General features: G+C 40.0%; 1 protein-coding gene and 1 long non-coding RNA gene across 2 annotated transcripts; both read left to right on the forward strand.

Moving 5' to 3' along the window:
* The first annotated feature begins 14,043 nt into the window (after positions 1 to 14,043).
* On the forward strand, positions 14,044 to 40,599 carry LOC147366549 (uncharacterized). The gene is made up of 2 exons (XM_086414214.1): positions 14,044 to 14,961; positions 39,680 to 40,599. The coding sequence occupies exons 1-2, from the start codon at positions 14,800 to 14,802 to the stop codon at positions 40,121 to 40,123; spliced, it is 606 nt and encodes a 201-aa protein (XP_086270340.1). The 5' UTR covers positions 14,044 to 14,799; the 3' UTR covers positions 40,124 to 40,599.
* On the forward strand, positions 21,648 to 28,370 carry LOC147366550 (uncharacterized). Its single transcript, XR_015168860.1, has 2 exons — positions 21,648 to 22,822; positions 28,062 to 28,370. It is a non-coding gene; the product is annotated as an uncharacterized LOC147366550 (long non-coding RNA).
* Positions 40,600 to 72,089: the final 31,490 nt, after the last annotated feature.

The following is a 72,089-nucleotide window of genomic DNA, read 5'->3' on the forward strand; positions in this document are numbered from 1 at the left end:
AATCTAGGATAATCAGTATCGTCTTTCTAAAAACAAATATTGTATGTTAATGTATATATATGGAATTTAGAAAGATGATACTTACCCACTGCTCTGAAGCCACTGCTTTGTCCCCTGAGCAGACTGTGGGGGCTCAAGTTATTTGTCAATGGATTTTATCAACAGTTACCTTAAATCTGACCTGTTCTTCCTATGAATCTACATTACAGGTGTGCAATCAGACATGAGTTCCATTTTGCTGTTGCAGTGAAGCTATATTGTTTAGCCTTTGGGAGGAGAAGTTGGGGGAAAGAGGAGCATTTGGGTCTCTGTGCTTGCCTTTGTGCAGCTAGCGTTTGCATTCCATGGACAATGCTTGTTAGAAGTATAATTGTATGTCTGCAAAATCCAAGGCAAGCACCTGAAAAATTATTAATAACACTTAAAACATATGTGAAGAGCCTGGTTGAAAATGATTTAAAAATCAATAACTTCATATGCCAGCAATAACTTCTAGAAAATATAATTAAAAAACAGACTCTAGTAATAAATAGAATATATTTTAAAACACTTCTAAGTAACTTTTAAAAAAAATGTGCAGGTGTTATGTGGAAGAAAAGTATGAGGTATCACTAAGAATCATAAAAACAGAATTTAATGAAAGGAAATCTTTTTTCCTAGAAGGCAAGCAGAATATAACAAACATTTTATTTCTTCTAAAATTAAGTATAAATATAAATACAATTGCAATAAACATTCCAACTGAATTATTCCAGAATATATCAGTAAAAATAGAGGGTAAAAATGGCTGAGGCTTTTTTTTAAAAGGAAAAATGATGTCAGGTTTTCATTAATAGATAATAAAATATTGTGACAACAATATTCAATCAAACCATATACCGGTAAAACTCAGTATCATAAAAGGCAGTTTTCTAATAATAATACATGATTCAATGCATGATGTTGGGACAACTGGTTGTATATAAGAAAAACATGTAATTGAATCAGAATGCAAAAATAATTTCAAACTAGTTTCCTGATATAAGCATGATTCACTATACTGAGAGTAAGAGGCTATGTCAATGAGAATCAAGTTTCCACTTATGATGACACAATTCCAGCACTGATACTGAGACTTTTGAGAAGATGGGGGTCTCAGTGTTGCCTTTTTAAAAAAAGTTTTCACCAAAAACTTTATTGAACAACATATTCACCATTTTGTTCCACTATATTCTGCCATTTTTCAGCCAACTTCATAATTCCATCTTCCCAAAACTTTTTATCTTTTTTTAAGATAAAATATTTTAATTTTTATTGAGGTATAGTTGATTAACAATAATATTAGTCTTCAGGTGTTCAGCATAGTGATTCAATATTTTTATAGATTATATTCCACTTAAAGTTATTATAAATTATTGGCTGTATTCCCTGTGCTGTTCGATATACCCTTGTTGCTTATTTATTTTATACATACTAGCTTTTAAAATTTGGTTTTAATGGGCAGATAATTGCTTCACAATGTTGTGTTGGTTTCTGCCATACAACAACATGAATCAGCCACAGGTATACACATTTTCTCTCCCTCTGGAGCCTCCCTCCCATCTCTCACCCACTCCCACTCCTCTAGGTTGTCATAGAGCACAGAGTTGAGCTCCCTGTGTAATATAGCAACTTCCCACCATCTACTATGCATATGGTAATATACATGTTTCAGTGCTGCTCTCTCAGTCTGTCCCACTCTTTCCTTCCAGGGCTGTGTCCACGAGTCTGTTCTTTATGCTGAATCTGTATTCCTGCCCAAAGATAGGTTCATCAGTACCATTTTTCTAGATTCCATATATGTATTTATTTGTTAATATATGATACTTGTTTTTCTCTTTCTTACTGACTTACTGTATTACAGGCTCTAGTTTCATCCACCTTAGTTCAGTTGACTCAAATTCATTCCTTTTCATGGCTGAGCAATATTCCATTGTATATATATGTACCACATCTTCTTTGTCCATTCATCTGTTGATGGATGTCTAGGTTCAGTGTTGCTTATGATGAAAATAGCAAAGATGAAAAGAGACTAGACTTCTAACAGGGCATGGAACTTACAGAGCACAACATGGCCCAACTTTTGGCCACGCAGCTCTCCTATCCTCCAAGACTCTTTCTGCCCTGGAAACTTCGTGCAGTGCATGTAATACACCACTGTGCCTGTCAGCCCTGAGCGAGGGTGGTGCTCAACACATTCTGGAGGGCCGCTTGGCACATATGTGTCCCCATGTCTGCTTTCAGAATTTCCTGTTTCAGACAAGTCCCCCAGGGAGATGGCAGAAGAAGCAGAATGGACAAAATTTTAAACAGCCAAGTTACTTACTAACAAGGCATTGGCTAAGAAATTATTCAATATGTATAATTATAGAATACCATTCTTTAAAAGTTTTTAATGAATATGATAGGTTAATAAGTATCATGTTGTTGGAGACAAAATTTACATTTCTTCCTCTATTAGCCATGTTAAATATTTTCTGGTGTTAATTGGCAGTTTGTACTTCTCTGGTTTTACTGTGTCCTTAAAACTCTTTCTTCCTTTCTCTCTTCCTTCTTTATTTTTTTAAAATCATTCACTGAACATGTTCAACATTGAAGAAAAACTATAATCAGAAAAAGCACGTTCTTAAACAACATCAAAAGTCCACAAAGAATATTTCAAGAAAATTCAAGAGATTGGTTTGTTATTTGTGGAAGTTTTCTTTATAATTAAATAGTGGACATCATGGCTAGAAACATAAACTAGGAACAAGTTTGCAATATGCCTTGAACCCCAAACAGAGCAAACTGAATTCAATTCTGTGGAACATAGAGACCACTGGAAATGTTGAGCAAAAACGGACAGACATAAATGCAGTGTTTTAAGTATTATCATTTGCTTCATAAGGAAAATGGTATGGAGCTGGCTCATAACTGTCTCTTGTCTTGGGTCACCAGGTGACAATCTGCTGTTATCTCCTGAAGTTGTACTTTATACCCACCCTGGTGTGAGAAAGACAACACGTGTAATCAAGAGTGATGGGCTGACACCAAGCTAAAGAAAATTCCAGGCTCTGGGTTAGAAATTTTGCTGCAAGTGAGAGTATTAAAATGAGAAATAGTTTTAAAAAAAGTGATTAGGTGAGGTGCTGGAGTAATTTAAAATGAGATGGGTCAAATCCTGCTAATAATAAACTTTGAAGAGTAACTGGGATGAGCAGCTGAAATTATGGCTTTTGGTTTTTTTCCTATTTAATTTCTGTGATTAATCTTCTGCCATTAGAAAAGAATTGTGTCTCTTCTCCACCCCCCCCAAAAAAAAAGTGGTATAAATTTGAAATAGCTATAATTAACTTTTAGTCTCTAATCTTGATTTTTTATTCTTGACCCAAAAGTACAGAGCACAGAGGCAGCCTTTGTTTTCTTGTTTGCAGCCCTAAACAGGGAGATCTTAGATGTACCAGTGTCCAGGCCAGTGTGTGCGATCCTGGAGGCGGCTTCCTGCCTCCTCCCTGGGCCCTCAGTTGCCAAGGGTATCACCTCCACCTTCCCAGGGAAGCCGTGTAAGTCGTCAGTTGCTAAGGGAGCTAAGGTCCTGCCATGAGGAAGGGGCACAGGCTGGACCGTGGTGGCAAAGGTGAATCCAATATAGTCCAGAAAAGACCTGGAGAAAGTGGCACATTTTTTTCTTCCTCCTGGTTCGAAATAGGAAAAGGAGTTCGTCAAGGCTGTATATTGTCACTCTGCTTATTTAACTTATATGCAGAGTACATCATGAGAAACGCTGGACTGGAAGAAACACAAGCTGGATTCAAGATTTCTGGGAGAAATAGCAATAACCTCAGATATGCAGATGACACCACCCTTATGGCAGAAAGTGAAGAAGAACTGAAGAGCATCTTGTTGAAAGTAAAACAGAAGAGTGAAAAAGTTGGCTTAAAGATCAACATTCAGAAAACTGAGATCATGGCATCCGGTCCCATCACTTCATGGCAAATAGATGGGGAAACAATGGAAACATTGACAGACTTTATTTTGGGGGGCTCCAAAATCACTGCAGATGGTGACTGCAGCCATGAAATTAAAAAATGCTTACTCCTTGGAAGGAAAGTTATGACCAACCTAGACAGCATATTAAAAAGCAGAGACATTACTTTGCCAACAAAGTAATGTTTTTTCAGACTACTGGTTTTTCCAGTAGTCATGTATGGATGTGAGAGTTGGACTGTGAAGAAAGCTGAGCACCGAAGAATTGATGCTTTTGAACTGTGGTGTTGGAGAAGACTCTTGAGAGTCCCTTGGGCTGCAAGGAGATCCAACCAGTCCATCCTAATGGAAATCAACCCTGAATATTCATTGGAAGGGCTGATGTTGAAGCTGAAACTCCAATACTTTGGCTACCTGATGCGAAGAGCTGACTTATTTGAAAAGATCGTGATGCTGGGAAAGATTGAGGGCAGGAGGAGAAGGGGACGACAGAGGATGAGATGGTTGGATGGCATCACCGACTCAATGGACATGAGTTTGAGTAAACTCTGGGAATTGGTGAGGGACAGAGAGGCCTGGCATGCTGCAGTTCATGGGGTCACAAAGAGTCGGACACAACTGAACTTAACTGAAAGTAAGAAATAACTTCAAAATTTGGAAGAAGAAACAGTTCAGTGTAGGAACATACAAAATCTGAATGCAGGAACATCAAAGGGACCACGACCTTAACTTGGGGAAAAGTTTCCTTTGGGGTTTTGGATATTTGGGGCTCCCTTAACTTTGAGGTGGATGTCACTGGTGCAAAAAAGATGTGTAAAGCAGGGAGCCCCCTGTTTTAGACTTGCTCTAGAAAGAAAGTGAAGGGATCTTTAATATCTCACTTTACCTCCTCTGTCTAGTGATGAGATGAAAAAGGCTTTGTGTAGCCCAGAGGAAAACCAGGGGGTACCAGTGTGTTCCACACTTGAGGACAATATATATTGGGAAGAAGGTAAGATACTCCAACACCCTGGTTTATTTATTTCTTTGTTGGTATCAAATGGTGGTGATAGACTGGCTTGCTTAATGAGGTGATGCACTTTATATTAAGAAATTATCCAGACAGTGTTGAGCACAGCATTTATCATTAGATATTGCAAAGTAATATCTTCCCTTGCTTCCGGGTACCTCAACTGGTAAAGAATCCATCTGCAATGTAGGAGACTTGGGTATGATCCCTGGGTTGGGAAGATCCCCTAGAAAAGGTAATGGTTATCCACTCCAGTATTCTTGCCTGGAGAATTCAGGACAGAGGAGCCCGATGGGCTACAGTCCATGGGGTCGCAAAGGTTGGACACGACTGAAGAGACTAACACACTGTATAATCATAAGGGACATTATTTAGGTAATACCTCATTTTTCTAGTGGTTTTCCCCTATTTTCTTCAGTTTAAGTCTGAATTTGGCAATGAGGAGTTCATTATTTGAGCCACAGTGAGCTCCCAGTCTTGTTTTTGCTGACAATGTAGAGCTCTCCATCTTTGGCTGTAAGAATATAATCAGTCTGATTTTGATGTTGACCATCAGGTGATGTCTATGTGTAGAGTTGTCTCTTGTGTTGTTGGAAGAGGGTGTTTGCTATGATCAGTGCGTTCTCGTGACAAAACTCTGTTAGCCTTTGCCCTGCTTCATTCTGTACTCCAAGGCCAAATTTGCCTGTTACTCCAGGTGTTTCTTGACTTCCTACTTTTGCATTCCAGTCTCCTACAATGAAAAGGTCATCTTTTGGGGTTTTAGCTCTAGAAGGTCTTGTAGGTCTTCATAGAACCGTTCAGCTTCAGCTTCTTCAGCATTACTGATTGGGGCATAGACTTGGATTACTGTGATTTTGAATGGTTTGCCTTGGAAGTGAACAGAGATCTTTCTGTCATTTTTGAGATTTCACCCAAGTACTGCATTTCCGACTCTTTTGTCCACCTATGAGGGTTACTCCATTTCTTCTAAGGGATTCTTGCCCACAGTAGTAGATATAATGGTCATCTGAATAAAATTCACCCATTCCAGTCCATTTTAGTTCGCTGATTCCTAAAATGTCGATGTCCACTCTGGCCACCTCCTGTTTGACTACTTCCAATTGACCTTGATTCATGGACCTAACATTCCAGATTCCTATGCAATGGTTCTCTTTACAGCATCAGACTTTACTTCCATCACTAGTCACATCCACACCTGGGCATTGTTTTCACTTTGGCTCTGTCTCTTCATTCTTTCTGGAGTTATTTCTCCACTCTTCTCCATTAGCATATCGGGCACCTACCAACCTGGGGAGTTAATCTTTCAGTGTCCTGTCTTTTTGCCTTTTCATACTGTTCATGGGGTTCTCAAGGCAAGAATACTGAAGTGGTTTGCCATTCCGTTCTCCAGTGGATGACGTTTTGTCAGAACTTGCCACCATGACCTGTCTGTCTGGGTGGCCCTACAAGGCATGGCTCATAGTTTCATTGAGTTAAATAAGGCTGTGGTCCATGTGATCAGTTTGATTAGTTTTCTGTGATTGTGATTTTGTTCTGTCTGCCCTCTGATGGATAAGCATAAAAGGTTTGGAAACTTTTATGGAAGCTTCCTGATGGAATTGACTGACTGTGGGGGAAACTGGGTCTTGTCCTGATGGGTGGGGCCATGCTCAATAAATCTTTAATCCAATTTTCTATTAATGGGTGGGGCTGTGTTCCCTCACTGTTGTTTGACCTGGGACCAAACTATGGTGGAGGTAATGAAGACTGTGGCCTCCCTCAAAAGGTTCCCTGCAAGCACTGCCATACTCCTTGGCCCCAACACTGCAGCAGGCCACCACAAACCCACACCTCTGCTGAAGACTCCTGGACACTCACAGACAAGTCTGGGTCAGTCTCTTGTGGAGTTTCTGCTCCTTTCTCCTGGGTCCTGGTGCACACAAGGTTTTATTTGTGCCCGCTAAGAGTCTCTTTGAGACTGGGGAGTCCTGTCTAAGGCCTGTAATCAAATCCCACTGGCCTTCAAAGTCAAGTTTCCTGGGGGTTCTCAGTCCTTTTGCCAGATCCCCAGGTTGGTATATCTGTTGTGGGTCCTAGAACTTTCTTAACAGTGTGAGAATTTATTTGATATAATTGTTCTGCAGTTTGTGGGTCATCTGCTTGGAGGCTTTATGATGGGGTTAATGGTGACCTCCTTCAACAGGACTTATGCCATATACCCAGGTCTGCTGCACCCAGAGCCCCTGCCCCTGCAGCAGGCCACTGCTGACCTATAATTCTGCTGCTGCTGCTGCTTCTAAGTTGCTTAAGTTGTCTCTGACTCTGTGCGACCCCATAGACGGCAGCCCACCAGGCTGCCCCGTCCCTGGGATTCTCCAGGCAAGAACACTGGAGCAGGTTGCCATTTCCTTCTCCAATGCATGAAAATGAAAAGTGAAAGTGAAGTCGCTCAGTCGTGTCTGACTCTTAGCGACCCCATGGACTGCAGCCTACCAGGCTCCTCCGTCCATGGGATTTTCCACTCTGCAGGAGATGCTTAAACACTTAACACATGAGCTGTGAACTTCCAAATGTTTAAGCTGGATTTAGACAAGGCAGAGAAACCAGAGATCAAATTGCCAACATTGGTTGGATCATCGAAAAAACAAGAATGTTCCAGAGAAACATCTACTTCTGCTTTATAGAGCATTCCAAAGCCTTTGACTGTGTGGATTACAACAAACTGTGGAAAATTCTGAAAGAGATGGGATATCAGACCACCTTTCCTGCCTCCTGAGAAATCTGTATGCAGGTCAAGAAGCGACAGTTAGAACCAGACATGGAACAACAGACTGGTTGTAGATTGGGAATAGGATATGTCAAGTCTGTAAATTGTCACCCTGCTTATTTAAGTTATAGGCAGAGTACATCATGCAAAATGCCAGGCTGGAATCAAGATTGCCTGGAGAAATATCAATAACCTCAGATACACAGATGATGCCACCTTTGTGGCACAAAGCAAAGAAGAACTAAAGAGCCTCCTGATGAGAATGAAAGAGGAGAGTGAAAAAGTTGGCTTAAAACTCAATATTCAGAACACTAAGATCATGACATCTGGTCCCATCACTTCATGGCAAATAGATGGGAAAACAATGGAAACAGTGAGAGACTATTTTTTTTGGATTCCAAAATCACTGCAGATGGTGACTGCAGTCATAAAATTAAAAGATGCTTGCTCCTCAGAATAACAGCTATGACCAACCCAGACAGCATATTAGAAAGCAGAGACTACTTTGCCAACAAAGGTCCATCTAGTCAAAGCTATGGTTTTTCCAGTAGTCATGTATGGATGTGAGAATTGGACTGTTAAGAAACCTGAGCATTGAAGAATTGATGCTTTTGAACTGTGGTGTTGGAGAAGACTCTTGAGAGTCCCTTGGACTGCAAGGAGAGCCAACCAGTCAATCCTAAAGGATATCAGTCGTGAATATTCATTGGAAGGACTGATTTTGAAGCTGAAGCTCCAATACTTTGGCTACTTGATGTGAAAAACTGACATTATAAAAGACCCTGATGCTGGGAAAGATTGAAGGCAGTAGAAGAAGGGGACAACAGAGGATGAGATTGTTGGATAGAATCTTTGACTCAATGGACATGAGTTTGAGCGAACCTGGGAGTTGGTGATGGACAGGGAAGCCTGGCGTGCTGCAGTCCTTGGGGTCACAAAGAGTCAGTCATGACTGAGTGACTGAACTGAACTGAACTCATGTGCCTGTGTTTCCTGTCCTCCTTAGGCACAAACAAAAGTGATGATCATAGCCTTATGATGTCCTTATAAGGACTTTGCAGGCCATATTCACAATATGTTTATTTTATTTATTCATTTTATTACTAATCAAATTATTATTTTATATTGGAGCATAATTGATTAATAATGTGTTTGGTTCCAGTGTACAACAAAGTGATTCAGTTATACATATACTTATTCTTTTTCAAATGTTTTCCTATTTAGGTCATTACAGAACATTGAGCAGAATTCCATGTGCTGCATATAGATGCTTGTTTGTTATCCATTTTAAATCTAGCAGTGTGTGCATGTCCATCCCAAACTCCCTAACTATCCCTTTCCCTACCTTTCCCCTTTGGTAACCAGTTATGCCTGTGAGTCTGTTTCCGTTTTGTAATTAAGTTCACTTGTATCATTTTTTGAGATTCTGAATATAAGCAACATCATGCAATATCTTGTCTGGCTGACTTCACTTAGTATGATAACCTATAGGTACATCCATGTTGATGCAAATGGCATTATTTTAATATTTTTATCGCTGAATAATATTCAATTGTATATATGTACCACATCTCTTTTATCCATTCTGCTGTTGATGGACATTTAGGTTGCTTCCATATCTTGGCCATTGTAAATAGTGGTGCTGTTAACATTGATGTGCATATATCTTTTCAAATTATGATTTTCTCCAGCTATATGCCTGAGAGTGGGATTACTGGGTCATCAGTAGCTCTATTTTTAGTTTTTTAAGAAACTTCCATACTCTTCTCCGTAGTGGCTGCACCAATTTACATTCCTAGCTAGAGTGCAGGAGGGTTCCCTTTTCTCCACACCCTCTCCAACATTTATCATTTGTAGGCTTTTGATGATGGCCATTCTGACTGGCGTGAGGTGATATCTCCTTGGCCATCTTCTTATCTCCTAGCCCCACTCACTGGTCTCATCACTCTGGCCTCTTTGCAGTTTCCTAAAACATGCTAAGCTCTTTCCTACTTAAATACCTTTGATCTTGCTTTTATCTTTGTCTGGAAAACTTTCCTCCTCTATTCAGGAGGCTTACCAGCTCCTATCCACCTCTGTTTGAATGTCACCAGGAAAGAGACATGTCCTAACCACCACACATAGAGGAGCCTGCCCCTGGATCCCAGCAGCCCCAGTTTGCCAGGTTCCAAGCTTGTCTAGAGTGCTTACAATCACTTCACTGATTGTACATTTGTTACCTTTTTATTTGCTGAATATTTATTTGCTGAGTCTTTCTTCCTTGGGTCCATCTCCTCTGTCTAAAACATTAGCTCTCTGAAGTCAAGGATTTCATCAGTTCTTAGGGCAGTGCCTGGTGCTAGGTAGGCTGCCCGTATGTATTTGTTGAAGACATGTGGATTCATTTTTATTTCCTTTAAATAATATCAGATAACAATTTTTGAGCAAAAGATGTAAAAAAGTAAATTTACTAGAAATCTGACTTTAATAATGAGATGAGCCTCCTCCTGTTGTAATCATTCCTCTTGGAATTCAGACTCCTGGTCTACCTTATGTCCTTGTTCCTTGGGTTGGTCTGATTGCAAGTCAAGATCATACCTTTGAGGTTATGAATAATAACATGCAAATATGAGTCTTGCATATTTTAAATCTATTTACTTTTCAGTTCCCTATGTAAATAAAGGAAATTGTAGATTTGCTTATTGATCTTAAATGCAAGGTTATCTTGCAAAGGTTGAAAAAACGCTTATGATTACAGTAAATTAAAATTCAAAAGCCAAGCTTTAGTCACAAATACTGTAATACAGCTCTAAACTCAATGGATTAACTTGAAACATATAGCCATACTAATTTTAATGTAAAATAAATGATTTATCACCTCTAAAATTAACAGCAATTAAGTTTTGTACCAAATTACTGTTAGACTATTTTGAAAATAAGCAACTGAATTGCATTAACATTATTATTTTTAATTTTATGATTCTTTTTTACAACTAGCTTCAGGTGTGTGTACAAGTTAAGGGCAGACCATTGCCTTGTAGCACTTACTGAAAGATTGTGCTGTCATTGCCCCAGAGGATGTGGCTAGCTCAATGTGTTACAGATTTCATCCTCTTAGGAAAATGCTTCTTACTTTCAAGTTATAATTGACTTATTCTCTAATGATAGTTTTCCATGTAAAACAAGCTAATCTTCCCAAATCCTCATATCCGCTGGTGATGAGATACAAAGAGGAATTTAGTACCCAGATAAAATGGTAATTTAAAAACAGCATTCTACTCATAATGTAATTATTGTAGCTATTTACTACTTTTGCCACAGGTTTATTTGCTTTTCAAGAGAGAAAAAAAATTCTTTTTCTCAAGCATTTGACAGCAGTGAGAAGTTCATTATGTGGCCAATTATGGTTGGTAAGTTGACAGTTTTGAGACAGTTCCAGAAAAATTTGTCACTTGCTCACCACAGATAAGCTCTGTTTAAGAAGCCCCTCTAGCACAGGTTAAACTACTCTGTTAATCCTGAAGTGTTTGACCTCCTTTCTAATACCCTGCAGGAGAAAGCATTAATATTTAATCAAGAGTGAGGAATCCTTGCTGAGGGTGAAAATATTCTTTTTTTTTCCCCCCAGATAGTCTGTTCAGCTGATTCATGGTTGAAATATTCTAGTTTAGATTTAATTACTATGAAAAAGGAATAATTATTTTTCCTTGGTTCCGTACTTTCTTGCACTTCATAAATTCCTTGTGAAGAGAATACATTTTGATATTTTCTCTAAAGAGTAAAAAAGACTTTCAGTGTTGTCTGATCTTTAAAATATCTTCAATTGCAATTACTTCAGCAGTTTATTGGTTTTCCAGTATGTGAGATATAAGATTACAGGAGTATATGAAAGTATACCTTACAGTTAAGGAAAAATAATATGCTGAGCATCTATGTTCCCAACACCTGGGCTAAGAAATAGAACTTTACCTCACCTGAGCAGCCTGTTACATCTCCCTTGCTCTTTCCCAAAGTAAATCCCTTTTTGTTTTATACTGATCATTCTTTTGCTTTCCATGTTAGTCTTTGCCATCTTTATGAATCTCTATTCAGTCCTAACCAAGTATTATTTGAATCTGTATATTTTAAACATTATATAGAAGTCAATGTAAGTCTTCTTATAAGTCAGTTCGTTGACCACTAGTTTTTTAGTTTAATCCATGTGATGCTTAAGGCTGTTATCAAGTTTACTCACTGCTGTGTAGTATTTCATTGAATACATGGATTCCATGTTATTTACCCCCTTCAGTTTTGGATGTCTTTTCAGCGGTTTCCAGGTTTTGCCATTCTGACTGATGCTGTCATAAAAATACCTCTCATGTCTTCATGGATACAGTGTGAACCATTTTCTCTAGGGCCTCTACCCAGGAGATGAGATGCTAAACTGTGAACTGTGGACATGTCCAGCTCTCCTTTATAATGCAAATGTTTCTCAGCATGGTTGGACTGCTCTACACATCCAGCAGGAGCAGCATATGAAAGTTGTAGTTGCTTCATATAATGTTAACTGGATTTTTTTTTTTATAGTCAGTATAAAATGATCAGTGATTATTGTTTTAGTTTGCATTTCCTTTATTTCTATCAAAGTGAATGAATCCTTATATGCATCTAAGTCATTCCTTTTTCCTATTAATACTTGTTAATACCTTTCATCTGCCTACTTTGTGAAACCATTTTAAATATATTCTGTAAAGTTTTACAGTCCTAGTAATTTTTATCTTTGGATCTATATTCTGTATTTCTACCATTTTTTGTTTTTATTAAAACACAACTGATTCTACATATATATATATAGCATCTCTATAAACAAATTATGTATATATAATATATAAAACAGAGTTCAGCTAGGTTTATGTTTTTTCAATCATAGCTGAAATTTTTTTTTAAACTAAGTTCATTTACCTTTTAAAACATTTGTTAAAATAGTTTTTGACAGCTGTGTTTCAGGGAGAATTTGGGAAGATGCAGAGACTTCCCATATACACTCTGTCCCACAAATGCCTAGCCTCCCCCGTTATCAGCATTCCCACCAGATGATACATTTGTTATGGTGATGAACTGACACTGACACAGCCTCACCCAAAGTCCAGAGTTTACATGAGGGCTCACCTGGTGTGTATATCTCACGGGTTTGGACAAATGTGTAATGCTCAAATACTCAGTGCTGTAGTATCATATAGAGTATTTTCGCTGCCCTGAAAATCCTCTTTTCTCTGCCTCTTCAGCTTTCCCTCCCTCCAGTTCCTGGCAATCACTGATGTTTCTGCTGCAGCCATAGTTTTTCCTTTGCCAGAATCTCATATAGCTGGAATGATATACATTACATAGCTTTTTCAGGAAACTCTGGAATGCCCTTCTTTATTTGTGGTAATTTCCTTGCTTTGAAGTCTTTTCTGTCTGAAATTCTCTCTTTTGATTAGTGTTATCATGGTATATTTTTCCCTATTTGTTTATTTTTAATTTGTATGTGTTTTTGCTTAAAGTGGGTTTCTTGTAGACAACATATAGTTGAGTCTTGCTTTCTGATCTACTCTGACAATCTCTGTCTTTTAATTGGTGTAGCTAGATAACTGATGTTCAAAGTGATTACTAATATAATTGGGTTAATATGTACAATATAATTGTTTTCTACTTGTAGCTCTTGTTCCTTCTTCCTACTTTTTCCATTTTTTTCTGCTGTTTATACTTTTAATTGAGCATTTTATATGACTCTATATTCTTTCCTTTCCTAGAATGTCAGTTATACTTCTTTGTGTTTTTGCTGGTTTATTTGCTTTTTACAGTATTTAGTGATTGTGCTAGTGTTTGCACAAGTATTCCAAGTCCACTTTCAGATAACACTACATCACCAGTAGTGTAAGAACTTTGTAATAAGAAAATAATACTAATTCTTCTTTCCTATTTCCTGTATTATTGATGTTATTTCTTTTACTTGTATATGAGCATACATAATCATATATATGTATATATAAAAGCATATGTAATCAGATATAACATTCCTATTATTTTTAACAATCTGTTATCTGTTACATCAATTAAGAGTAAGAAAAATAAAAGTAATTACTTTCTCTTCACCTATTCCTTCTTTAAAGCTTATGCTTTATGCAGATCGATATTTCTGACCTATATTATTCTGAATGTATGTATTAATATATGTACTTTTTTTACTTATCTCAGTATCTTCTAGCATTTCTTACAAGGTAGGTGTACTGGCAACACATTTTCTAATTTTTGTTGGTCTAGAAGGACTCTTTCTTTACTTTTGAAGGTTTATTTTGCAGAATACGGTTTTCTGGATTAGTTTTATTTCTTTTTTCCAGCAGTTTAAGCATTTTCCCCCCACTCTTTCCTCACTTGCATGGTTTCCGAGTAGCTGTATAGTTCTTATTTTTGTTATTCTAAAGTTAAGGTGTTTCCCCCTTTCCCCCTCTAACTTCTTTCAGGATTTTTTCTTTATCTTTGATTTTCTATCATTTGAAAATGATAATTCTTGGTTTGGGGCACATTTGTCCTCACTTGTTATCCTCTGAAATTCCTGAATTGTGGTTGGTGTCTGAAAGGATGGCTGGAGTGGCCCTCTCCTCAGGTTAGGGCTTCCTGGGTGGCTCAGACGGTAAAGAGCCCTTCTGCCAATGCAGGAGACGGAGATTCGATCCCTGGGTCAGGAAGATCCCCTAGAGGAGAAAATGGCAAACCGCTCCAACCACTATTCTCACCTGGAGAATCCTCATGGACTGAGGAGCCTGGCGGGCTACTGTCCATGGGGCTGCAGAGAGTCAGACACAGCTGAGCGATTGCGCGTGCACGCAGGTCAGTTAGGTTCTGTGTTGCCCTCACCTGAGTAGGTTCAGGTCAACTAGCTTCACCTGAGGGCTCATCCTATTAAGAGGAAGAGCGCTCTGCTATCTTCCAAGATGCTTTCTTTGCTCCTGCCCCTGCTAGAAGCAAGAGGAAGTTTTCCTGCAGTATTTGCTGGGAAAGACTGTGGGGGCTCCCAGGACTGTTTCCTGTGGAGTTTTTATCCCTCAGGCTTGTCCACATGCAGCCTCCAGCGCTTTATCTGTGGGTTTCGGGCTTTCCTTTCTGGCCTGGTTTCTGCAGTAATTTCTGTTCAGGGCAGACATGGCTCCCCATGATCCACCGTCTGCCTCTCCAGTCTTGGGGGGCTTCCCTGGTATCACCCCCTGCTTATGGATTCAAGGTTTGTTGCTTTTACAATCTGTTCAGCATTTGTCCTTGTTTTGGAAATTGAAAATCAGTTCATTTACTCTCAATTTCTAACAGATACTGATTAACTCCTATTTAGTTTATATTTTGCCTTCATGTCATCTTTATCATGTTTATTTTTGTTCACTTCCTTCATTGTTTGAAGTTGTTAATTATTTCTTTTTCTCATTCTATTTTGAACTTTGTATGTTGGTTGGGAGAAATTTTGTAGTTGGTCAGAAAGTCTTTTCAGGAAGTCAGCTGTTATTGTCACTTGAAGTTTTGCTTGTTTTGCATAATAATCTAAGTTAAATTTTGCTAGTAGACTACCCTGGCTTATCTGCTTAGGAAATTTCACATCTGGTCTCCATTTTGCTTGATTTTTAAGTCTTCAGTTGTCAGGCTGGAGACCTGGGAAGAGAGCTTATAGTGTGGTTCAGTCTGGAACAATGGTATATGTTCCAGTTTGAAAGCCAGCAGGCTGGGGACCCAAGGAGGCTGAAGTTCCAATTCTAGTCTGGATGCAGGAGAAGATCAGTGACGAGATCAAGCTCTCAGGCAGGAGGAATTGCTTGTTACTGGTGGAAGGGTCCACCTTTTTGTTTTGTTCAGGCCTTCAGCTGACTGGAAGAGGCCCATCCATATGGATGAGGACAACCTACTTCCCTCTGGGCACCCATTCAGTCTCATCCAGCACACCACTCACAGACACACCAGAACACAGCTTGACCACAGATCTGGGCATCCTCTGGTCAAGGCGACACATAAAAATTACCATCACAGCTTTACATTTAATCAATTTTGGAAATAAGGGATGTAGTTTTCTTGGATCTGTGGAAATGCTTTGAAAATTGAGGCAAAGGTGGGTTCACTGAGGAAGTATGAATATCCCCAATCCAAAAATGCTTGGAACATAATTCTTAAACTTCTTTTTAATCTAACTCAGGAATGAATTAAGCTGAAAACCCATGGGTTGGGTGGCTAGTGGTTTCACATTCTTGGGGGAAGTTTCCCCCTTCCATTGAGGATTAAGCTTGGTTTCATGCTTTATTATAAAATTACAGTTTATTATAGACTTCTGTGGGGGGGGGGTGCAGATTTAATGGTAATTATCCCTTCCACCATGACGATTATCCTCTTATAGACTCTTGCAAAATGGGTGGTAATGCTGTGTTTACTTTTCTGTCCTTGAGTCATGGGGTATCAGAAAATCTATTTTGAAAGTTCACTGGGAGTTGGAAAATGCCTAGAAAGGCTAGAGCCACTTCAGGTACTACACTCCCTCTTTGGAGCTGTCTTCACACATTTCCTGATGTCTTCACTGTATTACCGTCTCATGCAAACTTTCATGCTTTGCATAATTCAATCCCACACATTTATTTTCATGAAATTAAATCTTATATTGCTATAAATGAGGCTCTTCAGTGTCTAATTTTAAATATTATATTTATCCTTGATCTGTACATTACTTTGGATGTTTTAGTATAGGTAATATATTTTAAGAGTCTATCCTACAAATCCAAACATCCTTTATTAATATTAAAAGTGAAAGAAAGTTAAAAAAAACTCGCAAAATTCAAAGAAGTCATGAATCAGAAAAGTTGTATCTTCTTTTGAAATTTCAGAAATGTTTCCTACATTACAGAAATTCTTGCCCTGCAAATAGTTTCATCTGTACCATTTTTCTAGATTCCATATACATGTTTCTCTTAACTAATATCCAAAGGGATTTCCTTATTTAGGAGTTGTTTGAACTCTGAAATCACATGTAGAATGCAAAGTAAATAGATTTAAGCAATGTTTAAGCACAAGGCAATGGATATAAATAACACGTAAATGGCTCCAATGTGGTTTAGGTCTCTAATTCTTTGTTGTTCTTGTTCAGTCTCATCCCACTCTTTGCAACCCCATGGTCTGCAACATGCCAGACTTCCCAGTCATTCACCATCTCCCAGAGCTTGCTCAGACTCATGCCCATTGAGTTGGTGATGCCATCCAACCATCTCATCCTCTGTCGTCCCCTTCTCCTCCTGTCTTCAATCTTTCCCAGCATCAGGGTCTTTTCCAATGAGTTGGTTGTCCACATTAGGTGGTCAAAGTATTGGAGCTTCATCATCAGTCCTTCCAATGAATATTCACAGTTGATTTCCCTTAGGATTGACTGGTTTGGTCTCTTTGTTGTCCAAGGGACTCTCAAGAGTCTTCTTCAGCACCACGGTTCAAAAGCATCAATTCTTTGGTGCTCAGCCTTCTTTATGGTTCAACTTTCACATCTTTAATTCTAGTCTGTATTGTGCAAACCCTAGAGAAGCACTGTAGTCAGGTAAATGCATTCTGTATTTTTCTTTCATTTCAAGCCAATTCTGTGCCAATCTCTGGCTTCTACCATGGGTGGTGTGGGCCTTATTTTAGTTTTCATTCATTGCATGTTACTTAGAGAGAACCTGGGTGAGACTGTCTACATCAAGTAAGGGTTTTGTTATACCAGAGTTGGCGAGCTGGCTGCCACATGCTTACCCCTCTTCTTTTGGAGAATTTATGCCTAGATCACATGACTAACCTCATGCACGCTCCCTTTCCTACTAAGTCTTCTGTAACTGCATGCAAAAATTCTGGAATGCATTTTCCCATGCTGATCCAGAAGGTTTTCATTGGTTTCTTGCAATTTTAGAACTTTTAGATTGAAAATAACCTTATAATGGCTGTTTCCATATAAAAAAGTAATCCTTAATGGTGTTCTCATTTTTTGAGACTGCAGTTCTTTGAAAAGATAAATTAAGTTTATTAGACTTCCAAGTGACAGTATTTCTATGTCATGCGTGAAAAAATAGTGGTTGAAATTTCATATTCAGTAACTCTTTAAGTAAACTGATGTTAAATAATTCAGCATCTTCACCTGAAAAATAATGATTTATAATGTGAAAATATGATTTTTTTTTTTCTGTTCCACTGAGAATGTTTGATGGATGTTTGTTTTCAAGAACACCATGAGTAAAATCAGTCTATGATTACCCCAGCTTACCATAGCCCAAACTTTAGAACAGCCTCTTGGAGTTAAACTCCTGATTCACACTATTAAATGACTGGTAACTGGAAAGGCTGCATTTTTGTTCTGTCATTATTTCTACCTTATCAGAGTTCTTTGCCAATAGTAGAAAGTTTGACTGATGAAGCAGGAAATAAGCTGGTTGTCAGGGTGGTGGACAGCTCTCAGATGCTCTGGAAGCCTGGGGAACACAGAAACTCGTCAGGACCCATCATGCCCACAACACACAGGCAGCTGGACTTGCACAGTGGCTGCTGGTCTCATGCCCAGGGCACCCTCAAGTTTACACTACCCACCTCTCAACTTTGCCTTAGCTGCCAGGAACAACCTCCCCAAGTCTTGCTTTTAAGGCACCTGTGGTTTTATTAGGAAGGTATCACTTAAACGGTGAACCATGAGAGGTGTTGACTGATGGGTTTATTCAGGATCAGCAGAGAACTGGAGTTTGGGGATCTGCAACTATGGTGAGCTCCATGCAAGTCTCCCCACAGCAGAGGGAAGGAGAACTTTTATAGGGAGGAAGAGGGAGTCGAAAGGGCCATAGTAAAGAGAGTCCATGGCTTTTCAGGGCTGAGTCCTTGCCAGGAAAGAAGAGGAGTCATTTTTCCCTTCCTCTTGGGTTCTGCTGTGTTACAGGGAGTGAGAACTCCCCCTGCTGGTCTCACAACTATTTAATTGAGGTTTGTTGCAAAGAGTCGGACACGGCTGAGCGACTTCACTTTCACTTTATGATTTTATTTATTTTTATCATTCTTTTATGAAGGGAAACTTGAGATAAAATATGCCAAATAATAAAGTATATGTTTGGACAATATTGGGTTCAGTCCCTGGGTTGAGAAGATCCCCTGGAGAAGGGAATGGCAACCCACTCCATTTTCTTGCCTGGAAAAATCTCATGGACAGAGGAGCCTAGGGCAACAATGCACTAGGTTGCAAAGAATAGAACATGACTGAGAGACTAACACTTTCATTTTGGACAATATGATAACTTACAAAGTGATTCTTTATGCTTAAATTATTTTTACTGAGAGAAATTCATGAAACATTCATTTGATGGTTTTGGTTATAGTTTATTTCATGTTGCCTGCTCATCAGCTACTTTTAAATTTGAATTAAGAGAGCACTATGACCTCAATTATAACAGAATTTGTTATTTCTGCAGAGTGGCAATGCTAGTGAATTTTCATGATAAATCCTCTTTTCTGTGGATTTATATCTTGTGATGTTAATTTGTATGAGGATGAAAGTTTGCATTAAAAGTGGCTCAGATCATATGAAAATTTCTTTCTAAAAATTGTAAATTATTATTTGTAAGAGATCAAACAACTAAATGGTAATTTACTTAAAAAATACTCTTTAAACTAAAAAAGAAATTTATTCTAAACAGCAAACTTTTACTAGCAGTTACCCTTTCCTTCAGAATAGTTTCTATGGGCATTTGAAAGTATTAACACAGTAGTTATCTTATAGTGAAGCACAACTGTCTCTGTCAATTGAACATTTTCCCCAATTATCCCAGAAATGAACTGGCCAGTTGTTTATTCTTATCTCTTTATTTTAGGTGTGTATTTATTAGATAATGCATTTAGATAAAATTTTACAAGCACTTGTAATAAAGATGTTCACAAAAGTAATAGCTGCTTGCTACAAAGAGAACTGTGTGTATGTGTTTATTTGGATATAATTGACATGTAACATGTATAAGTTTAAGGTATGCAACATATGATTTGATAATTTATGTTGCAGTATGATCGCCACAGTAGCATTAGCTAACCCTTCTAATCAAGTCACATAATTATCCTTTCTTCTAGTCATGGGAACAGTTAGGATCTATTCTCTAAGCAAGTTGAACATTTATAATACAGTTATGTTGTGTGTAGTCATTGTAAGGTAAGGTAAGGTGAAGTCACTCAGTCATGTCCGACTCTTTGCTACCCCACAGACTGTAGCCTACCAGGCTCTTCCATCCATGGGATTTTCCAGGCAAGAGTACTGCAGTAGGGTGCCATTTCATTCTACTGTGTATTAAATTGCCAAGACTTACCTGCTTATATGCAGAGTACATCATGAGAAATGCTGGGCTGGATGAAGCACAAGCTGAAATCAAGATTGCTGGGAGAAATATCAATAACATCAGATAGGCAGATGACACCACCCTTATAGCAGAAAGTGAAGAGGAACTAAAGAGCCTCTTGATGAAAGTAAAAGAGGAGAGTGAAAAAGCTGGCTTAAAACTCAATATTCAAACAACTAAGATCATGGCTTCTGGTCTCATCACTTCATGGCAAATAGATGAGGAAACAATGAAAACAGTGACAGACTTTATTTTCTCGGGCTCCAAAGTCACTGCAGATGGTGACTGCAGCCATGAAATTAAAAGACGCTTGCTCCTTGGAAGAAAAGTTATGACCAACCTAGACAGCATATTAAAAAGCAGAGACATTACTTTGCCAACAAAGGCCTGTCTAGTCAAAGCTATGGTTTTTTAAGTAGTTATGTATGGATGTGAGAGCTGGACCATAGGGAAAGCTGAGTGCCACAGAATTGATGCTTCTGAACTGTGGTATTGGAAAAACTCTTGAGAGTTCCTTGGACTGCAAGGAGATCAAACCAGTCAGTCCTCAAGGAAATAAGTCCTGAATATTCTTTGGAAGGAGTGATGCTGAAACTGAAACTCCAATATTTTGGCCACCTGATGGAAAGAACTGACTGCTGGAAAAGACCCAGATGCTGGTAAAGATTGAAGGCAGGAGAAGGGGACGACTGAGGATGAGATGGTTAGATGGCATCACTGGCTCAATGGACACGAGTCTGAGCAAGCTCCGGGAGTTGTTGATGGACAGGGAAGCTTGGCATGCTGCAGCCCATGGGGTTGCAAAGAGTCGGACATGACTGAGTGACTAAACTGACTGACCTACTAATTGCAACTTTGTGTGCATAAACTCAGCTCCCCTATTCCTCCATTCCTCAGCTTCTGGTAACCACCATTCCACTCTCCATTTGAGTTTGGTGCTTTTTAGATTCCACACATAAGGGTTATCTACACTATTTGTCTTTCCCTGTCTGAGTTGTTTAACATAATGATTTCAAGTTCCATCTATGTTATTACAAATGGGAGGATTTTTTTTCCCTCATGGCTGATTAGAAGTACATTGTGTGTGTGTGTGTGTGTGTGTGTGTGTAATCTCACGTTTTCTTTATTCATCCGTTGATGGGCACTTAGGTTGTTTCCGTGTTGTGACTATTGTAAATAATGCTGCAGTGAACATGGAGATGCAGATATCTCTTCAGTGTTCTCTTTTAATTTCCTTTGGATACATTCCTAGAGATGGGATTGCTGGATCTTTTGCTGATAGTTCTCTTTTGAATTTTTTAAGGCATCTCTGTAATGTTTCCATAGTGGTTGGGCCAGTTTACAGTCCTACTAACAATGCAAAAGTGTTCCCTCCCCACCCCACCATCCCCCATCAGCATCCTTGCCAGTATTTATCGTCTTTCATCTTCTTGATGACGTGCTTTCTTAGAGATGAGAGATGAGACCTTAGTGTGCCGGGAGCTGGCATATTGCATATTGAGTGCATATTGCATATTGAGTGCAGCACTTTCCACAGCATCATCTTTCAGGATCTGGAATAGCTCAACTGGAATTCTATCACTGCCGGTAGCCAGCGTGAGGAACTCCGCCCATGACAAAGGTCATGAGGAAGGAGGCTCGGCATATGCAAAGGCGGGATCGAGCTTCAGGAGTCCCCCTGGAAATTCTCGAGCATATACCCCCAAAATCAGAGTCTGCCTACTTTTTGCTTTGTGCTTTCACCTACACCTCTGACTTTACGGGGGGCTGTCCCCCACTACCTCTCTGAAAAAAGAGTTAGCTTACAGCTCCAGTTAATAATTCCTGGGTGTGACAGTGTTTAACCTGCAAACTCCTTTGGAAATCCTCTAGCCTGCCTGAATAGGTTTTTCCGGCCACATGTGATTGTTCAGAGCCTCCCAACTGTGAGAGGCAGGAGATGTTCTAAACTGTCTAAATACAGATTCCTTTGAGTAGTTAAAAGATTGATTAGAAATTGTATTGGTGAAGGGATTTTCACTTGTTGGGCCAATGTTTGCTGCTAAGTCTCCATATCCCTTACCTGCTGTGTCCCTGGCAGTGTATTGATTAATATAATTGGTGTAAGTAGTAGCTTTAATGTTTGTAACCTGGGACCCTTGAGTTAATTCTTTTTCTTGTTGTAGCCCACCACACCTTTGCTCTGTAGGAATGCAACTTTATCTAATGCTTTTGGAGGGTGGCTCCTGACCAATCACCTTTAGAGAAAAATAAGTTTTCTGAAGAAAGGGTCTTAAAATGTTAACAGGCCTCCGGGCCAGAAGATGATGCAAATCACCTAAGCTTTTGCATATGATAAGTTTGCAGGAAGAAAGCCTGGCTTGCTGCCTGACTCTACCCCTTCCCCCATTATCCTCTATGCATAACTTAAGGTATAAAAACTACTTTGGAAAATAAAGTGCGGGCCTTGTTCACCGAAACTTGGTCTCCCCATGTCGTTCTTTCTCTCACCTTCTGGCTGAATTATTCAGCCTCTTTTCTCCACTGAATTTCCTCACTGAGCTATCCTTATTTCAGCCTCTTTTCTTCACTGAATTTTACTGAGCTATCCTCATTCTATTACTCTCTATATCCTTAATTAACGTTTAATTAAGCAGTTGTTTCCTGATCTTCACCTACGCCGTCTCTCCTTCGAATACCCTGGATCAGCCCAGGCTGGTCCTCGGCAGGTGGCGCCCGAGACAGGGATTTTCGAAGGTAAGCTCCCCAAAGCAATCAGGGCCATCAGCCCTATTGCTCCCCGTTCTCGGAATAACTGGGTCACCAGCCCTCTTGTTCCCCCACGGAGCAGTTTGGGTCACCAGCCCTACTGCTCCTCCCTCAGAACAGTTCGGGTCATCAGCCTACTGTTCCTCCCCCGGAACAATCTGGGTCATCAGCCCTATTGTTCTTCCAGGGTTCGGGACGGCTAGGACCCCACTCGAGGGTGCCGCGGACCCCCCTGTAGGATAGACAGGGCGAGAGGAGTGGGAAGTATTGAAAGTGTTAAAGAGTTAGACTTAGAGAGAGGAAACGGTTTCTGAAGTTAAAAGGCCAAAGAAGAGCCTGATCTTTTAAAAGCTAAAAGCTTTATCTTCTATTATACTTAATTTTCTGACATGGGTAACACTGAAACTAAGAATGGCAACTCTTTATACAAGTAATCTCTAAACTGTTAAAGAGGCTACTGTTAATTTAGATACTTGGGTGAAGGTAAAAAACAACTAAAAACTTATCCTATAAATATGATTAAAAATGTTCTGGACCCTCGTCATGAGGCTGTGGGATAGTCTATGGGAGAGGCTATAGCGGTGGATGGTAGTGGGTCTCCACCTTCTGCGCAGATCATATTTTCTGCCATTGATGAAGAAAAGGAGGGAGACTGTGCTCTACCTCCGGAGGAAGGAGAGGGCTTACAGGACGCTGCGGCCGGGCGCCCTGGAGAGCCCCCTCCCCTCTACACAAACCTTTAAAAATTTATCCAACAATTTCTGATTTAAGGCGACTACTCCACCTCCTTTTGCACCTCCCAGGGCCTAAAAATTCCCCAGTTTACATCCAAAGTCTCCCAGAGCATTGCCTAAAGCTGAAAAAGATAAAAAAGATTTCTTTTAAACAAAGGAGCTTTTAAAAAATACACAATATACAGAGCCTGCTCCTTGCAGAAAACCCCCTCAGGGGGGCCTCACCCAAGCAAAAAAAAAAAAAAGAGAAAAATTAAAAAAGAAAAAGAAAAAAAAAAGTAAAAAAAAAAAGAAAATAGAGAAAGATCTAAAGATAGAGAAAAAGCTAAAGAGTGAAAAGGAGAGAGGAACAGAGAAGGAAGGAATCAGGGAACGCAGCAAGATTGAGAAAGGAAGAAAGGAAGTTATAAAAAGAGATACAGAGAGAAAGAGAGGGAGGAGGGAAGAAAAAGAGAGAAAGAGGGTAAAGGGAAAGAAACGAAGAAAAGAGAAGGGTAGCGAAAAATGAAAGGGGAGAGAAAAGTGAGAAAAGCAGGAAGAGAGGAAGAGAGAGACTGTAAGAGACGCTGTGACCAGGTGCCCTGGCAAGCTCCCTCCCCCTCTGCGCAAACCTTTAAAAAAAAACAAAAAAAACAAAAAAAAAACTTATCCTCCACTTTCTGATTTAAGGCCATTGCTGCCGCCTCCGTTTGCGCCTTCCAGGGCCCAAGAGTTCCCCACTTTGCCCCCAAAGCCTCTCAAAGTGTTGCCTAAGCCTTAGGAAGATAAAAAGTTTTTTGAACAGTGGGGATTTTAAAACAGACTGCGTGCACAATATGCAGAGCTCGCTCTTTGGAGAAAACCCCCTCAGGGGGGTCTCACCCAGGCTAAGAAAAAAGCGACAGGTAAGGGGATTTAGCAACAATTTTAACCCCTGACTTGCTCCGATTCCAATGGGAGTGGCTGGCCCCCTGCCTGAGGGCATTGTAGGACTTGTGCTAGGGTGTAGCTCGCTTTCTTTTCAAGGAATTTGGGTGGTGTATGGTGTAGTAGATTCTGATTATATTGGAGAAATTAAAGTTTTGATCTCGCTGCCTACCAAAACTGTGCAAATTAATAAAGGTCAAAGAATAACACAGTTTTTGCTTTTACCTTACTATCAGACAAGAAAAACCTTGACTTCTCAAACTAAGAGCCACAGAGCATTTAGATTTAGTGATCTAGCTTTTTGGGTGCAGGGAATTACAGCTCCAAGGCCTTTAAAAGATCTTTTAATTCAAGAAAATAAAATGTCAGGGCTATTAGACACAGGAACAGACGTCTCTTAACATTTCTGGAAAAGACTGATCCAGCTCCTGGCCAACACATACTACTGAAAATGAGTTGAGATTAGAGAAACTGGTATGCGGGGTGGGAATGCTGTAGAGAAAAGGGTGAGGGAGAGTTTAAAACCTTGAAGAGTAGTGAGTTTCCTGTTGTTGGAAGTATTCAAGCAAAGATTAGATGGTTGCTTGTCATCTAAAAAGCTATAGATCAGATTTAGGTTACAAAACGATAACTGGAGAAACTTATAAATTTGTTGTGCAACACCTCTTTACTTGCTTCTCATATTTAGGTGTGCCAAAAGTTTTAAAAACTGATAATGCCCCTTTGAAGCTGTGGAGAGATTGTTTACTAACTTTAAATGATTTCCAAAAATTACTAGGGGACATTAACTGGATATGCCCTCATTTAAAACTGACTATTGCAGTTTTTATTTGATTGCTTAAAAATTGATCCTAATTCCAGTTCTAAGAGAAAGTTGACTAATGAGACAGAGTTAGCTCTTGTTGAAGTGTATGAGACTTTAAATGATCAGTTAATTAGGATTAATACTACCAAAAGATGAGATTAAATTATTCTTGCCATAAAACATACACCTACAGGATGCTTGTGACAGAAAGGCCCATTGGTTCCATCTACCAGTGACCCCAAGAAAAATAGTTTTATCTTATCCCAGCTTGGTGGCACAATTAATTATAAAAGGAGGAAAAAAGAAGTGTGGAACTTTTTAGAAAAGAAGTAGCAAATATAATAATTTCACTCAATAAGGATCAACTGCAAGTCTTTTATGAAATAGTGATAATTGGCAAGTTGCCCTGATAGATTTCAGGGGTCAAATTTTGTTTCATTTGCCCTCAAGCCCCCACAGTAGTTAAAAGTTCAAAAATGTTAGATTGGCAGTTTGAGGATACCTGTGGAACTTTCCAACCGTATGTAGTTCCTACGCTCCCCTTTACCCTATGGGGGAGGGACGTGCTGTCTCAAATAGGAGATACTCAGAGAAGGGTTTTCTCAATTTCTTAGTTATCAACAGGTGGTACAATTAACAATACTTTATATATTGTTATAAATACGTAATATAAATATATTTGCCTAACTACAGTTTGCCTAATTAGGTATGGGTATAAATAAAACATAATAAAGGTATGCCTAATTCTATTTATAGATCTATACTTACTTAATTTGTATATAAACCAATATATGTATTATATATATACTGTATAATTAAATGTATATTGCAGTAATATAATGTGTGTGGCTGATATTAATTGGTATGGATTGATGTGCTGTGATGATATATGTTCTGTATGCTGTATAATTATATTATGTATGTGTGACATGTATTATTGCAGTACATTGGTTTGTGTTGGTTGGTATTAGCTGTGTACGTGTTGTATTGCTGTAATATATATTAATTAATATATTAATTATAAAGATTAATTCAAGCATATTGATTTATATATATTGTATGTCAATAAGTTTATACTTGTTGCCATATGTAAATACATTTTGCATTTAGGTATATCTGTATACCAAAATGAGATAAGGAGGTTATACATTTATTATTTAAATTTATACGGAGACCTAAACTAAACATTAGACCTAAATTAACATATCTCTAAATTTATATTGTTAAAATGTAAATTTTAAAAATTAAATTGACAACTGCTTGATAATTCCTTTGCCATAAAACCCCCATAGGTGTAATTGGGGTGGCCAGACAAAAAATTGGTTTTATAGCAAAACGGCCCCCTAGAGTGGGTCCATCTTCCCGCTCAAACTAAAAAGGTAGTGGCTTCTTATCCAGGATTGATAGCTACTTTGATATTAAAGGAAAAAAGTGGAACATTGAATTATTTGGTAAAGAGCCATCAGAAATTGTAATTCCATATAATAAGGAACAACTTGATGCTCTTCTAATGTTTGAAAATTGGCAGATTGCTATAGGAAACTATTTTGGTCAAAATTTTTGCATCATTTACCCTCGCATGTTTTGCTGACTTTTATATCCAGACATCCAGTTATTTTTCCTGTCAGATGCAAACAATCTCCTATTCCAAATACTCAAATAGTTTTTACTGACGGGTCAACAAACGGTAAAGCCTCCATAGTTACTAAAAATCACCAAAAAGCTTTAAAAACACAGGAAACTTCAGCTCAAAGCGCTGAAATAACAACAGTCATAAAGGCTTTTGCAATGTTTGCAGATGAGGAATTTAACCTTTATTCTGATTCTCAGTATATTGTCAGGTTGTTTCCACACATTGAAACTGCGGTTTTCGTCTGAAAATAAAACTACCATATTTCATTTGTTAACTAAATTACAGCAACAAGTTTGGAAAAGAAATAAAATATTTTTCATTGGACACATTCGGGCTCATTCCAAATTGCCCGGCCCTTAAAATGCCTTTAATGATTTGGCTGACTTGTTAACCAAAAATACAGTGGCTACTGTGATTGAGGAGGCCAGAGCCTCTCACTCACTTCATCATCAATACGCTACTGCTTTAAGATATCAATTCCAAATTCCCAGAGAGACTGCTTGAGAAATTGTGCGTTCCTGCTTATATTGCCCCACTGTTTATAATAGTCTACCTATGGGAGTTACTCCTCACGGTCTCAAACCTAACATACTCTGGCAAATGGATCTAACTCATGTTTCTTCATTTGGAAAAATGTCCTTTGTTCTTTAACTGTAGACACCTTTTCTCATTGCAACTGCTCGTACCGGAGAGGCAGTTAAAGATGTGATACAACATCTCTTTACTTGTTTTTCATATTTGAGCCTGCCAAAACCTTTGAAAACTGACAATGCTCCTGCTTACACTTCTAAGTCTTTTCAGGAATTTTGCATAAAGTTTCAAATTAAACATAATACAGGCATCCCTTATAATCCCCAGGGACAGGCCATTGTTGAAAGAGCGCATCAAACATTAAAAATCCAAATTCAAAAACTAAAAGAAGGGGAGTTTAAGTATAGTTCTCCCCATCAAATCTTGCAACATGCTCTTTTCGTAATAAATATTCTAAATACTGATCTGGCTGGAACTACTGCAATGCTTCGTCATTGATGCCTGGAGCAATTAAATGCAAAACCATTAGTTAAATGGAAGGACCTCCTCTCAGGACAATGGAAGGGTCCTGACCCATTATTAACTAGCGGTCGAGGATGTGCTTGTATTTTTCTACAGGATGCAGATTGTTCAATTTACATCCGGGACAGGCTGATTCGCCATGTTGCAGACCCCCAGACATCCAGGTCCCCCATTGCTTCGATCACAAAAGAGAAGCCCACCAGAAGGGGAGGCAAGATAAACATTGAGATCCTGGCATGACCGATGGGGCTGCTGCAGCGTGAACTCCAACCAGAAAATAATTCTACTTATTCTGTTTTGGCTTGTCTACCCTCTCCTTATGTTTTTCTCTTTACCAATGATTCTGGAAAACTTAATGTACATGTGACTTTCACTGGTGGACCCAATGTAGTGACTTGTGAACAATGCATGCTCTCATCTTGTTTAAACCCTCAATATGTTTGCTCCTTTGTAGTGTTACAACGTCCACCTTATCTTATGATGTAACCACTTATTGATATGTTAACTATAGTCTTGCTGTGTTACAACAACTACAAGATTTAATGTGATCGCGACGATCTGTGGGCTTACTTATTTTAGGAATATCAGCTTTAATAGCAGCAATTGCTTCTGTTACTGTGGCAGCAATATCATTGACTCAACAAGTGCATACTGCCCAATATGTTGATACCATGTCTAAAAATGTTTCTTTAACTCTAGCAACACAGGAAGTTATAGATAGAAAATTGGAGATGAGAGTAGAGGCCTTAAAAGAGGCAATAATGCATATTGGGACTGAGTTACAGGCTTTAAAAGTGAAAATGGCTCTGTCTTGCCACGCTGATTACTGGTGGATATGCGTGACACCTTTAAAGGTAAACGAGACAGATTATGAATGGGAAAAAATCAAAAATCATATTTCAGGTGTTTGGAACAGCTCTGACATTGGCCTGGACTTAGGGAAACTTCATAATCAAATACAGACCCTGGAACACTCTCGACTGGATTTTACCACCGCTGGAGCAGCTAATGACTTATTTCACACCTTCTCTAACTTTATTTCTGGAAAAAAACATTCTGTCTAATATCTTTAGTTCTAATTTTGCTTCTCATAATCATTCTTCCTTATATTGTCAGGATTCTTTGGCAGAACATTCAAAAGCTCGCGACTGAGCTGCATCTGGCTGTTTTAAGAAATAAAAAAGGGGGAGATGCCGGGAGCCGGCATATTGCATATTGAGTGCATATTGCATATTGAGTGGAGCACTTTCCACAGCATCATTTTTCAGGATCTGGAATAGCTCAACTGGAATTCTATCACTGCTATCACTATCTATCACTATCACTGATCTTCGCCTACGCCATCTCTCCTTCGAATACCCTGGATCAGCCGGGGCTGGTCCTCGGCATTAGTGTGCTTTAGATTTGCTTGTCCTTGGCGATTAGTGATGTTTAGCAGTTTTATGTACCTGTTTGCCACTTTAATGCCTCCTTTAGAAAAAATTCTATTTAGTTCTGTCATTTTAAATTGGATTTGTTGTTGTTATTGAGTTGTATGAGTTAATATATTTTGGATATTAACCTTTGACCTGATACAAGGTTTGCAAATATTTTATTCCATCAGTTGCTCTTACATTAGTTGATTGCTTCTTTGGCAATGAGGAAGGTTTGGTGTAATTCTACTAAAGGATTTTCTTTTGTGGTTTGTGTTTTTGGTGTCATATCCAAAACATCATTGCCAAGACTGATACTGAGGATTCTTCTCTAGGAGTTTTACATTTTCATGTCTCATGCTTAAGTTTTTGATTCATTTAGGATTAATTTTTGTGAGTAGTTTAACACAGGGTGCAATTTCATTTTTCTGCCTGTGTTTATCCAGTTTTCCCAACACCATTGGTTGAAGGGACGTTTCCTCAATGGATGTCTTGGCTCTTATCAAATATTAGTCAGTCATGTATCAGATCAGATCAGATCAGTCGCTCAGTTGTGTCTGACTCTTTGCAACCCCATGAATCACAGCACGCCAGGCCTCCCTGTCCATCACCAACTCACGGAGTTCACTCAGACTCACGTCCATCGAGTCAGTGATGCCATCCAGCCATCTCATCCTCTGTCGTCCCCTTCTCCTCCTGCCCCCAATCCCTCCTAGCATCAGAGTCTTTTCCAATGAGTCAACTCTTCGCATGAGGTGGCCAAAGTACTGGAGTTTCAGCTTTAGCATCATTCCTTCCAAAGAAATCCCAGGGCTGATCTCCTTCAGAATGGACTGGTTGGATCTCCTTGCAGTCCAAGGGACTCTCAAGAGTCTTCTTCAACACCACAGCCATATATACAGGGGTTTAATTCTGGGTTTTCTATACCATTGGTCTATGTGTTTATTTTTATGGCTGTACCATACTTCATTTTTATTCCAACACAAATATTTGATGGAGGAAATAAGATTCATACATGTGAAATTAATAGGTATTTATGAAATCTTTCTGAAAATTTTTATTAGCAAACTTCAAAATTGGAAATTTTTACTTTTGAGTTTTCAATTTTCAGAAGTATCTTTTTTAATCAGTTGAATAGAATGATTAGATATAAAAATGGGCTTTGACAAATTGACTTAGGAAAGCAACCCAATAATAATACATCCTTTCTTAACTAATTTAACACTGTCATTGGAGAAGGCAATGGCACCCCCACTCCAGTACTCTTGCTTGGAAAATCCTATGGATGGAGGAGCCTGGTAGGCTGCAGTCCATGGGGTTGCTAAGAGCTGGACACGACTGAGCGACTTCACTTTCACTTTCGCCATACTTCTTAGTTACTATAGTTTTGTAGTACATGTGTGTGTATATGTAGAGAGAGACATATATGCATGTCTGTATGGGCTTCCCTGATAGCTAAGTTGGTAAAGAATCTGCCTGCAATTCAGGAGACCGCAGTTTGATTCCTGGGTCAGGAAGATCTGCTGGAGAAGGAATAGACTACTCATGCCAGTATTCTCAGGCTTCCCCTGTGGCTCAGCTGGTAAAGAATCCACCTGCAGTGCGGAAGACCTGGGTTCGATCCCTGGGTTGGGGAGATCCTCTGGAGGAGGGAAAGACTACCCACTCCAGTATTCTGGCCTGGAGAGTTCTAGGACTGTATGGTCCATGGGGTCGCAAAGAGTTGGACACAACTGAGCAACTTTCATTTTCATATGTATTTCTATTAGGAAATGAGATGCATCCACTTTTTTTTTCTTCTCATGATTGCTGTCTATATTCAGGTTTTTTTTATGGCTCCAATAAATTTTAGGATTGTTTATTTCTGTAAAAAGTGCTATTGGAATTTTGACTGGGATTGTGGTTGTATGAATACTTAAATGATATTAACTCTTCTAATCCCTAAACACTGGATATCCCTCCATTGGGCTGTGTCTTCTTTGACGTCTTTCAGTAGAGTCTTGTAGTTCTTATTGTACAGAGCTTTCAATTCCTTGGTTAAATTTATTTCTAGGTACTGTACTGGTTTTGTTGCTATTGTAAATGGGATACTTTATTTTTCCAGATGTTTTATTTTTAGTGTATAGAAACAAAACTGATTAGAGTTTTAATGAGGCTTTTTTTTAAGACAACTTTTAAAATAGTCTTATATAGTTTTTATTGAAGCATAGGTGTTTTTTTTTTATGATATTATATTTCAGACGTTCAGTTCAGTTGCTCAGTCATGTCTGATTCTTTGCGACCCATGGACTAGAGCATGCCAGGCCTCCCTGTCCATCACCAACTCCTAGAGTTTACTCAAACTCATGTCCAGTGAGTCAGTGATACCATTCAACCATCTCATCCTCGGTAGTCCCGTTCTCCTCCTGCCTTCAATCTTTCCCAGCATCAGGGTCTTTTCCATTGAGTCAGTTCTTCCCATCAGGTGGCCAAAGTATTGGAGTTTCAGCTTCAGCAGCAGTCCTTCCAATGAACACCCAGGACTGATCTCCTTTAGGATGGACTAATTGGATCTCCTTGCAGTCCAAGGGACTCTTGAAGAGATCTCTAGTCTTTCCCATTCTATTGTTTTCCTTTTTCTTTGCACTAATCACTGAGGAAGGCTTTCTTATCTCTCCTTGCTATTCTTTGGAACTTTGCATTCCAATGGGTGTATCTTTCCTTTTCTCCTTTGCTTTTCACTTCTCTTCACAACTATTTGTAAGACCTCCTCAGACAGCCATTTTGCTTTTTTGCATTTCTTTTTCTTGGGGATGGTCTTGATCCCTGTCTCCTGTACAATGTCATGAACCTCCATCCATAGTTCTTCAGCCACTCTGTCTGTCAGATCTAATCCCTTGAATCTATTTTTCACTTCCACTGTATAATTGTAAGGGATTTGATTTAGGTCATACCTGAATGGTCTAGTGGTTTCCCCCATTTTCTTCAATTTAAGTCTGAATTTGGCAATAAGGAGTTCATGATCTGAGCCACAGTCAGCTCCCAGTCTTGTTTCTGCTGACCATATAGAGCTTCTCCATCTTCAGCTGCGAAGAATATAATCAGTCTGATTTTGGTATTGACCATCTGGTGATGTCCACGTGTAGACTCTTCTCTTGTGTTGTTGGAAGAGGGTATTGGCTATGACCAGTGCGTTCTCTCGGCAAAACTCTATTAACCTTTGTCCTGCTTCATTCTGTACTCCAAGGACAAATTTGCCTGTTACTCCAGGTATGTCTTGGCTTCCTACTTTTGCATTCCAGTCTTTACAAAACAGTGATTCAGTATTTTTATAGATATGCTTCATTTAAAGTTATTAAAAAACCAATGGCTGTATTTCCCTGTGCTCTACAATATATTCTCATTGTGTGTGTATTTTTTACATGGTAGTCTGTATCTCTTAATTCCCTACCCCCCATTTTTTGCCCCTCTCCCTCCCCCTCCTCCTGTAATCACTAGTTTGTTCTCTATATCTGTGAACTGCTTCTGTGTTTATATATATTTTTTTTTCTTGTTTTATTTTTTAGAGTCTACATATTAGTGATGATATAGAGTATTTATTTTTTCTGCATTGTCTTATCTACTTTTCAAACTGTTGTTATTTGCAAATAAATGATTTTGAGACTTGAATATGTATCCTTTTGGATAGTCCCATGGCTATATTAACTGTATTGTAAGTTGAGTAAAGAAGTCAAGACACTGTGTTATTGAAAAGAAGGAAATTTTAAAACTGAATTAGCTTACAAGGTAGGTCATGTTTTTTTCCTCCAAATGTACATGTTATTAGTTATACTTACAACAATAGGCTATGGGTTTTTCTGTAACCATGAAGAGTTAAAAAATGACGAGAGGTATTTTTAGCACTCATGTGTTCAGAGTTTTATGTGTTTTTAGGTGTGCTAAACTGCATAACATTTTCATGAACCTTTCATCCTCTGTTGTGATGTCATGCTTTAATAAAGTAATAAGTTCATGGGTGGGTGTTTGCTTCACTACATGGCAGCATTGCTGGCCCTAGAAATAAGCCGTTCTTCTCATCAAGAATGCACGCCTTCCATGGTTTTTCTGCACCTATATTGGGTCATATTAGGGGTCCACATATTTAGAATCTGGTAGAGATGAACTATATAGTTAACTTGGGTTATGCTGACCCTAAATTTAACTTAAGGTTTTTATAATTTGATTTATATTTTATATCTTGATTTATTTCTATAATCTCTCAAAATCCTCATTCACTAGTAATTTCACTTGGCAGTATATAATTGACCTCAACTACAAACAATGACTTGTTACAGGATTATTGCAATTTGAACATTTGAGTTTTAAAAGTGTTCATTGGAAAAGATTTTTATACAGGACTGAAAGAATTGAGAAGAAAATTAACCATTCCTATTAAGTCCCTCCTCTTTTTTTATAGTTTCATGTTAAAAAATTGATACAAAGTCAGTTTTGGACAAAGTGATTAGAAAAATATTTTGGTTTGACCAGGTCAATGTCAATTATATGTGATGTTCAGAAATTTCCAGGAAAGTCCCAAGGATGATAATCTCAGGTTGACTTTATCTGCTGGAATTATAAGAGGGAGCCTCAAAACACGGAATATTGGCTCCTTTCTCTTGACATTGCTGACTACAGTCACTTGACTATAGCCATGGTAAAGGGAGCCCAATCCTGCCAGACCTGCACTGTCCAGGAGACTGTCTGTGGTTATGGTCACATCCCATATTTCAGGATGTAATACCACTACCCACACATGATAATCGAGAATTTAAAATGTGTCTAATGTGATTGAGGAACTGAACTTTAAATTTCTTTTAATTAAAATTAATGTGCATTACTGTTTAATTTTGGTTAATGAAAAATTAACTTCAATACTGACATGTGATCTGGAAGCTACAATATAGGGCAATGAAACATGTTTTCCGATGTGTGAAAGCATCTTAATTACTTGAAGTCAAGTGAAGCATTTTTAAAGATGTGGCTTATGGGAGTCTACCTCAAAACTTCTGAAGCATGATCTTTGGGGGAAAGAGTCCAGGAATTTGCTAACAAGGACACAGAGGAGTTCAATCATCCAGGAATTTAGGACTTGCCTCTGATGTCTACTTACAGGAAGGTTTATCCTGACCTAGAATGGCAGTGGCATCATGCCTCTCTCCAAACCCTTATTTTATGCTCTCCAAACCTGTGCTTTGCTTTTGCTCCCTACCTGCTTCTTCCCTCCTCATTCAACTCCTCTCTCTTCCTCACTGTCCTCCCCTATCCCCCTCCTCATCCTCTCTCTAAATTCTGTTACTGAAATGGATATGCTGGGACTAAAATGCAGTAGCAGTTCATGTTCTGGGATTATTTTCTTTCTATACTTTTTACGACCATAAACCTGAAATGAGATACTTGAGTACTAAGTGGTGTTACTTCTTGGGAATGGAATTAGGAATTAGGACTGCTTTTTAAAAAAGAGCTTTGCCATGATTTGTAAATTTTATATATTGAACACAGATTACAAAATTTTATAATAAAAGCCCTATACATTTAATGCTGCACTTAAAATCCATTTTATTTTAACACGTAGTGTAGATTTTAGTTTTCTCATCATCTCATGCAGGTATGCTGATCTTGTTGATGAAGATGAGGACCAGGTACATTGTAAAATTCTTTAAAATTACAAAGGAATGACAGAATCACAGGTGGTTCCTCAAGTCACCGCAAAGGAACTTAAACTAAAGTGTAAGGTCTTTGCAGATAATTAGCATAGGACTATGGAGAAGTGGTTTTATGGCATGGGGAAGAGAGTGAGGATGGAGAAAACTCGATGAAAATTAAACTCTAATATTCATGAGGTCCACATTCCAGAATGGGGTGACTCCTGGGAGCAAATGTCTTTTCTTGTGAGTTTTTTAGTCAATTTAAATACATGTTGCATTTCCATCTTCTTTATTCACATTTCTACTCAATATTTAACCAGTTACACCTAGACATAATTTCTAATTGCTCACTGTGTGTAATGTCGCTGTTTTCATTCAGTGCATGACTCATGGGGAGATTGAGAATCTTTCTCTGAATTTGAACACCTGGGTGGTTGTCCAGCAATGCCTAATACATACTCTGCCACTTGGTAGAGAAAGGAGAGGTGGGCTGCACCGGCTGTTTTGAAATACTGCAATTGCTAAAACTATTACTTTTATTTTCTATAAAATTTGCAAACATAGAAATGACAGTATGTATGCTTGCTTACATAGCACAAATGTCATTAAGAAGGTTCAATCACATTTTTATGTAGTTTTTTCAAAGTCACTGATCAGGAGTTGTAATAGGGCTGATTGTGTTTAATCTTCAGGATATTTAACTGTCAAGGCCATTTAGGAAGTAGTAATCTAATATCGAGCAACTAGGAATGATTTTCTTAGTAGTTTATGATAACACTTGACATTTGCAGATTCCTAGGAAAAAAAGAGACTCCATTTTCATCCATTTCCTTCTGCAAATGTCAAAATGTGTAAATAATTCAGATGGAGATTTAGGGGGTTAAATCTAAAGTATACACAATAGTCTGAAAGCAGAAAGGAAAAACGTAGACAGTTATGAGCATTAGAATCTGTAAATTTTGGTCCAGAAGTACAGCTCTCTGAAGGGAATGACGCTGGTTGGAGAGTCAGGTGACCAGAGTCCAGATCACTATTTTTGTCCCCTGAACATGTGACTTGACCCTAGCAAACCTTCTGAGCCTCAGTTTATAAGACTAAGTGTCTAGTAATTAGACTGAACTCACACACTCAAATAAGTCCATGCTTTTATACAACTTGCTGTTACACCTTGAGTGATCGTATGTCAAGTATTTTTGTTGTTTGTTCAACTGACACACAGGATCCCTGAGGATTAAGGGTAGAATTCACATCTACAGCTTGAATCAGTATATTTGCTCAAGGACATAGGGAAGCTCATGAATTTATCCTGGTATAGATGTAATCACCAATTTGGGAAGAGTGATGATAAAAAATCTCTTCTCATGAAGAGAACTGAGGAGTTGGTAGGAACAACTGTGACTCTTAGACTCCCTGCCATTGGGCTCTTGAGAGGACAGCCCTCAAACACCTTCCCCTTGGTTAGGTCTACTGAAAATAAAGGAAATCAATAATGTTTGACCTCACTTGGTTGTCAGCCGTACACATTCATCAGAATGCCACTAACTTCTTTTCATGTAGAAGGTGGCTTTTCTGAAAGATAGCTTAATTTTGGAAAGGTTATAATGTGATTCCTCTAAATTGAAACAGCACACTTTATACATCAAGTAGTCTTTCTTTGAGCTTAATAGCATTTCTTCTTTTATTGTAAACAATGACATATGGAAAAATGAATGAAATACATGCAGTTTAATAACTGAAGTGAAAACCCAAGAAACCAATACTCAGAGCTGGAAAATAACAAGACTGTGTCCACACTCCAGAAGCCCCACCTCTCATTGTTAGAGCCCTTCTCGTTTTGTGTTTGCGTTCCTGAAAATAGATTGCTCTAATTGTGTATGAATAGATTCAGTAACAAAATACTGTACTTAAAAAAAAAATCTCCTTTTCCTCAACATTAATGAATTTTCTTTATGTCATTACAGGATGCTATAGCTTATTTGATACTGTGCAGTATTCAGTTGATAGAATAGTTTTAATCCATGCTATTGTTGAACATACATGTTTCAACTTTGGGCTTTTCAGAGTAGTATATTCTGAACATTGGTGTCCATGCTCTAAGCATACAGCATGTGCATACAATATGTAGTATGTGTATCTTTGTACTTGTCTGCATCAGAATGTTAGGAAAGGAATTATTGGATAAGGAGACACAGGGAGATCTTGGGAGATGTATCAAAAACATCCTTTGGGACTGAGATTCTCTATTTGGGAAGATATTGTGTATTAATTCAGTTACTTTATCAAGACTATTAAGGTTTTTCAAGCTCTTTTTTTTTTTTTTTTTTGGTAAGTTTGGTATATTACATACTTTCCTCAGAATGTGTCCCTTTCAATTCACTTTTAATTTTAAAATGCTCTAATATAAGCCTGGCTTTTAACATCCTCTTATGTAGCATATTCAGTAATGCTCCTCGTTTTCATCTGTGGCATTATTAATAGTATTTGAGTCCTTTCTTTCTTTTTTTTTTTTTTTTCATTTTGAGTGGTTTGTCAAGTTTAAAAAGCTCTGTAAAGGTTTGATTCTAACTTTGTTAATCCTTCTATTATATGTGCATATATATATATATATATATATATAAAATAGTTGATTTAAAGTGTTTCAGGTGTACAGCAAAGTGATTCGGTTTTATATGTGTATGTATATATGTATATGTGTGTGTATATGTATATATATGTGTGTGTATATATATATATCAGATCAGATCAGATCTGATCAGTTGCTCAGTCGTGTGCGACTATTTGCGACTCCATGAATTGCAGCACGTCAGGCCCCCAGTCCATCACCAACTCCCGGAGTTCACTGAGACTCACGTCCATCGAGTCAGTGATGCCATCCAGCCATCTCATCCTCTGTTGTCCCCTTCTCCTCTTGCCCCCAATCCCTCCCAGCATCAGAGTCTTTTCCAATGAGTCAACTCTTCGCATGAGGTGGCCAAAGTACTGGAGTTTCAGCTTTAGCATCATTCCTTCCAAAGAAATCCCAGGGCTGATCTCCTTCAGAATGGACTGGTTGGATCTCCTTGCAGTCCAAGGGACTCTCAAGAGTCTTCTCCAACACCACAGTTCAAAAGCATCAATTCTTTGGCGCTCAGCCTTCTTCACAGTCCAACTCTCACATCCATACAGGACCACAGGAAAAACCATAGCCTCGACTAGACGAAACTTTGTTGGCAAAGTAATGTCTCTGCTTTTGAATATGCTATCTAGGTTGGTCATAACTTTCCTTCCAAGGAGTAAGCATCTTTTAATTTCATGGCTACAGTCACCATCTGCAGTGATTTTGGAGCCCAGAAAAATAAAGTCTGATGCTGTTTCCACTGTTTCCCCATCTTTGGCTTTTCCCATGAAGTGATGGGACCGGATACCATGTATACTTTTTTAGATTCTTTTCCCTTATAGGTTATGACAAAATGTTGAGTATAGTTCCTTATGCTATAAAGTAGGTCCTTGTTGGTGGTTGTTGTTGTTCAGTCTCTATGTCGTGTCTGTCTCTTTGCAACCCCATGGACTGCTGCAAACCAGGCTTCCTTGTCCTTCATTATCTCCCTGAGTTAGCTCAAACTCATGTCCATTGAGTCAATGATGCCATCCAACCATCTTATCCTCTGTCACCCTCTTCTCTTCTTGCCCTCAGTCTTTCCCAGAGTCAGGGTCTTTTCCAATGAGTTATCTATTTTAAATACAACAGTGTGTCTGCTAATTTTGAACTCCTGATTTAACCCTCCCTCCATTTCCCCTTTGGTTACCATAAGTTTGTTCACTATATCTATTTGGGTCTATTTCTGTTTAAATTTGTTTTCTGTCGTGTTATAATTCTTTTTGCTTTTCTATTTTGTTGTGTTTTCTTCAAATTCTTTTTTTTAAGTTTTTTTTTTTTTTTTTGGTGTTACTGTGCCCTTTCCTTTTAATATATTGTCAGAGATGCCTGGCCTATTATTGACAACATATATTAAATATGCACTTGAGGCTGTTAAGGCTTTGTAACATATCAGTGCTTTGCTAAGCTAACCTTCAGTGCCCAGAATTCCTGTGTCCTTTTCACTAGAGTGGGTTACAATGAGGTTCTCCTGTAAGATTCTGAGGGCAATCTCACTTACATGTGGAATCTAAACTCATAGAAACAGAGAAGATTGGTGGTTGCCAGTAGCAGGGGAAAAAGGTGAAGGTGGTCAAAAGCATTAATACAGACTTCCAGTTGCACAATATATAAGTACTGGCGATGTAATATATAGCAAGGTGACTACAGTTAACAGTTTAGTTCAGTTCAGTCACTCAGTCATGTCCAACTCTTTGTGACCCCATGGACTGTAGCACGCCAGGCTTCCCTGTCTGTCACCAACTCCCAGAGCCTCCTCAAACTCATGTTCATCGAGTCAGTGATGCCATCCAACCATCTCATCCTAAGTACAGTTAACAGTACTTTATTGTATATTTGTAACTCGCTAACAGAGAACCTTAAAAGTTCTCATCACAAGAAAAATTGTAGCCATTTATATGGACATTAACTGGATTTACTGTGGTAATCATTTTGCAGTATGAATATAAAGCAAATCATTGTGCTGAACTCCTGAAACTAATGCAAAGCTTTATGTCAATTCAGGGACAGAAGCCGGGAGGACCCCATGCCCGAAGGGTGGCGGCAAAGAGGAATTACCCCATACCGAGGTCAGGGGCAGCGGCCGAGAGTGCCAGGCTGCGACAGCACAGGAACAGCCAAGAGGAGCTACCCTGCGTCCGAGGTCAGGGCCGGCGACAAGAGGAGTTACCCCGCGTCGGAGGTCAGGGGTGGCCGCCGGGAGGAGTTACCCCGCGTCCGAGGTCGGGGCAGCGGCCAAGAGTGCCAGGCTGCGACAGCACAGGAACAGCCAAGAGGAGCTACCCTGTGTCCGAGGTCAGGGCTGGCGATAAGAGGAGTTACCCCGCATCGAAGGTCAGGGGTGGCCGCCGGGAGGAGTTACCCCACGACCAAGGAGTGGTGGCAGTGCAGGCGCAGGAGGGCCTAGAGGAGCTATTCCACGTTGAAGGTCAGGAAGGGCGCCAGTGAGGAGATACCCCTTGTCCCAGGTAAGGAGCAGCGGCTACGCTTTGCTGGAGGAGCCGTGAAGAGATACCCCAGGCTCAAGGTAAGAGAAACCCAAGTAAGATGGTAGGTGTTGCAAGAGGGCATCAGAGGGCAGACACACTGAAACCATAATCACAGAAAACTAGTCAATCTAATCACACTAGGACCACAGCCTCGTCTAACTCAATGAAACTAAGCCATGCCCTGTGGGGCCACCCAAGACAGGCGGGTCATGGTGGAGAGGTCTGACAGCATGTGGTCCACTGGAGAAGGGAATGGCAAACCACTTCAGTATTCTTGCCTTCAGAACCACATGAACACTATGAAAAGGCAAAATGATAGGATACTGAAAGAGGAACTCCCCAGGTCAGTAGGTGCCCAATATGCTACTGGAGAAGAGTGGAGAAATAACTCCAGAAAGAATGAAGGGATGGAGCCAAAGGGAAAAAAAAAAAAAAAAAAAACAACAACAACTGTGGATGTGACTGGTGATACAAGCAAGATCCAATGCTGTAAAGAGCAATATTGCATAGGAACCTGGAATGTCAGGTCCATGAATCAAGGCAAATTGGAAGTGGTCAAACAAGAGATGGCAAGAGTGAATGTCAACATTCTAGGAATCAGCGAACTAAAATGGACTGGAATGGGTGAATTTAACTCAGATGACCATTATATCTACTACTGTGGGCAGGAATCCCTCAGAAGAAAAGGAGTAGCCATCATGGTCAACAAAAGAGTCTGAAATGCAGTCAGATCAGATCAGATCAGATCAGTTGCTCAGTCGTGTGCGACTATTTGCGACTCCATGAATTGCAGCACGTCAGGCCCCCAGTCCATCACCAACTCCCGGAGTTCACTGAGACTCACGTCCATCGAGTCAGTGATGCCATCCAGCCATCTCATCCTCTGTTGTCCCCTTCTCCTCTTGCCCCCAGTCCCTCCCAGCATCAGAGTCTTTTCCAATGAGCCAACTCTTCGCATGAGGTGGCCAAAGTACTGGAGTTTCAGCTTTAGCATCATTCCTTCCAAAGAAATCCCAGGGCTGATCTCCTTCAGAATGGACTGGTTGGATCTCCTTGCAGTCCAAGGGACTCTCAAGAGTCTTCTCCAACACCACAGTTCAAAAGCATCAATTCTTTGGCGCTCAGCCTTCTTCACAGTCCAACTCTCACATCCATACAGGACCACAGGAAAAACCATAGCCTTGACTAGACGAAACTTTGTTGGCAAAGTAATGTCTCTGCTTTTGAATATGCTATCTAGGTTGGTCATAACTTTCCTTCCAAGGAGTAAGCATCTTTTAATTTCATGGCTACAGTCACCATCTGCAGTGATTTTGGAGCCCAGAAAAATAAAGTCTGATGCTGTTTCCACTGTTTCCCCATCTATTTCCCATGAAGTGATGAAACTGGATGCCATGATCTTCGTTTTCTGAATGTTGAGCTTTAAGCCAACTTTTTCACTCTCCTCTTTCACTTTCATCAAGAGGCTTTTTAGTTCCTTGGATGCAATCTCAAAAATGACAGAATGATCTCTGTTCGTTTCCAAGGCAAACCATTCAATATCACAGTAATCCAAGTCTATGCCCCAACCAGTAATGCTGAAGAAGCTGAATTTGAATGGTTCTATGAAGACCTATAAGACCTTTTAGAACTAACACCCAAAAAAGATGTCCTTTTCATTATAGGGGACTGGAATGCAAAAGTAGGAAGTCAAGAAACATCTAGAGTAACAGGCAAATTTGGCCTTGGAATACGGAATGAAGCAGGGTAAAGACTAATAGACTTTTGCCAAGAAAATGCACTGGTCATAACAAACACCCTCTTCCAACAGGACAAGAGAAGACTCTACACATGGACATCACCAGATGGTCAACACCGAAATCAGATTGATTATATTCTTTGTAGCCAAAGATGGAGAAGCTCTATACAGTCAGCAAAAACAAGACCAGGAGCTGACTGTGGCTTAGATCATGAACTCCTTATTGCCAAATTCAGACTAAAATTGAAGAAAGTAGAGAAAACCACTAGACCATTCAGGTATGACCTAAATCAAATCCCTTATGATTATACAGTGGAAGTGAGAAATAGATTTAAGGGCCTAGACCTGATAGATAGAGTGCCTGATGAACTATGGATGGAGGTTCGTGACACTGTACAGGAGACAGGGATCAAGACCATCCCCATGGAAAAGAAATGCAAAAAGCAAAATGGCTGTCTGGGGAGGCCTTACAAATAGCTGTGAAAAGAAGAGAGGCCAAAAGCAGAGAGAAAAGGAAAGATATAAGCATCTGAATGCAGAGTTCCAAAGAATAGCAAGAAGAGGTAAGAAAGCCTTCTTCACTGATCACTGCAAAGAAATAGAGGAAAACAACAGAATGGGAAAGACTAGAGATCTCTTCAAGAAAATCAGAGATACCAAAGGAACATTTCATGCAAAGATGGGCTCGATAAAGGACAGAAATGGTATGGACCTAACAGAAGCAGAAGATATTAAGAAAAGGTGGCAAGAATACACGGAAAAACTATACAAAAAAGATCTTCACACCCAGATAATCACGAGGTGTGATCACTGACCTAGAGCCAGACGTCCTGGAATGTGAAGTCAAGTGGGCCTTAGAAAGCATCACTACGAACAAAGATAGTGAAGGTGATGGAATTCCAGTCGAGCTCTTTCAAATCCTGAAAGATGATGCTGTGAAAGTGCTGCACTCAATAAGCCAGCAAATTTGGAAAACTCAGCAGTGGCCACAGGACTGGAAAAGGTCAGTTTTCCTTCCAATCCCAAAGAAAGGCAATGCCAAAGAATGCTCAAACTACCGCACAATTGCACTCATCTGACACGCTAGTAAAGTAATGTTCAAAATTCTCCAAGCCAGGCTTTAGCAATATGTGAACTGTGAACTTCTGGATGTTCAAGCTGGTTTTAGAAAAGGCAAAAGAACCAGAGACCAAATTGCCAACATCTGCTGGATCATGGAAAAAGCAAGAGAGTTCCAGAAAAACATGTATTTCTGCTTATTGGCTATGCCAAAGCCTTTGACTGTGTGGATCACAATAAACTGTCTGAAATTCTGAAAGAGATGGGAATACCAGACCACCTGACCTGCCTCTTGAGAAATTTGTATGCAGGTCAGGAAGCAACAGTTAGAACTGGACATGGAACAACAAACTGGTTCCAAATAGGAAAAGGAGTACGTCAAGGCTGTATATTGTCACCCTGCTTATTTAACTTATATGCAGAGTACATCATGAGAAACTCTGGGCTGGAAGAAGCACAAGCTGGAATCAAGATTGCCAGGAGAAATATCAATAACCTCAGATATGCAGATGACATCACCTTTATGGCAGAAAGTGAAGAGGAACCCAAAAGCCTCTTGATAAAAGTGAAAGTGGAGAGTGAAAAAGTTGGCTTAAAGCTGAACAGTCAGAAAACAAAGATCATGGCATCTGGTCCCATCACTTCATGGGAAAAAGATGGGGAAACAGTGGAAACAATATCAGACTTTCTTTTTCTGGGCTCCAAAGTCACTACAGATGGTGACTGCAGCCATGAAATTAAAAGATGCTTACTCCTTGGAAGGAAAGTTATGAACAACCTAGATAGCATATGCAAAAGCAGAGACATTACTTTACCAGCAAAGGTTCGTCTAGTCAAGGCTATGGTTTTTCCTGTGGTTATGTATGGATGTGAGAAGAAGGCTGAGGGCCAAAGAATTGACGCTTTTGAACTGTGGTGTTGGAGAAGACTCTTGAGAGTCCCTTGGACTGCAAGGAGATCCAACCAGTCCATTTTAAAGGAGATCAGCCCTGGGTGTTCTTTGGAAGGAATGATGCTAAAGCTGAAACCCCAGTACTTTGGTCACCTCATGCGAAGAGTTGACTCATTTGAAAGGACCCTGATGCTGGGAGGGATTGGGGGCAAGAGGAGAAGGGGGTGACAGAGGATGAGATGGCTGGATGGCATCACTGACTCAATGGATGTGAGTCTGGTTGAACTCTGGGAGTTGGTTTTGTACAGGGAGGTCTGGCATGCTGCGATTCATGGGGTCGCAAAGAGTTGGACGTGACTGAGTGACTGAACTAAACTGAAACCTGGAGAATTAATCAAATTCTCAAAACCAAACCAAACACTAACACACATGTTTTGGAGGCAGAAGTGAGGCAACAGCTCATTTTGCGTCTCGCCTTTGACACAGTGGGCCAGCTCCCAGCCCTGATGTGAGCAGTGGCTGCCCACTGTGCCTCCCTTCGACCTATTTCCTCAGCCTCCCAACTCCTTTGTGAGTGCATGTCTTCAGGTACACCATCAGGAGCCCTGGCTTCTCCAGGTCACTCTGGTGACTGAGGCCAGAGTGGAAGAACCACTGATGTGGCTTTCATGTTGTCTCCAGCCTTGTGAGATACATCTGGTTTTACTTTCTTGCACCTCTCATCTATCTTTCCTTCCCAACTCTATCCCTGTGGACGTCAAGCTCTAACATCAAGTGTGAGAACAACACGCATCTAGAGAGAGCTTCACCAGCTTCCATTTGTCTATATGGTCAAACTTTGTTTTGTCTTTTTGCTTAAATTCTGTTGTTTTTTTTTTAATTGAAGTACAGCTGATTAACAATGTTGTGCGAATATATACTGTACAGCAAAGTGACTCAGTTTTACACATATATATTCTTTTTTAAAAATATTATTTTCTGCTATGGTTTACCCCAGCAGATTGGATATAAGTTCCCTGTGCTATGCGGTAGGACCTTGTTGGTAAGGTCAAACTTCATAATATATGGATTCTAGTGGTTCTGTCTTTCTGCCTGGTCTCTGATTTGTACAGAGAGACTATACAGTTTTCTTTAAGTTTTGCTTTACCGGCCCCTCACTGCTTTGTAGCTGATATTTTGTTATATGCTTAATTTTGATTATGACTCTGTCTTTGATTCATGAACTGTTACAAATACATTTTCTAACTTTCAAACATGGTCTACTTATTGTTTTGTAGTTGATATCCTTTTTTTTTTTTTAAATTACATTGTCAAAAAACATGCTCTGTATGATTTAAACTTTTAAGTTGTTTTTTAACTTTATGTCTACTACATGATGAATCTTTGTAAATGCTCCTATGTACTTGAGAATAATATATTCTCTGATATAATTTATGATACAAATTTGTAATATATATAATTAGTAAAGTCAATTGTTGAGGTTGTTGTATTAAATCTCCCATTTTTTTGTATTTTTATACAGTTATTTAGGTTTCTAACAATTCTTGCTTTGTGTATCTTAGTGCCATTTTATTAATACTTTTTGTATCACTCCTCTATATTGTAGACATCTACCATTCCTCTTGATGAAAACTCCTCATGCCTTAAAACTGTAACTCCTATTCCACTGTGACTTGGCACTATTTTTCTGTGATCTCAGGATCCATGTAGATCCTCCTAATATTGTGGGCATTCTGGGTGCCCTCTTTCAATGGTCTTCTGCATTTACTCAAGGAACTCACTTGTCTTAATCCTTGACTATAAGCCCTCCAGGATATCAAAAGCAAATGCCTCTCTCTTGGCATCTTCTGAGGTCACTTGTTCTAACACTGCTAATCATCTCTTGCCATCTCTCCTCACCCATATCCAAGTTTCCACTTTCCCTCAAATCCCTCAAGTCTTTAGTCTCACTTAGCTTCTATACATGCAAAATCACTCTGAACACCACCTGATATTTGTGTCATATTCCCAGTCCCTCTCTTCCTTCATCTCAATTGCATGGATAGGTACAAAATGCTGGTTAAATCCTCCTACTGCTTGCCTGAATGCACTCATCTAAAGATGGTTGGAGAAAAATAACAGCTATGGTGACTGGTTGCCTTTTAAATCCATGACCATGAAGCTCAAATGGGCTGTCCTTATTGCTCAGAAACCCTCTATTCCTCTGTATTCACTCTTTCTCTGGGCAAGTTTTTCACTTTTTCCCTCTTATCAACCCTATGTATTCTCCTCCATATTTACTCTCAGATGATAATCTTGTTCTCTACTTCACCATGAAAATTAAAATACTGAAAAGTAAATACCCCCAATCATTAGTCATTAGCAAGCAGACATCCCAGTTCCTGTGTCCTTTGCTGTGTATTTGATCTTCCCTCACCAAAACCCAGTCCTGGTTGAATCTAGTACTCCAAGAATTCTACAGTTGTGCCAAAGCAGAGTAATCAATGGACAGACACACATCCATGCTCACTAGTCTCACCTAAATTCGTGATCACAAATCAGCTCCAGCAGTCTTGGGTGTCTGATGCTTTTTATGCTTTGGGCTAGTCACATCTCTGTGATTCTATCAGACTCTGAGCTGCTGAGTTGACACCTTCTTCCTCCTCCATCTCAGAGAATAGCTCTGCTTTTTTTTTTTTTTTTAATTGAAGTATAATTGACATGCAACATGACATTAGTTTTGGCATTTTGTATGCATTGTGAAGGGCTTCCCTGGTAGTTCAGCTGGTAAAGAATCTACATGCAATGCAGGAGACCCCAGTTTGATTCCTGAGTTGGGAAAATCCCCTGGAGAAGGGATAGGCTGCCCACTCCAGTATTCTTGGGCTTCCCTGGTGGCTCAGATGGTAAAGAATCTGCCTGCAATGTGGAAGACCTGGGTTTAATCCCTGGGTTGGGGTGATGCCCTGGAGGAAGGTATGGCTACCCATTCCAGTATCCTGGCATGGAGAATCCCCATGGACAGAGGAACCTGGAGGGCTATAGTTCATGAGGTCACAAAGAGTTGGACATGACTGAGCGACTAAGCAAAGCACAGCATACATTCAGAAAACTAAGATCATGGCATCAGGTCCCATCACTTCATGGGAAATAGACGGCAAAACAGTGGAAACAGTGTCAGGCTTTATTTTTTGGGGCTCCAAAATCACTGCAGATGGTGACTGCAGCCATGAAATTAAAAGACGCTTACTCCTTGGAAGGAAAGTTTTGACCAACCTAGATAGAATATTAAAAAGCAGAGACATAACTTTGTCAACAAAGGTCCATCTAGTCAAGGCTATGGTTTTTCCAGTAGTCATGTATGGATGTGAAAGTTGGACTGTGTAGAAAGCTGAGCACAGAAGAATTGATGCTTTTGAACTGTGGTGTTGGAGAAGACTCTTGAGAGTCCCTTGGACTGCAAGGAGATCCAACCGGTTCATTCTAAAGATCAATCCTGGGCGTCCTTTGGAAGGAGTGATGCTAAAGCTGAAACTCCAGTACTTTGGCCACCTCATGCGAAGAGCTGACTCATTGGAAAAGACTCTGATGCTGAGAGGGATTGAGGGCAGGAGGAGAAGGGGACGACAGAGGATGGGCTGGCTGGATGGCATCACTGACTTGATGGACGTTGAGTCTGGGTGAACTCCGGGAGTTGGTGATGGACAGGGAGGCCTGGCGTGCTGAAATTCATGGGGTTGCAAAGAGTTGGACATGACTGAGGATTGCACTGAACTGATTGCTGTCTGTCTTACTTGTTTTCTGTTTATTTTCTGTAGGTCTTTTCCTTCTCTTACATTTCTTGCCTAGAAAATTTCCTTTAGCATTTGTTTTGAAGCTGGTTTGGTGGTGCTGAATTCTCTTAACTTTTGCTGTCTGGAAATCTTTTGATTTCTCCATCAAATCTGTAGGAGAGTCTTGCTGGGTAGAGTATTCTTGGTTGTAGTTTCTTCCCTTCCATCACTTTAAATATGTCGTGCCATTCCCTTCTGGCTTGTAGAGTTACTGTTGAGAAATAGCTGATGGCCTGATGGGAGTTTCCTTTTATGTTATTTGTCATTTTTCCCTTGTTGCTTTTAATATTTTATCTCTGTCTTTAACGTGTGTCAGTTTGATTACTATGTGTCTTGGTGTGTTTGTCCGTGGATTTATCCTGCCTGGGACTCTCTATGCTTCCTGAACTTGATAGACTCTTTCCTTTCTCATGTTACAGAAGTTTTCAGCTGTTATCTCTTAAAATATTTTCTGAGGTCCTTTCTCTCTTCTCCTTCTTACACCCCTATAATGCAAATGTTGGTGCATTTAATGTTGTCCCAGAGGTCTCTTAGACTGTCTGCATTTCTTTTCATTCTTTTTCTATATTCTGTTCTATCTCAGTGATTTCCACCATTCTGTCCTCCAGGCCATTTATCCTCTCCTCTGCCTAAAATATTCTACTGTTGATTCATTTTTGTGTATTATTCATCTCTGTTTGTTCTTTAGTTTTTTTAGGTATTTGGTAAACATTTCTTGCATTTTCTCAATCTTTGCCTCCATTCTTTTTCCAACATCCTGAATCATCTTCGCTATCGTTATTCTGAATTCCTTTTCTGGAAGGTTAGCTATCTCTACTTCATTTAGTTGTTTTTCTGGGGTTTTATATTGTCCCTTCATCTGGAATGTAACTTTCTGCTTCTTCATGCTGATTAACTTTTGGTAATGTGGTTTTGTTTTCCTCACTGTGGGACTGTGGTTCTTCTTGCTTCTTCTGTCCGCCCTCTGATGGAGGAGTCTAAAAGGCTTGTGTAAACTTTCTTATGGGAGGGACCTGATGGGTGGGAAAAACTGGGTCTTGCTATGGTGGGCAGGACCTTGCTCAGTAAAGCTTTAATCCAGTTATCTGCTGATTGGTGGGGTTACACACCCACCCTGGTAGTTTTTTGTCCTGAGGTGACCCAGCCCTTGGGTCTACAGGCTCTATGATTGAGTTAATGGCAACCTCCAAGAGTGTTTGTGCCAAAGGGCACCTTTCCAGACAGCTGCTGCCACCGCCACTCCTGTCCCTGTGGTCATCCCCTGCTGACCGTGACTCCACAGGAGACCCATCACTGGCAGGTAGTTTTGGTTCAGTTTCCTGTGGAGTCACTGCTCCTTTCCTCTGAATCTTGGTGCAACCAAGGTTTAGTTTGTGCCTTTCAAGCCTGGAGTCTCTGTTTCCCCCATTTCTGTGGAAGTCTTGTAATCAAATCCTGCTGGGCTTCAAGGTCAGATTCCATGGGGATACCCAGTCCCTTTGTTGTGTCCCCAGGCTGGGAAGCCTGATGTGGAGTTCTGAACCTTCACAACAGTGGGAGAACTTCTTTGGTATTATTGTTCTCCACTTTTGGGTCACCCACCTGGCAGGTAAGGGATTTGATTTTATTGTGATTATGCCCCTCATTCATATGCCCAGTATGTCTCGCTGTGGCTTCTTCTTTATCTTTGGACATGGTGTACCTTTTTTTTTTTTTTTTTTTTTGGTAGGTTCTAATATCCTCCTGTTGATTGCTTTTCAGCAGCTAGTTGTGATTTTGGAGCTCTCACAGGAGGAGATGAGGGCACATCCTTCTACTCTGCCATCTTGAACTGGAAGCAATAGCTCTGCTTTTTATTTCATGAAGCAAAGAATGGGATGAAAACTTCATCATCACTAGTCTGTAGGTCTATCTGTACCTCCCTTTTCACACAAGGCCAAATCCTCTATTTTGTGCAAGGTCTCCATCTCCTCTTATCTCTTATGCGAGACCTCACTGCCATAATCATCCTTGTTCTCATGACATGTCAGCATTTTCCATTCTTGAATTATCACACAAGCATCAACCGTAGTGGCCTTTCCCTTCAACTACTACTTATTTCTTTTCTATGTTTAGCAGACTGTTGAAAGAGAGTATGAACTCTTTCACCCCTCCTTGCCTTCTCTCCTGTAAAGGTTACTCCTGTCAAGGCTTTTATTCTTATCATCCCACTGATACTTAAAACAAACAAACAAACAAACAAAAAAACCAAAGTCCTCCATGTTTCCACATCTGACAGGTCACTATTCAAACCTTCCTTATATAAAATTGTATGCATCCTCCTTTTCAAAAGCTTTCTTGTTGATTGATCCACTGGCTGGTTTCCTTTCTTGCTGTGTAAGTGCTCCTAGTCTTCCTCCTTCCTAATCTAAGGATAAATATTGAGTTGGCCAAAAAGTTGATGAATTTTTCATACAGTTGTATGGAAAACCTGAACAACTTTTTGGCCAACCCAATACAAACTAAAGGGAAAAAAAGACAATTTTCTTCAGTGAAAAAATACAAGAGACTCTCTACCTCACATTTCGTTTGCATATTTGTTGCTTAAAAAATAAGCATTGCTGCTATAAAGTAAGAAATGTAGGTACATTTTTTGTGGCTTAAGAAGTCTCTTGCCAGTTTTAAGGCTCAGGAATATCTCAAATACTTAAGAACCATCTCTTTGCATCTAAGCAAGGAAGATAAGGCCCTGGCTTCTGGTTTATGGGGGAGAGTAAAAGCCTAATTTCAGTGGAGACTTAGCTCCAAGTTACAAAGCTCCCTCTTGTAACAAAGATGCGAGAAGTTTATTTTTCCTTTGGATAAAGCCAGTTAGCTAATGCCAACGGCCACCCAATTATCATGGGAATCTAGAAGGATCTCTTTGTGACACACAGTGCTTTCAGTCCTCTCCCAAATTGCAGGTAGATTTGTTACTGTCTGAGCCACTAGAGAAGCCTATTTGAACACTAGTTATTGATTATCTTACATGTATATAGTAGGCTGTATCTGCCTGATTCTATAAAAATAAGATTTCTTTCTGGCTTTGCAATCTTAGTTGATCACCTGTGCAGCACACCCCACTCTAATTCAATAGTATTAATAGTGGTAATTTCGTAACAATGGTAATTTAACAGGAAGAATGTCATTTTATCTTCTACTGTTGTGGAGAGGTTTTCTGGGTTAGCAGGAGGTTTTAGTTATATTTCCCCAACACTCAGAATTGGATTTCCTGCCTATAAATATAGGGGCCTCAATGTGCCTTTGTTGGATTTTTTTCTATCTTACTCTCTTCTTAAATAATCTTTATTTCATCGACTTTAAATGCTATCTATTAATGTATTGGGTTTTCAGACCTCAGCAATCTCTTTGCTTATACACACACACCCACGTGTGCACACACACACACACACACCATGAAAACAAGTCTAAATCTCTTATTTGATGGCTCCACATGTAACTCATTTGTAGCCACATGTTCCAGGAAGCAAACTCACTCAGAAGGAGAATACAGATAGTGGAGTACAGTTTATTACACTGGCGGGCCCAAGGCAGATTCTCCTCTTAGCCAAAGACCCCGACCAGTATTTGTGAAAATCTTTTATACCCCATGTGTACGTGTCTGAACCTACCACTCCTAATTCCTTGAGATTTACATAAACCAAGGAAACTACAATCCCAATAACCCCATCATTCACATGCTATGTGCTCATGTGCTCAAATAGTCAAACAATTAGCCAATAATCAATAAACCTGAGGTTACACTCCGATAGGTACAGAAAAATGTATGGCCTGTCTGGAGGAAAGGGTGATTAGTGTATGTTTTCTCTTAGGTGATGAGTAACCTAGATATGATCTTCAAGTTTCCCCTGTCTGGAGGGGGGGTCTTATCCTTCTGTTGTTGTTTTCATAGACACTAAACACAGAGTTCAGAGTCCACTGGAAAGATGGCTGAGCATGATCAGCATGAACAGGCATAAGATGGAGTCCAGACCCTATGAATTCCTTCTTCAGTCCCCCTCTTGATGTTCTTAACTCATATTATGAGATATATTGCACCCTGGCTCTCCGACAGCCAATTTGGGAGAATGACATCAGCCTTCAGGTTACAAAATACATAATACATTGTAAAATTCAGGGTCCACAAAGCAGAACTATCAAGGCAACTATAACAGTGGTAAATATAGTTTTCCACCAACTGAAGTCCAGAAAGGAATGTTTTCATTTGACATTGCTTTTACCTGGTTTTTCATGTCATCTAAAGCAGTTGATACATTTCCAGATAAGTCAGGAATGTATACACAACATTCAACCTTAATTATAGCACAGGTCCCTCCTTGAGCAGCTGTGAGTATGTCCAAAGCCATTCTATTATGAATTACCGCTTTTCTCATTTGGATTTTCTCTTCATTTAAGGCTTGAATGTCTTTTGTTCTATCTAGGAGGGCCTATTTTGTGAAATTAGTCAAGGCCTGCACTTTAATCATGATATCTGTTGTCCCTATAGAGGGTACGAATAAGGCAGCAATATACTCATATCATTGAAACATGGATCTTGTCCACTTGGCATGTAAATAAGGTAGATTTACTGGGGCTTGTTGTAGGTTAGGCTTTTGTTACACTGGCATTTATATCAAATGTAACCCCATGACCTGAGTCTATTGACTGTAGGTCTTACATCAAGAGAGCAAGGAGAGGTTATGATTGACAAGAGAGAGGAAAGTCTCTTTTTGTCATCCCAGAAAAGAGCAGAGTGGTTTAAAATCTCCTTGGTAGAGTGGTGACACCCACCAAGGAAGTCCATCCATCACTGACAGAGGTATAGCCCTACATACCCAGCAGTTGGAAGTGTTGTGGAAGTCTGCATAGGAATGTGCCCATGAGATGAAAACATTGTCCTGAGTTGAAACAGAAGTTAAATTCAAAATCACATTGATGAGGCCAAGAAGCAGGAGTTGATTGAGCAGCTTCATCCTAAAGGGTCTCATCCAGGATCTTCTTTTCCTTCTTGTTAAGGATGGTCTTAGTCTCTTGAGGGTCAGCAGGGTCCCTTTGTGCAGCCCACTCAGCATTTTTTGAGCCTGCGTGGTATGTTCTCTTCACCCTCATATGATGGATCCAAGGGACAATACCTGCAACTTTACCTGTAGTAGGGGTAGTTAGAATAACATAAGGGCCCTTTCACCAAGGGGCTAGCAAATCATGTTTCCAATCTTTGACCCATACTTGGTCACCAAGTGTAAACTCATGAATTTGTTCCCCAAGGGGGAATGGCACCCTTTCTTGTACAAACTTAGTTACCCGATTTATTACCTTACCCAATTCCATCTGCTGTGAAATCCTATTCCCCCTTACCTGAGACAAATTTGTTGACACCTGTTTTATTATGGGAGGGGGCCTCCCATACACAATTTCATATGGAGAAGAGCCATGGGACTGTGGGGTCATCCTAAGTCTGAGCAGAGCTGTCGGAAGTAAGTCCACCCAGGAGCAGTCAGTCCCTATGATCCACTTGGAGAGTCGCTTTAATGTTCTGTTGGTTTATTCCACCATCTCAGAACTCTGGGCCTATATGTAGTGCAGTTTCCATTTGATGTTTAAAGTTTTGCCTACTTGTTGTACTAAATCAGCTGCAAAAGCCGGGTCATTGTCTGAAACAATGCTGGTAGGAAGTCCAAATCTGGGAAATATTTCCCTAAGCAGGCACCGGGCTACTTCTGATGCTCTTTCAGTCCAGGTAGGAAAAGCTTCTACCCATCCCGAGAACGTACATAACATGACCACAGGGTAACAATAGTTTCGGTAAGGTTTCATTTCAGTGAAGTCTACTCCAAGGTATTCAAAGGGCAGTGTGCCTTTCAGCTAAATATCTAGAGATTTTTGTCTGAATACCCGAGAGGCAGCATTAACCTGTGAGCAGGCAGCATGGCCTAGGTGGGTCGCTTGGTATGTTTGGCTTACTAGATTGTGTGCCAGCTCCTCCAGTACCAATAGTTTGCCACTTGGCAATTCCCACCATCCCTTTTCAGTCTTGATGGCCCCTTCCACTTTGGCTAACCTGACAGCCGTTGTCCTTGTTTTATCAGGCTAGTGCTATCAGTATATAGGACCCAACTAGGGTCTGGAACCTTGTGTCCTTCTTTAAAACAAACCCCACATACCTTACCTCCTCCTTGCAGATCTGTGCCTTCTTCTTTGACACCTGGTAACCTGCTTCCATCAGCAGCTGGAACAGTACTTTTGTCCCTTTCCAGCATTTTTCTTTGGTCTCAGCAGCCAGCAGCAGGTCATCCCCATATTGTAGGAGCCAACATCCATACTCTTCTGGATGGGATGAGTTCAGGTCAGAAGCCAAGGCTTCCCCAAAGATGGCTGGGGAGTTCTTAAACCCTTGTGGGGGAGTCCAGATGAGCTGTTCCTTGGTGCCCCCAACTGGATCTTCCCATTCAAAGGCAGAGATGGGCTGTGATGCTGGGGCAAGACATATAGAGAAGAAGGCATCCTTGAGATCTAGGCGAGTATAAACTTTAGTCCTTGGTGGGAGGAGGCTAAGTAAGATACAGGGGTTTGGGTCAGTGGGGTATAAAGTCACAGTAGCCTGGTTGACTAGCCTGAGATTCTGTACATGCCTATAGTCCTGTCCTCCTTCCTTTTTGACTGGCAGGATTGGCATATTCCAAGCCAACTGGCACTCTACTAGAATGCTTGTTTCAATCTATTGATGTGGGGCAGTATGCTGGCCCAGGCCTCTATCAGTAGCGGGTACTGGTGCTTTCTAATCGGGATGGTGCTTGGTTTGAGTTCTGTTATCACTGGGGCTTGATGTTTAGCCAGCCTGGGGGAAGGTGGGGGTTGTCTTCCGACCAGACCTCAGGGAATAATTGAGTTAGCTCGCTCTCATGCTATTCCGGCCCACCCAGTTCTTCCTTCAGAGGCTTATGCAACCTCCACTCATCTTGGGGTTGTATTGAGAGAGAGAGCAAATAAGTCATAGTGTCCGTCTGGAAGGTGGGACTCTCCTTAGAGGAGAAAGTCACTTGGAGAGCAAGGCTTTTCCCAACAGGGGTACTGGGCACTCAGGAATGTAGAGGAATTCATGAATCACTTGGTGCACCCCCCCCCCCCCCACCATCTGACATTTTCTGGGCTGGCAAAATGCTTTAATCATCTCTTCCCCCGATACCCCAATTACAGCGGTAGTCTTTTTGGACAGTGGCGCCACAGGTTTTGTTACTACCGACAATTCTGCTCCTGTATCCACCATGAAGTCAATGTTTTGGTCCCCCGCTTTTAAGGTTACCATGGGTTCTTGGGGACCTGATATCTCAGTCCTGGCAGCCCTATTTAATTTCTAAGTCAACAAGCCTCTTCCTTCCTTGCCTTAGGGCATTCATTCTTCCAGTTGCCAAAAGCTTGGCACCGGGCACACTGGTTTGGCTGTAATGGGCCCATGGCCTCCGTTGGGACCAGTTGAAGGACTGCCCTGTCCCTGAGGCAGATGAGATGAGGTTTTCCGCAGGGCCCAAGATAGACTTTCCCAGAGCAGCAGCTAGCATTGCAAATGTCTTGTCTGTTCTCTTTCGTTCCCTCCGGCTCTCTGGCAGAGCGCAGGCTCTGCTTAATTCCAACGTCTCCCTCCCCTTCTTGTTAGTACTCACCGGGAGAGGCGGATATAGCTTGGGCAGTGTGGCTGGAGCCGGATCCTGGAAGTGTTGGCCAGAGGCTTCTGTCACCGGGATTGGAGCCTGCCGAGGTGGTGGCTCTACGACCTCGGGGAGAGCTGGTAGAGGAGCAGCGGCTGCTGCAGGACTTCACCTGGCCCTGGACTGGGCATTAAGGCGGCCTCTGGTCCTGGTGGAGCACTGGGAGGCAGGCACATCATTATCCAGTATGGGGGAGGATATCCCTGTCCAAATCCTGTACAATTTCCTTTTTTATCATCAGTCAATTTTTGTGTCATTAATATTTTTCCCTTTCCCTTCTGGATACAGAACCTTGTCCAAGTAGGAGGGTCTTGAGCTAACCCTAGCCAGGAGTCAATATATCCAGGTGTCCTGGCTCTCCTGTGACTACTGTATAGACTGTTTCCACTATTTTTTAAGTTCATAGTGTTCTCTGGTGGCCATTCTACTCCCATAGGGGGCCATTCAACCTCACACAGTATGTGGATGTAGTTAGGCTTCATCTTCACCCCATAGACTCCTCCAAATCCCTTCTTTAAGTTTTTAATCATGCACACCAATACAGTTGCCTTAGATTCACTTTCCCCCCATCTTGCTTACCTTCTCGGACCTTCTACTTTTCCTTTTCGATCTGTCTACAAAGTTCTCGATACCCTATGTACTTCTGATATTTCCACTCAATGACACTTATATTGCCATCTGTCTCCTTCCTAATTGGGGTGAGAAGAGCCTTACCTGACAGATCCCCGAGGGAGAAGGGGGATCAGTGTGCCTTCACCTGCTGGTCAGCACAGCTGAACCAGAACACCACATGGTCCAAGACTGTTTCTCCCTTAAAGTCCATTCTGTCTTGGTGGGCTTGATCACGTGTGGATGAAAACACAGATGGGTTGAACATCCCATGTCCCAGGCCATCTCCAGGAAAGCCAATTCATACTCACGTATGTATCCCCTTCCTTCTAGCCTCCCAATTCTTAGGGGGTCAAGAATTTCACAGCAGATGGGACACCTCCTGGGGGAGGGCAGAATACGAGCATAGAAGGACCAGTTTCCTATCCTAAAAATCCCCTGGTGATCGCTAGTAATAATTTTCCCTGAGATGGCATGGACACACCTCCTAAATGACCTTCACAAATTTCCTTCCTAAACCGTAGCACCCTCGTCGACCTGTGTACCAAGCAATCGCTGCTGCTTGCCTATTCCAGGCCCCTGTGGGTCTGTGTCCCTTCTAGTCCCTCCCAGGGGGGTGATCAGGCCCCCTCTTCCACCCTGCAGGGTGGGTTCCTCCTCACCTGAGTGCTCAGTTCCCTTGCTGCCGTTCACTACCTGCCAAAGTGAAGAAAGCGGGCACTGAAAGACTGAATTCTTCCAGAGGGGCGAGGTGCCTTCCACCATCTAGGAGATTCAAACCACAAAGCCTTGGGGTGGCCTCAAATGAGACCTGTCTCCTCAAAGTGAGGAGTTTCCTGGCCAATGTACCAAATGTAGCCACGCGTTCCAGGAAACAAACTCACTCAGAAGGACAATGCAGATAGTGGAGTGCAGTTTATTACACTGGTGGGCCCAAGGCAGAGTCTCCTCTTAGCCAAGGACCCTGACCAGCATTTGTGAAAATCTTTTATACCCCATGTGTATGTGTCTGAACCCACCACTCCAAATTCTTTGAGACTTACATAAACCAAGGAAAATACAATCCCAATAACCCCATCATTCACATGCTATCTGCTCATGTGCTCAAATAGTCAAACAACTAGCCAATAATCAATAAACCCGAGGTTACACTCCGATAGATACAGAAAAATGTATGGCCTGTCTGGAGGAAGGGGTGATTAGTGTATGTTTTCTCTTAGGCAATGAATAACCTAGATACGACCTTCAGGGTTTCCCTGTCTGGAGGGGGTCTTATCCTTCTGTTGTTGTTTTCACAGGCACTAAACACAAGAGTTCAGAGTCCATTGGAAAGGTGGCTGAGCATGATCAGCATGAACAGGCCTAAGATGGAGTCCAGGCCCTATGAATTCCTTCTTCAAGCCCTGTCTATAAATGAATATTTAATCACCAGTATCCTTGATGTAAACTTGAGTCCTCCTTCTGTGTTTCCCAGTTTAGAAAAAAGTACCATCATTCAGCTACTCAGGTTACAAAGCTTAGCCTTGCTTTATTTTTTCACTTTTATACACCCAGAATAAATTGTATAGATTTGCTTTCAAAACATATCTGAGTTTCATTCCTTTTCCCAAGCTCTGTTGTTATGCCATTCCATTTAACATTTATACTGACCCCCAGAGAGGAAGAAGAAAATACAGGAGGCAGGGAGTCTGGGTGAAGGGTGGCTTTAATAAACTGGAGAAAAGATCCTGAGAGCACATGCTTAGGGAGGGAAGGTTACATGTAGAGTGAAGTTCAGATTGTGAGATGAACAGTATTTGGAGTACTCTGTGGTGAGAGACCAATCGTTTAAGTCCAGGAGACGTTGATAGGTTGGAAGTAATAGCTGTTTAAAGGAGCAGAAAATGAGAATTAGAAAAGGAACCTACCTAAACAGATAGGTTCCTAGAAGTCACTGGAAAAAATTACAAGTAGGACTAGACAAGAGAACAGTGTTGAAGGCTGTTTGTGGCAAAATAAACTGAAGTGGGGAGGCCCAGGTATGGGATAGCTGCAGAGGAGGATGCCAGGTACAGAGTCCACCATGGTGGGCTCCAATGAGAGCGCTAAGATGAAATAAACAGGGGGCTCCTTGGAAAGGCATGAAAATCTATTGAAGAGAAAAAACAAGTAATTTACAAGTAATTTAAATACAAGATAAGAACTGATGTTTCTCAAGAGTCTTACAATCAAACTTAAGAGACACCCTGAGGAGCTGGCGGTCTGGTTCCTGGAGGACAATGAAGAGAGACTCAGGGCAAGATGTGCTGTTTTCTGTGGACCCAAATTCTAAGCAGACAGCTTAGCAGTGTTGACCAGAGAGGGGCATGGGGTAACGCAGGCTTCAGTGTGGATAGCAGAAGGAGTGAGAAAGAAGAGGTGTGAACTTGCAGTCTCTGTTGTTCATGCGTAAGAATTATGATACTGAAAAATCCACCTTCTATCTTTGTGCTAATGGTGAATTTAACCTCAGTCCTCAGTGGATGTTCCCCTTCAGTCATGCCATTCCAGTAAAACCCAAGAAAGAGCCCTGGGGTCATGACTGCTGATGAATCAGTGTTTTAGGATGTATCAGCCTTTCAGAACCTACCTTCAGTCCTAATGGTTTTTCCACTGTTCTTGGGGCACAGGGGAGATTGGCAAGTTCTGGGGAGGTGAGTCAGGAAAGACCGCGTAATAGTTGTACTAGCACTTTTACTGCTTCATCATTAATAATGGCAGTAATATTCAGTTCAGTTCAGTTCATTCACTCAGTCGTGTCCGACTCTTTGCGACTCCATGAATTGCAGCACGCCAGGCCTCTCTGTCCATCACCAACTCCTGGAGTTCACCCAAACCCACGTCCATCGAGTTGGTGATGCCATCCGGCCATCTCATCCTCTGTCGTCCCCTTTTCCTCCTGCCCCCAATCCCTCCCAGCATCAGTATTACATTAAAGTATTAAGACTTCACAAAATTAAAAAATCAGTAATAGTAATTGATACATTCAATATATAAATATATTAGAAATATTATCAGCCTAACAAAATATGTTTAACATATATTATCATAAACTGAGAAAATTAGTATAATTAATATTACTCAAACCAGCATTACATAAAAGTGAACACAATTTAATTATGCATGAATCATTAAAATGGTATTATGCAGTTCAGTTTCTTTGTAGAAGTCAGATGCTTTAAAAATTGCATTAATATGATTATTATTGAGCTGAGTCTATTTTTGTAAAGAGATTTCCAACTGATGGAAAGGCACTTGCTATGTCTTTACTAGCAGGAAAATATTTAATAAATATTTTGCAGCTATTAAGCAGAGAATGCTTACAGATATTTTCCACTGAGTCTCTAATCTCTGAATAATCACAGGTTTTATGATTGATAACATTGAAGACATTGTTTCAGCACCATCCCATAGTACAATGCAAAGTATCAGTTTGATACTATGATGCTAGTATTTCATTTGTTCAAAAGGGCTTCATAATATGGTTATAATTATGCTTACATAGTAGAATATTTTTTTTTTAAATATAGTAAATAGTTGAGTACTGCAATGTGTGAAGGTTCAGATTTGCTTGGGCTTAAAGATAGCACTTTGTTTTGTCTTTTCTTCACATATCAACAAACTCTGTTACTAATAGGATCTACATGGGGGCTCATGGTTGAAATGGCTCTTTATGTTGACCTCACAAACAAAGAAAATCACAGTGACCCTTGAGATTGACCAAATTGCCTAAACAACATTGTGTTTTTCCACTGGCGCCTGCCTTTTCAAAGCTACGAAACCAGTGGATTCCAGACCTCCAGCTACGTGACTGCAGCACTCAGCTACAAGCTAAAAATTAACCATCCCTTCAGAGAATTTTTCATTGGTGGGGTATTGAAGGAGGAAACAGACAGAACAGGCTCCGTCTTAAAAACAGGCCTCCAGCTTGGGCCAGACGGTGGACTTTGAGCTATATGCCCAGTATCTATGGAAATGACATACCAACTGGAAAACCAGACCCCCCTGGATGGAAAAGCCCCAGGGCTTGTACCTAGACTCTCCATCGCCTAAAAGAATACCCTAATTACCTGTGTAACCAAATAGAATCGTACATTCTATTATACTTATTGGGGTATGACCACAGGCCTATTGATAATTGTCACTGTTAACTACCTAGGCTTAAGGCATATGAATCACGGGTTGGCTTTGATTGTTATCTTTCGTTTCCTTTGTTCAGGGTAGTTTCAGGGAATTTGGGGAAGTGGGTATATACACTTAGGATATATAAGGTTTTCACAAAACCTGGCTGGGGTCCTTGGCTAAGAGGAGACTCTGCCTTTGGCCCACCGGTGTAATAAACTGCATTCATTCCACTATCTGCATTGTCCTTCTGAGTGAGTTTGTTTCCCAGAACGTGTGGCTTCAACAGTATAAGAAAGACTCCATCAGAAAAGGAGGACGCTGGTTCTTCTCAAGGGCCAGTCACCCTCATGTTTTCCCTCAAATAAATTTCCTTTTGTCTGACTGCCCAGCTCACTCTCTTTTTCTCTGCACCCGCCTTACAGTTATGGATTTCATTACTGATGAGTAAATGATTAAAATATCAGGTTCTTTCAAAAACAGAAGTAATGGCATTGCATTAATGCTTCATACACAATCCTTGGTATTCCATCCAAGGCCTGGTGATGCTGCAAGTCGTTGTAGTCACAGCCTGAGGAGGCAGGTGGTCACTAGTTCTGAATTCTGGCCACACTTTCAGATAACAAACTCTAGACAGAGCTTGGGTTCTCAGTCCCTACTCCCTTTTTAATACAATGGGCTGACTCCCTTCTTGACTGATCCTTTCTTGCTCCATGATACCTGGCATTATGTTGTCAGTGAATTTAGGATTTTATTTTATTTGAGTATAGTTAGTTGCTTTACAATATGTGTTAGTTGCTGCTGTACAAAAATGTGAATCTGCTATATGTATACATACAACCCCTCACTTTAAGACCTCCTTCCAACCCACCCCTGATGTCACCCATCCATCATGGGGCACCAAGCTGAGCTCCATGTGCTGTAGAGCAGCTTCCCACTAACTATATATTTTACACATCATAGTGTGAATATGTCAATTCTAGTCTCCCAATTCATCTACCCCTCCACTTACACCCCCTGCCCATGTCTACACATCTTTTCTCTATATCAGCGTCTCTATTCCTGCCCTGCAAATAGGTTCATCTGTACACTTTTCTAGATTCCATATATATGATTTAAAGGATACAGTTAGCTTTAGTTTTCAGAGTACCATTAGTCACAACTAAGAAGATAGGGTACCTGGAAACCCAATTAGCATGAGGAAAGGGAAAAATACAGTTTGCAAAACACATGGACATATTTCAGAAAGTCAGCTAGTACAGTAGAAGCATTTAGACTTATAATTCAGCTCATTATTCTATTAATTTTCTTTTTGATGGAATTTATATTGCTTTGTGCATTAATGAGCTTTTTTGTTTGAAATGTCTAGATCAGTTCTATCAGCATAGACCTTGTGACTATAGATTGTTATGAATGTTATTCAGTTTGTATTAATGTACGTAAATTAATATAATTGTGTGAAAATAAGGCAGAGTGTTACTATAATAATTTAAGAAGATAAAAACTGGAGGAGTAGATATTTGTTTCAGAACTGAAAAAAGTCTTTGTACCAATTATCACTTTCTTATCTATGAAATGGGGCCTAATTTTTCTTTAATGCTGATGCTTCTCTAATGCAAAGAATCATGTATTTTCTGGTTTTAATATCGACAGAATCTAACATAAATTTGGCAGAATATATTTTATTAAAACTTTTGTAACGAGTAATCAAATCAATGTACAAATATCTCTCCCTGTTTTGAAATAATTTTGTGAATATAAATTTTGAGTGTTAAGAAATATTAAGTGATAGTTATTTTTTATGTGAGTACATGAATTAAGAAGTTTGTATAAATGCATTAATTTATAGCTTCATGTCTATTACTGCTGATGATCTTTGCAATATTGCAGCACAGTCTGACAATGATATTGCTTGCTTTTGTGTATTAGGAAGAGAACTGTTGGAGACATAAGGTGGTTTACCTAGACGTGATTATCAATACAGTCCAGGTTTTCTGCCCCCATGTTTTTTTAGAGTTCTGGTTCCATATGGTGTACTTTGCCAGTGGGCATTGATCCCTCACAGATTGTGACACTGATAGCAATCCTTCACCATGAGTTCTGATGCTGCTATTGGCATCAGTGATTGAATCTCTTCAGTTCAGTTCAGTCCAGTCACTCAGTCGTGCCCGACTCTGCGACCCCATGAATCGAAGCACTCCAAGCCTCCCTGTCCATCACCAACTCCCAGAGTTCACTCAAACTCACGTCCATCGAGTCGATGATGCCATACAGCCATCTCGTCCTCTGTCGTCCCCTTCTCCTCCTGCCCCCAATCCCTCCCAGCATCAGGGTCTTTTCCAATGAGTCAACTCTTCACATGAGGTGGCCAAAGTATTGGAGTTTCAGCTTTAGCATCATTCCTTCCAAAGAAATCCCAGGGCTGATCTCCTTCAGAATGGACTGGTTGGATCTCCTTGCAGTCCAAGGGACTCTCAAGAGTGTTCTCCAGCACCACAGTTCAAAAGCATCAATTCTTCCACTCTCAGCTTTCTTCACAGTTCAACTCTCACATCCATACATGACCACAGGAAAAACCATAGCCTTGACTAGACGGACCTTTGTTGGCAAAGTAATGTCTCTGCTTTTGAATATGCTATCTAGGTTGGACATAACTTTCCTTCCAAGGAGTAAGCGTCTTTTAATTTCATGGCTGCAGTCACCATCAGCAGTGATTTTGGAGCCCCCAAAAATAAAGTATGACACTAGCTTGTAAATATACAGTGGAGGGAAAAAGTAGCAAAAAATCTACACACACACTTTGGAATAAAAAAAGACTTAAAGTTGGCTCTTGAAGTCAACATTTACCAAGTACTTATGCAGATTACTTAACTCTTTGTTAAGATTGTTTTGAGATTAAATGTTCCCATTGCAAGAGAAGACCATTGATAGTAAACACATGGTAAGGGCCATTTTATTGGAACACCTTAGCCTTATTTTGCTAATTCACAAATTAACAAAAAGAGTTAATTTTGTTAATTACACCCTTTAACCTGCCCACCCATTTTGGAATTTTTTTCATTATCACATAAGAGAGTTTTTGAAGTACATTTTCCAAAATTCCCTTCTCTATTTGGTTCTGAATTAGACTGATCATGAAAGACACCCAAATGATACTTGAATGGTTAAAAAAAAAAAAAAAAAAGTGACAATATTTGGTGAAGACCATTAGCAACAAGTACAGATTCTCTTGGTTGGGAAATGGGGGTGATCTGAGTGTTTAGGCTGTGATAGGAACACCCTTCACCCAGTACTACTCAGGTTCTGCTATCCTTCAAGTAGCAGGATAGATAACAATTTGAAATCGAGCAAGACCATGTGAGTGGTTCTGACCAACGAACTGGAGGCAGGAGTGACTTGTATCCCTTCCAGACACAGCATCTAGTTACTGCCAAGAGTTCCCTTTCCCTGAGCTGCAGCTGGCACTGTGCAAGGCAGCTTAGAGGCATGGTTAGCTGACAGACCACAGCAGGCTCTCCATCTTCAATGGGCCATGCCAGCATCAGGAATCAAATCTTAGCTGTGTGTGGTGGACAGAGAAATGTCTTCTCGAAGATGCCCAGGTCCTAATTCCTAGACTGTATGAATATGTAGCCTGACATGGCCAAAGAAAATTGGCAGACACGATCAAGTTAAGGACCTTGAGAAGGGGTTCTTACCTAGGATAATCTGGGTGGGCCCAGTGTAATCATAAGGGTCCTTCAAGATGCCAGTGGAAGCAGAGGCAGAACTGATGTGATTGTTGATTTTGAAGATGAAGGGAGGGGCCAAGGCATTTAAATGCCCTCTAGAAACCAGAAGTAAAGTAATACACAAAATTCTCCAAGCCAGGCTTCAGCAATATGTGAACTGTGAAATTCCAGATGTTCAAGCTGGTTTTAGAAAAGGCAGAGGAACCAGAGATCAAATTGCCAACATCCATTGGATCATCAAAAAAGCAAGAGAGTTCCAGAAAAACATCTATTTCTGCTTTATTGACTATGCCAAAGCCTTTGACTGTGTGGATCACAACAAACTGTGGAAAATTCTGAAAGAGATGGGAATACCAGATCACCTGACCTTCCTCTTGAGAAATCTGTATGTAGGTCAGGAAGCAACAGCTAGGACTGGACATGGAACAACAGACTGGTGCCAAATAGAGAAAGGAGTATGTCAAGGCTGTATATTGTCACTTGCTTATTTAACTTCTGTGCAGAGTACATCATGAGAAACGCTGGGCTGGAGGAAGCACAAGCTGGAATCAAGATTGCCAGGAGAAATATCAATAACCTCAGATATGCAGATGATACCACCCTTATGGCAGAAAGTGAAGAGGAACTCAAAAGCCTTTTGATGAAAGTGAAAGTGGAGAGTGAAAAAGTTGGCTTAAAGCTCAACATTCAGAAAACAAAGATTATGGGATCAGGTCCCATCACTTCATGGGAAATACATGGGAAACAGTGGAAACAGTATCAGACTTTATTTGTTGAGGCTCCAAAATCACTGCTGATGGTGATTGCAGCCATAAAATTAAAATACACTTACTCTTTTGTGGGAAAGTTATGACCAACCTAGATAGCATATTCAAAAGCAGAGACATTACTTTACCAACAAAGGTCCATCTAATCAAGGCTATGGTTTTTCTAGTGGTCATGTATGGATGTGAGAGTTGGACTGTGAAGAAAGCTGAGCACCGAAGAATTGATGCTTTTGAACTGTGGTGTTGGTGGAGACTCTTAAGAATCCCTTGGACTGCAAGGAGATCCAACCAGTCCATTCTAAAGGAGATCAGTCCTGGGTGTTCCTTGGAAGGACTGATGCTAAAATTGAAACTCCAATACTTTGGCCACCTCATGTGAAGAGTTGACTCATTGGAAAAAGACTCTGATGCTGGTAGGGATTGGGGGCAGGAGGAGAAGGGGATGACAGAAGGTGAGATGGCTGGATGGCATCACCGACTCGATGGATGTGGATTTGGGTGAACTCCGGGAATTGGTGATGGACAAGGCAGCTTGGTGTGCTGAGATTCATGGGGTCGCAAAGAGTCAGACAACTGAGCTACTGAACTGAACTGAACTGAACTAGAAATCGGAAACGGGAGGAAATGGGTTTTTCCTCAGAGGCTCCAGAAGCATTTAGCCCATTGAGACCCATTATGGACTTCTGACCTTCTACACTCTAAGAGAATAAATTTGTGTTGGTTTTCAAGCCACTAAGTTTGAGTAATTTGTTGTGGCAACAGCAGAAAATGACTACACTGTTTTAAGCCATCTGTGGCTTGGGTTTTTTTTTCTTTTTGAGTGTGTATGTGTGTGTGTGTTTTCTTTAAAATTAATTTATTTATTTTAATTGGAGGCTAATTGCTTTACAATATTGTAGTGGTTTTTGCCATACATTGACATGAATCAGCCATGGGTGTACATGTGTTCCCCATCCTGAACACCCCTCCCACCTCCCTCTCCATTCCCATCCCTCAGGGTTATCTCAGTGCACCAGTCCTGAGCACCCTGTCTCATGCATTGAACTTGGACTGGTGATCTATTTCACATATGATAATATACATGTTTCAATGCTATTCTCTCAAATCATCCCACCCTCGCCTTCTCCCACAGAGTCCAAAAGTCTGTTCTTTACATCTGTGTTTCTCTTGCTGTCTCACATATAGGGTCGTTATAATCTTTCTAGATTCCATATATATGTGCTATTATACTGTATTGGTATTTTTTTTTTCTGACTTACTTCACTCTGTATGATAGGCTCCAGTTTCATCCACCTCATTAGAACTGATTCAAATGCATTCTTTCTAACAGCTGAGTAATATTCCATTGTGAATATGTACCACAGTTTTCTTATCCATTCGTCTGCTGATGGACATCTAGGTTGCTTCCATGTCCTGGCTATTACAAACAGTGCTGTGATGAATCTTGGGGTACACATGTCTCTTTCAATTCTGGTTTCCTAGGTGTGTATGCCCAGCAGTGGGATTGCTGGGTTGTATGGCAGTTCTATTTCCAGATTTTTAAGGAATATCCACACTGTTCTCCATAGTGGCTGTACTAGTTTGTATTCCCACCAATAGTGTAAGAAGGTTCCCTTTTCTCCACACCCTCTCCAGCATTTATTGCTCATAGACTTTTTGATAGCAGCCATTCTGACTGGCGTAAGATGGTACCTCATTGTGGTTTTGATTTGCATTTCTCTGATAATAAGTGATGTTGTGCAACTTTTCATGCATTTGTTAGCCATCTGTATGTCTTCTTTGGAGAAATGTCTATTTAGTTATTTGGCCCATTTTTTGATTGGGTTGTTTATTTTTCTGGAATTGAGCTGCAGGAGTTGCTTGTATATTTTTGAGATTAGTTGTTTGTCAGTTGCTTCATTTGCTATTATTTTCTCCCATTCTGATGGCTGTCTTTTCACTTTGCTTATAGTTTCCTTCATTGTGAAAAAGCTTTCAAGTTTAATTAGATCCAATTTGTTTATTTTTGCTTTTATTTCCATTACTCTGGGAAGTGGGCCATAGAGAATTCTGCTGTGATTTATGTCAGAGAGAATTTTGCCTATGTTTTCCTCTAAGAGTTTTATAGTTTCTGGTCTTCCCTTTAGATCTTTACTCCATTTTGAGTTTATTTTTGTGTATGGTGTTAGAAAGTGTTCTAGTTTCATTCTATTACAAGTAGTTGACCAGTTTTCCCAGCACCACTTGATAAAGAGATTGTCTTCTCTCCATTGTGTATTTGTGCCTCCTTTGTCAAAGATAAATAAGGTGTCCATAGGTGCATGGATTTATCTCTGAGCTTTTTATTTTGTTCCATTGATCTATATTTCTGTCTTTCCCTGCCAGTACTATACTGTCTTGATGACTGTGGCTTTGTAGTATAGCCTGAAGTCAGGCAGGTTGATTCCTCCAGTTCCATTCTTCTTTATCAAGATTGCTTTGGCTACACAAGCTTTTTTGTATTTCCATACAAATTGTGAAATTATTTGTTCTAGTTCTCTGAAAAATGCCATTGGTAGCTTGATAGGGATTGCATTGAATCTATGGATTGCTTTGGGTAGTATACTCATTTTCACTATATTGATTCTTCCAATCCATGAACATGGTATATTTTCCCGTCTATTTGTACCAACTTTGATTTCTTTCATCAGTGTTTTATAGTTTTATATATATATAGGTCCTTTGTTTCTTTAGGTAGATTTATTCTTAAGTATTTTATTCTTTTTGTTGCAATGGTGAATGGATTTTTTTTCTTAATTTCTCTTTCTGTTTTCTCATTGTTAGTGTATAGGAATGTGAGGGGTTTCTGTGTTAATTTTATATCCTGCAACTTTACTATTTTCATTAATTAGCTCTAGTAATTTTCTAGGAGAAGGCAATGGTACCCCACTCCATACTCTTGCCTCGAAAATCCCATGGACAGACGAGCCTGGTAGGCTGCAGTCCATGGGGTCGCTAAGAATCGGACACGACTGAGCAACTTCACTTTCACTTTTCACTTTCATGCATTGGAGAAGGAAATGGCAACCCTCTCCAGTGTTCTTGCTTGGAGAATCCCAGGGACGGGGGAGCCTGGTGGGCTGCCGTCTTTGGGGTTGCACAGAGTCAGACACGACTGAAGCGACTTAGCAGCAGCAGCAGTAGCGGCAGTAATTTTCTGGTGGAGTCTTTAGGGTTTTCTATGTAGAGGATCATGTCATTTGCAAACAGTGAGAGTTTTACTTTTTCTTTTCCAATCTGGATTCCATTTATTTATTTTTCTTCTCTTATTGATGTGGCTGAAACTTCCAAAACTGTGTTGAATAGTAGTAGTGTGGGCACCCTTGTCTTGTTCTTGACTTTAGGGGAAATGCTTTCTATTTTTCACCATTGAGGATACTGATTGCTGTGGGTTTATCATATATGGTTTTTATTACGTTGTGCCTGTTTTCTGGAGGGTTTTTCTCATAAATGGATGTTGAATTTTGTCAAGGCTTTCTCTGCATCTATTGAGATAATCATATGGTTTTATCTTTTAATTTGTTAATGTGGTATATCACATTGATTGTTTTGTGAATATTGAAGAATCCTTGCATCCCCAGGATAAAGCCCACTTGGTTGTGCTATATGATCTTTTTAATATGTTGTTGGATTCTGTTTGTTAGAATTTTGTTAAGGATTTTTCATCTATGTTCATCAGTGATGTTGGCCTGTAGTTTTCTTTTCTGTGGCAACTTTGTCTGGTTTTGGTATTACAGTGATGCTGGCTTCATAGAATGAGTTTGAAAGTTTACCTTCCTCTGCAATTTTCTGGAAGAGTTTGAGTAGGATAGGTGTTAGCTCTTCTCTAAATTTTTGGTAGAGTTCAGCTATGAAGCCGTCTGGTCCTGGGCTTTTGCTTTGTTGGAAGGTTTCTGATTACAGTTTCAATTTACATGCTTGTGATGGATCTGTTAGGATTTCTTATTTCTTCCTGGTTCAGTTTTGGAAAGTTATACTTTTCTAAGAATTTGTCCATTTCTTCCTCGTTGTCCATTTTATTGGCATATAGTTGCTATAGTAGTCTCTTATGATCCTTTGTATTTCTGTGTTGTCTGTTGTGATTTCTCCATTCTCATTTCTAATTTTGTTGATTTGAGTCTTCTCCCTTTTTTCTTGATGAATCTGGCTAACAGTTTGTCTATCTTAATTATCTTCTCAAAGAACCAGCTTTTAGCTTTGTTGATTTTTGCTATGGTCTCCTTTGTTTCTTTTTCATTTATTTCTGCCCTAATTTTTATGATTTCTTTCCTTCTACTAACTATGGGCTTCTTCATTTCTTATTTTTCTAGTTGCTTTAGGTGTTGAGTTAGGTTATTTACTTTATTTTTCTCTTGTTTCTTGAGGTAAGCTCGTATTGCTATGAACTTTCCCCTTAGCACTGCTTTTACTGAATCCCATAGGTTTTGGGTTGTTATGTTTTAATTTTCATTCATTTTTATGCATATTTTTATTTCTTCTGTGGTTTGTTGGTTATTCAGAAGCATTTTGTTAGCCTCCATATGTGTGTATTTTTAATAGTTTTTTTTTTTTTTCCCCTGTAGTTGACATCTAATCTTACCGCATTGTGATCAGAAAAGATGCTTGAGATGATTTCAATTTTTTTGAATTTACCAAGGCTAGGTTTATGGCCCAGGATATGACCTATCCTGGAGAAGGTTCCGTGTGCACTTGAGAAGGAGGTGAATTTCATTGTTTTGGGGTGTGATTGATATCAATCAGGTTTAAGTGGTCCATTGGATCATTTAATGGACCTTGCTAGTTTTGTGTTTGTGTTTCCTTCTTAACTTTCTGTTTAGTAGATCTGTCCATAGGTGTGAGTGGGATATTAAAGCCTCCCACTATTATTGTGTTACTGTTAATTTCCCCTTTCATACTTGTTAGCATTTGCCTTACATGTTGTGGTGCTTCTATGTTGGGTGCATATATATTTATAATTGTTATATCTTCTTCTTGGATTGATCCTTTGATCATTATGTAGTGTCCTTCTTTGTCTCTTTTCATGGCCTTTATTTCAAAGTCTATTTTATCTGATGAGTATTGCTACTCCTGAATTCTTTTGGTCTCCATTTGCATGAATATGTTTTTCCAGCTCTTCACTTTCAGTCCATATGTGTCCCTTGTTTTGAGGTGGGTCTCTTGTAGACAGCACATATAGGGGTCTTGTTTCTGTATCCATTCAACCAGTCTTTGTCTTTTGGTTAGGGCATTCAAGCCATTTACATTTAAGGTAATTATTGATAAGTATGATCCCATTGCCATTTACCTTGTTGTTTTGGGTTCGGGTTTATAAACCTTTTCTGTGTTTCCTGTCTACAGAAGATCCTTTAGCATGTGTTGAAGATCTGGTTTGGTGGTGCTGAATTATTTCAGCTTTTGCTTGTCTGTAAAGCTTTTGATTTCTCCTTCATATTTGAATGAGATCCTTGCTGGGTACAGTAATCTGGGTTGTAGGTTTTTCTCTTTCATCACTGTAATTATGTCCTGCCATTCCCTTCTGGCCTGAAGAATTTCTATTGAAGGATCAGCTGTTATCCTTATGGGAATCCCCTTGTGTGTTATTTGTTGTTTTTCGCTTGCTGCTTTTAACATTTGTTCCTTGTGTTTGATCTTCATTAATTTTATTAATATGTGTCTTGGGGTGCCTTACCTTGGGTTTATCCTGTTTGGGACTCTCTGGTTTTCTTGGACTTGAGTGGCTGTTTCCTTCCCCATTTTAGGGAAGTTTTCAACTATTATCTCCTCAAGTATTTTCTCATGGCCTTCCTTTTTGTTGTCTTCTGGGACCCCTATGATTCAAATGTTGGGGTGTTTGACATTGTCCCAGAGGTCTCTAAGGTTGTCCTCATTTCTTTTAATTCTTTTTTCCTCTCTGCTTCATTTATTTCCATCATTCTGTCTTCCACCTCACTTATCCTATCTTCTGCCTCAGTTATTCTACTGTTGGCTCCCTCCAGAGTGCTTTTGATCTAAGTTATTGCATTATTTATTATTGATTGACTCTTCTTTATTTCTTCTAGGTCCTTGTTAAACATTTCTTGCATCTTCTCAATCCTTGTCTCCAGACTGTTTATCTGTGACTCCATTTTGTTTTCAAGATTCTGGATCATGTTTACTATCATTATTCTTAATTCTTTTTCAGGTAGACTCCCTATCGCTGCCTCTTTTTTTTTTTTTGCTTGGTGGGCATTTATCATGTTCCTTTACCTGCTGAATATTTCTCTGCCTTTTCATCTTGTTCATATTGCTGTGTTTGGAGTGGCCTTTCTGTATGCTAGAAGTTTGTGGTTCCTCTTTATTGTGGAGGTTCCTCCCTGTGGGTGGGGTTGAATGAGTGTCTTGTCAAGGTTTCCTGGTTAGGGAAGTTTGAGTCAGTGTTCTGGTGGGTGGAGCTGGGTCTCCTCTCTCTGGAGTGCAATGAAGTGTCCAATAGTTAGTTTTGAGTTGTCTGTGGGTTTGGTGTCACTTTTGACTGCCTGTATTTTAATGCTCAGGGGTCCTGTGTTGTTAGAGAATTAGCTTAGTATGTCTTGCTCTGAAACTTGTTGGCTCTTGGGTGGAGCTTGGTTTTAGTATAGTTATGGAGGCTTTTGGATGAGCTCTTGTCAATTAATGTTCCCTGGAGTCAGGAGTTTTCTTGTGTTCTCAAGTTTTGGATTTAAGCCTCCTGCCTCTGGCTTTCTGTTTTATTCTTACAGTAGCCTCAAGACTTCCCCATCTATACAACACAAATGATAAAAGATCTAGGTTAATGGTGAAAAGATTCTCCACAGTGAGGGACACCCAGAGAGGTTCACAGAGTTACATGGAGAAGAGAAGAGGGAGGAGGGATATAGGGGTGACCAGGAGAAGAAGAGGGGGAATCAAAAGGGGAGAGAGCAATCTAGCCAGTGATCAATTCCCTATGTGCTCTCCATAGTCTGGAACACTCAGAGAGGTTCACAGATTTACATAGAGAAGAGAAGATTGAGGAAGGAGATAGAGGTGACCAGGAGGAGAAGAGGGGGAGTAAAAAGCAGAGAGAGAGAGATCCAGCAGTAATCAGTTCCCTAAGTGTTCTCCACAGCCTGGAACACCCAAAGAGATTCACAGAGTTGGAAAGAGAAAAGAAGGGGGAGGGAGGAGAGAGAGGTGATCTGGGGGAGAAAAAGGAGAGTCAAAAGAGGGAGAGAGCAATCAAGCTGGTAATCACACTCCTAAGTAAAAATGCGTACTGAATATTGGACTCTCAAAGGTACAAAATTGATAACAAGTACCAAAAAGCAAAGGTTAAAATCTAGAGTAAAGGTTAGACTCTCAAAAATACAATATTAAAAAAAAATCACAAAAATTATAAAAAATATATGTATATGAAATTTGCTTTAAACATAGGGTCTTTTTTTGGCAAGGTAATAGGTTATAAAAATGAAAATTAAAGAGTAATAAAGAACTTGAAAATAAA

This window comes from Bos grunniens, chromosome 8 (genome assembly GCF_055505025.1).
Source record: "Bos grunniens cultivar Pamir isolate PY7600 chromosome 8, Bosgru_T2T1.0, whole genome shotgun sequence".
Taxonomy (NCBI): Eukaryota; Metazoa; Chordata; class Mammalia; order Artiodactyla; family Bovidae; genus Bos; species Bos grunniens.

Coding starts and splice junctions, on each gene's coding strand:
- LOC147366549 (XM_086414214.1), top strand. CDS start 14,800: ATGCAGCCTCCAGCGCTTTATCTGTGGGTTTCGGGCTTTCCTTTCTGG. Junction 14,962..39,679: donor CCCCTGCTTATGGATTCAAG/GTTTGTTGCTTT, acceptor ATGTCAATTCAG/GGACAGAAGCCGGGAGGACC.